General features: G+C 45.2%; 1 protein-coding gene across 1 annotated transcript; it reads left to right on the plus strand.

Annotated features, from left to right (window-relative positions):
* Positions 1-26,446: 26,446 nt before the first annotated feature.
* Positions 26,447-55,191, plus strand: SP2 (Sp2 transcription factor). Its single transcript, XM_070944415.1, has 7 exons — positions 26,447-26,463; positions 27,254-27,329; positions 28,854-29,786; positions 30,162-30,474; positions 31,417-31,591; positions 51,883-52,076; positions 55,091-55,191. The coding sequence occupies exons 2-7, from the start codon at positions 27,267-27,269 to the stop codon at positions 55,189-55,191; spliced, it is 1,779 nt and encodes a 592-aa protein (XP_070800516.1). The 5' UTR covers positions 26,447-26,463; positions 27,254-27,266.
* Positions 55,192-72,089: the final 16,898 nt, after the last annotated feature.

The raw sequence follows: 72,089 nt of genomic DNA on the forward strand, positions 1-72,089 counted from the left end.
AGAGCGTTGCAGTAGTCGAGGCGGGAAGTAACGAGGGCATGAGTGACCGTGCATAGGGAGTCCCGATCCAGAAAGGGGCGCAACTGGCGTATCAGGCGAACCTGATAGAAAGCCCCCCTGGCCACGGCCGTCATATGCTCTTCTAAAGACAGCCGTGCGTCCAGGAGGACACCCAAGTTACGGGCCCTCTCCGTGGGGGCCAATGTCTCGCCCCCAATAGTCAGCGATGGCACCAGCTGACTATATCGGGACGCCGGCATCCACAGCCACTCAGTCTTGGAGGGATTGAGTCGGAGCCTGTTCCTCCCCATCCAGACCCGCACGGCCTCCAGGCACCAGAACATCACTTCAAGGGCATCGTTGGGGTGGTCTGGGGTGGAGATGTACAGCTGGGTGTCATCAGCGTACAGATGGCACTGCACCCCAAAACCACGGATGATCTCGCCCAGCGGCTTCACATAAATGTTGAACAGGAGAGGCGAGAGGACCGACCCTTGTGGCACCCCACAAACCAAGTGCCTTGAGGTCGACCTCTGCCCTCCAGCCAACACAGACTGCGACCGGTCGGAGAGATAGGAGGAGAACCACCGTAAAACAGTGCCTCCCACTCCCAACCCCCCCCAACCGGCGCAGCATGATACCATGGTCGATGGTATCAAAAGTCGCTGAGAGATCTAATAGGACCAGAACAGAGGAGCAACCTCTGTCCCGAGCCCTCCAGAGATCATCAACCAACGCGACCAATGCCGTTTCCGTGCTGTACCCGGGCCTGAAGCCAGACTGGAACGGATCTAGATAGACGGTTTCATCCAGGTACTGCGGGAGCTGTCGCGCAACCACACTCTCAACAACCTTCGCCAAGAAGCGAAGGTTGGAAACTGGACGATAATTTGCTAAAACAGCTGGGTCCAGAGAGGGCTTCTTGAGGAGGGGCCTCACCACCGCCTCTTTCAGGGCGGGAGGCAAGAACCCCTCACTCAAGGAAGCATTTATAATCCTCTGGAGCCAGCCTCGTGTAACCTCCCGGGTAGCCAGCACCAACCAGGAGGGACACGGGTCCAATAAACATGTGGTTGCGTTCAACCTCCCCAGCATCCTGTCCACGTCCTCGGGACTCACAGGGTCAAGCTCATCCCAGATAACCGTCTCAAGACAGACCTCGGACAACCCGCCTGTACCTACCCAGTCAGAGTCCAAGCCTTCCCGAATTTGAGCGACTTTATCGTGCAGATAATGCGCAAAATCCTCAGCACGACCTTGCAAGGGGTCTTCCCGCGCTCCCAGATGGAGAAGGGAGCGAGTCACCCTAAACAAGGCAGCTGGGCGATTTTCTGCCGACGCGATAAGTGCGGAAAAGTAATTACACTTCGCCGCCTTTATCGCCACTAAGTAGGTCTTGATATAAGACCTCACTAGTGTACGGTCAGATTCGGAGCGACTGGCCCTCCAACCACTCTCTAGGCGTCTTTTCCGGCGTTTCATCCCCCTCAGCTCCTCGGAGAACCAAGGAGCTGGGCAGATTCGGCGCTGGGTCAGAGGCCGCAAAGGCACGACCCGATCTAAAGCACCAGCGGCCGCCCTATCCCAGGCGGCCACCAGGTCTTCCGTCGAGTCGTGCGCCAGAGTCTCAGGAAATGGCCCAAGCTCCATTCGGAACCTATCAGGATCCATCAGGCGCCTGGGGCGGAACCACCTGATCGGTTCCGCCTCCCTGCGGTGGGGCATAGCGGTCAGGAAGTCAAGTCTAAGGAGAGAATGGTCTGACCATGACAAGGGTTCAATAACTATATCCCCTGTATCTAAGCCATTCAACCACTGACCAGAGACGAAAACCAAGTCCAGCGTGTTTCCTCCTATGTGAGTGGGGCCCTGAATTAATTGGGTCAGGTCCATGGCCGTCATGGAAGCCATGAACTCCCGAGCCACCTCAGATGCTTCGCCGGTGGACGGCAGGTTGAAATCCCCCATGACTAAAAGCCTGGGGGTATCAACCACCACCCCGGCTATAACATTGAGGAGCTCGGGCAGGGTCGCTGCCATGTAGCAAGGAGCCAGGTACGTAACCAGCAGGCCCATCTGCCTCCCATGGCCCCACTTCACAAGGAGAGACTCACAACTGGCTATCTGAGGTACAGTGGCCTCCCTAGGATCAAGACCTTCCTTTACAATAACCGCCACCCCCTCACCCCTACCCTGGGCCCTCGGCTGATGAAATGTGCGGAAACCCGGTGGGCACATTTCTACGAGGGGGACCCCCCCCTCCAGGCCCAGCCAGGTCTCAGTAATACCCGCCAGGTCCGCTCCCCCCTCCTGAATCAGCTCACAAATGAGGGGGGCTTTATTAACCACGGACCTGGCGTTGCACAACATCAGCCTAAGACCCAGGCTCTGAGACTCCGGACAACCCAGGGAATGAGAAGAGCATTGGGAGCCGGAGCATGTCACCGCTTGGAGACAGCGGATACGTGCCCCCACAACATGATATGGCCCCCTGCTCCCACCATACCTGCCCCTCCCACCCACGGTCCTGATGACATCGCCCTCTTCCCTACCAACACCAACCCCCTCCGATCCCCGCTCCGCACCTCCCCTAGCGCGACCCTGTGCCGGGCCTGGTCCCCTCCCCAACAAATCACCCTCCCTGTCCTTTGCCAAACAACCCTCCCCCCTCCCAGAACCCCTTAAAAGATTGGCAAATGACAATTTTAAAAAACCCCTCAACCCCCTCTTCGCCGCATGCCACCTCTCGGGATTCCAAAATCCGTCATCGAGGTAGGCCCTCGATAGAGTGGAGGGCCAATCCTGCAAGAGGGGGGAGTCTCGCAGAACAAGAAGCTCAGCTGCCGAATACATTCTTGCCACAGAGGATAAGTGACCATGTCCCGAGGGTCAGATGGAAAATAAATAAGAGGTCCAAAAGGGAGCAAATAAAATGGGGGCATCCAAGATCCGAGGTCCAAAGTCCACTGTCCCCTCACCACAGTGGGAAGGATCTCTTGCCAAGTCAACACAGTTCAAGGGGGATACAATCCAACCACCCTCTCACAGTGATTGGTCTGATGGTCAGTCCCCTCTACTGGTGAGATGGAAGTAGTGAACCTTTGCAATATCAGTTCAGCATAAGGGGTTAAAGTCCATAGCCACCCTCTCACAGTGGCTTGTCTCATGGTCCTCAACCACCCTCTCATGGTGGTTGGTCTGATGTTCAGTCCCCTTTGCTGGTGACGTGCAGATAATACCATACCGACTCCGCTCGAGGGGCACAAAAAACCAAGACCACCCTCTCACGGTGGCTGGTATGATGGACAGTCCCCTCTGCCCGTGGGATGGAAGAAGTGTACCGGCTCCCCATAAGCTCCCAACACAATTTACAGTCCCCCTCCACGGCAGGGAGAAGGGCTCTGATGAATATGAACCAGGATTTCAGTGCCAGCGAGTCCATAAATGGCAACCAGTCCGAGATAGGTATAATGCCAAGGGGAACGGTGGAAAATAGGGGGAGAAATCTCCCAGCCCCCAAAATTCAGCGGAGGCCTCCCAACGACGTGAGGGACTAACCCATCAACTGGGCAGCCCCCCCCCGCTGGTCATAGCCCATCCCGGATGGACGATGTTATAGTTTGCCGTTAAGTCCATCAAGCACCACAGCAGGGTTGATGGCCGACGCTCTCCTTCCCGCCGTCGCCAGACGGCCGCCATTGCAGCCGCAGCCACCGCTAACGCTGCTTTCACTGCCGCTGCCAAAGAAAAAAACTCTGGCAGCGTCCCCGAGCTCACCAGGGAGTCCGACGGCCCCAAGGCAACTGGGAAACATCCCTGGGCCTGGGGCCACCCGACGACCTCAACGGACCCGTCACCGCCGCTGCTCCGACTTCTGAGCTGGCTCCGGCCCAGAAAAACGCCGCCGCCGCCCCGCTGATGCGCCCGAGCACCGGATCTCGCCGACGCTGCCATCCCCCCCAGCCTTGATCTTCCGGGGAGACAGACCCCTCAGCCGACTGGTGGGGAGCTCCCACGACAGTTGCTCAAAGGACCCCCAAAACGGACCCGTGGGGCAAAAAGCCCCCATCCTCACGCCGCGGCTCAGGCAGACGCTGCCATCTTGGACATGCGCATGATTTTGCATGTTATGTCAAGCGGAGAGCCCCCTTTCGACGGACGGAGGCCCTATTTGTGTCATTTCAGCCCACGTCAATGGGGAAGAAAGTTTCACTATCTACCCTTGGTCGTTGGCTCAAGGCATGCATTGCCTTGGCGTATGAACATCAAGCTTGTCCAGTGCCGTGTCGCATCACCGTGCACTCTACTCGTAGTGCGGCCACTTCGGCTGCTTGGACTACGCAAGCATCCATTTTGGACATCTGCAGAGCCATGACTTGGACTACTCCTTCACCGTTCGTGAGGCACTACAAGTTGGACCAATTCGCATCAGCAGAGGCAGCGTTTGGGAGGCGTGTCTTACAGAGAGTCCTGCCGGCCAAGGGGACCCTGGACCGATCTGCTTCCCTCCCATCATCAATTTAGCTTGGGTATATCCCATGCTTGGACACTCCAAGCAGTGCACAGGAGATTGAACGTTGGGCTTACCTTGAACGTTCCATCTAGGTGCACTGCTGGAGTGTCCAAATCCCACCCTGGCTTGTGCTGGTCCGGGGTCCAGGAGTGGTCGGTTCTTCCTATTGATGGCGTCTTCCCTGGTTCCGGTTTCGTGGAAAAAAACTGAGGCTCGGCTGGAAGGAGGAAGGCGTGGCCAAAGAAAATCCAACTCAATGATGTCATAACTGGCTGATAAACACCCATGCTTGGACACTCCAGCAGTGCACCTAGATGGAACGTTCAAGGTAAGCCCAACGTTCATTCTCTGGATGTGATTCATAATATTCTAATGTGTTTATTATTATTCTCATATTATTCTTGATTTGACGTCCAGGCAGAAATCCATTTTGGTCGCAGTGTATATAATTTTTTAATACTTTTTTGATTCTTTCCACTATGATTACTGCAAATATTTTGTAATCTGTGTTCAGCAAGGAGGTTGGTCTGTAGTTTTGAATTAATTGGTGGTCCGTATCTTCTTTGGGTATGATAGTAATTATTGACTCTGTCCAAGTTGTCGGAATTTTTGTCTTCTCCAAAGCCTCATTATATAACTCTAACATGGTTTCTCCCACTGTTTCCTGTACGGTTCTATATAGTTCCACCGGTAGCCCATCTGGCCCCGGTGTTTTATTGTTTTTTTTGCTTTTTCAGTGCCAATTCCAATTCCAGTTTAGTTATTGGTCTATTTAATATTTCTTTGTTCTTCTGTAATTGTTGGCATTTCTGATCTTTCTATATATTGTTTTGTCTTTTCCTCTTCTACTTCTTCTTGTTTGTATAAATTTGAATAGAATGTCTGGATAATTTCTTTTTTTGCCTCTCTTCTGTATTGGATTTCCCCTTTTTCATCTCTGAGTTGGTATATCGTTCTTATATCTTTTTCTTTTTTCAATTTATATGCCAACCATCTACCTGTTTTATTCGCAAACTCAAAATAGTTTTGCTTTGCCATTTTTATTTTCTGGGCTAGTTCTTTTTGAGTTATCAAATTTAGTTTATGTTTAATTGTTTTCCATTCCTCTTTTATTTTTTTGTTTTGGGGATATTTATGTAGTTTATATTCTGTATTTTTTAATTCTTAATATAATTTATCTAGCTGTTGTTCTCCAGCGCGCTGCTTGGAGAATCCAAAGCATGGGTAATGTTCACGGTGAGTTTGTCAGAGACTGAGTGTGTATCACTTTAAATTTCTTGCCTCGGTTCCGCCTCCTCTGCTCGACTGATGTCAGTTTAGTTCACTCAGTCGAGTGGAAGAGACTGAACTTCGGCTTGCTCTGGCAATTCTCATCGTTATTATCCACGCTTTGGATTTCTCCTATTTTTTTCTTTCGTTTCTCTGGTTTTTTTTTTTTTTATCTTCTGGACTGCATAATTGGCTTGACTTTGGACTGACTGACGTTTGACGAGAGGTGGTGAGTCCTCTCGGGCTCGGGCCCGCCTTGACAGCCCGTTAACGGCCGGATTCCTTCAGGAAACCTATCTCCCTCAAGGAGATTGCTGTGTATTCCACACCGGCTCTCACCCCTCTCTCTATCTATTTCCCTCCGGATCGTACTTGTATTGCTGCTTTCGGAGTTCCTGTCACGGGCCGGGATGGACTCAGCAGTTTAACTTACGCCCGCTTAGCTTGAAGCCCTGGTGCCTTGCTAGCGGATCCCGCGGCTAATTCACACACGGATTTTGGGCTTCCAGAGCGGAATCGCCTGCGCGACCGCCGGATTGTGCCCTCACCATCTAGTCTCGGCGGCTGATCGACCCGTAGCGGCATCGCCCCGATCGACGTTACCTGGCCGCTCGCCCTGTCATTCTCGCCGCGCAATCGAGCCGAATTTTCCCGCCCGCTGCCATTTTGAAATTTTGGCGTGGCGGAGCAGCGGTTTATCCTTCAAGGACTCATCAAGCCTGCGCGGCAGGGACGAGCCTTCCATCGCTGCGTTCCTGCTAGCATTGGTTTTCCAGCGTCCTTCACCCGGGGATCAGGTGGGCCGGCGTGAAGGATCGACGCCCCACACATCGCAGTTTCGGCTCCAACGATCGGCGCAGGAGCCTCTGCTTCGCTGCTGCCTGGCGCCAATTTCAAATATTGTCACAACTGCAGCTTTGGACTGGCGACTTCTCTTCGGTCGATCCGTATCTCCTGTCCATTGCACGGACTTATTTAGTGGCTGTTTTTGAACCTGTGTTACCTCCCTGTTGAGGATTTAAAAAAAAACAAAAACCTTCATACATACGGCTGCGTGGCGGCTACCTTACCCCGCCCACCTATGGCAGATTACGACCTGTCTTCCGACCTTGACCTCTCTGATGAACAGTTGGTAGCTGAACCAATCCCTGCCAAGAAACCTACCAGGTCACGGTCTCGTGCCTCGCGAGCGGCTTCAGCTCCCCCATCTTCCTCAGCTCAACCCTCTACCAGCGGCCTTGCCAAAAGTAAAGATGAGCTACGGCGGCATCACGCCCTAGAGCATCAGTTCCACCTCGCCCAGCAAAGGGCTCTGTTGGTGAATCCCGGGGCACCGCCCGCCGACCTTGGACAGGCTCCAGCCACTCAACCACTGCTGGACCCTGATCCTCATCCTAATTCAGAGGCCACTGTTTTGCCTTCTGATCCAGTTGGTACCGCTCCGGTAACCCTCCAACCGGTCGTGGGGTCCGTCCCCCATAGACCTCCTGGCCGTGCTGCAGCCACGGCGACCTACACCCCCACAGCGGCGGGTCTCCGTCGAGATGAGGTTTCTCGTCCTGATTTGGACGTCCAATCCATTGTGGCAGCCACAATATCCAACCTTTTGGCGTCTGGCACATGGACTCCTGCGGCTGCACCGACTTCTCAGCCTCCCCCCCAGGCTCCAGCACCTAACGTTTCCAGCCATTATTTCGACTACGACAGTTATCAGGACTCTATTCATAGCGAAGACTCTAACTGGGAGGACAAGGACCATAGGGAGTCGGAATTTTCGGAGGATGAGGGTCTCCTACCTGATAGGCCTCCGCTCACCAGGCTTTTCCTCCCGGCCTTGTTTAAATCGCTGCTCCACAAGGCCAAAGTATCCACTAATTTGGCGGATCCTTCTGCTCAACAAGCACAGTCTGCAGCTTGTCTACCTTCCGACGGTCTTTTCAACGTCCAGGCCGCGGCTCAAGACTTTATTCCTTGTCCCCAGCTCTTCTCGGAGGTCATTCAACGGCCATGGGGCTTACCAGCTTCCTTGCCTGCTCCTAACGGCCTGGACAGGAAATTGTACTGTTCTGCACCCAACCTCCAGGAGATGTTGCAGTTGCCATCCATGGACGCTCCCGTGGCTCAGCTGACGGCATCCTCGGTTCTGACGAGTGACGTCGCAGATGGCCTGAGGACGGAGGATCGGAGAACTGAGGTCCTTTTGCGCAAAAACCATCAGGCAGCTGCATGGGCGATCAGGGCAGCCACATCGGCATCCTTTTTCAACCGCGCCTCCCTCATCTGGCTCCGCCAGTTACAGGATCGCCTTCCTCAGGACAACAAACGGCTACACCAAGACATCAACAAACTGGTGGCAGCCGCTGAATACTCCGCCGATGCGTCCCTAGATGCGGCTAAGTTCGCTTCTCACTCCCTTGCTGCCACCGTCGCCTCACACCGTCTTTTGTGGCTTCGCCAGTGGAGAGCTGACAACAAGTCAAAATGGCAGCTGGCCTCCGTTCCATTCCAGGGGGCAACTCTGTTTGGGACTGCACTTGATCCCATCCTGGTCGAGGATAAGGACAAGCGAAAGGTGATGCTGACTTCTTACAGACGGGGAGATCGTCGTTACTCACCTTATCCACAGTGGCCGCCCTTTCGGACAGATTCCGGGACCAGCGGGTCCTATCACTACCGTCCGTCCTCTCAGGGATTTTACAGGCCTTCCGATAGAGCCAGTCTTCAGGACAGAGGCCGTCGCCAACAGCCCTTCAAACGACCTTTCCGGGGATCGGGGAGCCGTTCCTTTCGGAGAGGAAAGTGACTACCGCCTATCGGCTCCCATTGGCGGCCGCCTTCATCTCTTCAAGGCCCAATGGGAGCTAACAACCACGGATGCGTGGGTCTGGCAGACCGTGCATCTCGGCCTTACACTGGAATTCAGTTCCCTCCCCCCCCTCCAGATTTATCTGGTGCCCCGTTCCATCAATTCCCGAGAAACAACACTTGATGGAAGCAGAGATCCAACACCTCTTAGATATCCGGGCCATAGAACCGGTTCCTCTCCAACACCGAGGGACCGGCTTCTATTCCGTCTTTTTCCTGGTGGCCAAAAGTTCCGGGGGATGGAGAGGGATTTTGGATTTGAAGGCACTCAACAAATTTATAAAGTACCACCAATTCAAAATGCAAACATTGCGGTCGATCTTGGATTGTATCCGTCCAGGGAAATTGATGACTTCCATCGACCTAAAGGAAGCGTATCTACACATCCCCGTACGTACGGCGCATCGTCACTTTCTCAGATTCACATTCCAAAATCGTCATTACCAGTACCGCACCATGCCATTTAGCCTTTCTTCGGCCCCCCGGATCTTTACAAAGATGTTGGCAGCGGTGGCAGCTTCCTTCCAGATGTTGCCCGTGAGACTGTACTGCTACCTCGACGACATCCTTATTCTATCGTCGTCGCCCACCCAGGCAGCACTGGATCTCGAGGCAGTGATGTCCTCCCTTCGATCGTACGGCTTCGCTCTAAACCTCGAAAAGAGTCATCTCCTCCCAACCACTCGGATCCTTCACCTGGGGGCGATTCTGGACTCTCAGCTGGGCATGGTCTTTCTCTCGGAGGACCGTCGCCTCAGTATTCACTCCTTGGTGTTGCAGATATTGGCTCTCCCGAGGGTACCACTTCTACTCCTGTCATCTCTATTAGGGAAAATGATATCTTGCATATCCATAGTCCCATGGGCCAGATTCCACTCTCGGCCCCTGCAATGGTACCTCTTGCAGTTTCAGAAGACTCGTCGAAGCAACTCCAGGTCCCGGGTTCAATTACCGCCGGAAGTACGCGATTCCCTACACTGGTGGACCTCGCCATCTGTGCTCTCCGGGTGTCTCTTTCACAGTCCGTCCCGTGTCACCGTCACTACGGATGCGAGCCTGAGGGGCTGGGGCGCCCACCTGCAGACTCAAGTCACGCAGGGCCGCTGGTCCCAGTCGGAAGCAGCCAACGACATCAACTGGCTCGAGCTTCGCGCGATCTGGCTCGCCCTCCTACACTTCCAGCCTTTCGTGGAGAACCAACATGTATGGATACTGACAGACAATGTGACGGCGAAGGCACATGTAAATCACGAGGGGGGAACACGCTCGGCGGCATTGATGTCAGAGGCGAACAGACTTCTAGCTTGGGCAGAGTTGCACACTCGGTCGTTGACAGCGGACCACATTTCCGGGACCGACAACCGCCAGACAGATTGGCTCAGTCGACAGCAGATCGACCACGCGGAATGGCGCCTCCACCCGTCCCTCTTCCGCGAGCTGTCGGCAAGATTTGGCCGTCCCGTACTCGATCTGTTCACGCATCCGACCAATGCTCAACTACCAAGGTTTTTTTCCCGTTTCCAGTGCCCCACGGCAGAAGGGATCGACGCGCTCCTGTGTCCCTGGCCCCAGGGCCTGCTCTACGCCTTCCCTCCCCTCCCACTCCTGCCAAGGGTGATCCGGAAGATTCTCCTGGAACGAGTGAACGTCCTCCTCGTCGCCCCCCACTGGCCACGGAGATCGTGGTTCGCCGACCTGATGAGCCTATCGGTAGCTCCCCCGTGGCGGATTCCGGATCACAAAATCTCCCTCAGCCAGGGGGTCATACTGCATCCAGAGCCCCAATGGTTGCAGTTGACCGTCTGGCACTTGAACGGATCCGTCTAACCAGGGACAACCTGTCAGGGGGAGTTATCTCCGTCATCCAGGCCTCCAGGCGGCCCTCTACTACAAGAATCTACAATTCCACCTGGCGCTCCTTCTGTTCCTGGTCCACTTCTCGACACTCTGACCCCACCTCAGCATCAGTGGCCGACGTCTTGGAGTTCCTGCACGCGGGCTTCAACAGGGGCCTCGCGGCAAGCATGCTCCACAGATACGTGGCGGCCTTGGACACCGTCCTTTCCAAGGACTTGGACATCCCTCTTTCCCGCAACTTGCGGATTAGGTCCTTCCTTAGGGGGGCCTCTAACCTGAGACCTCCCAGAATTCGTCGCTATCCTACCTGGGACCTTCCGCTTGTTCTCCAGGCCCTTACTTCTTCTCCCTTCGAACCCTTGGCCGCGATTGGGTTACGTCTCCTTACTCTCAAAGTCGTATTCCTAGTCGCAATAACTTCGGCGAGGCGAATTTTGGAATTGGCGGCCCTGTCCGTGCGGGACGACTTGTGCATCTTCCACCATAACAGGGTCGTCCTCCGCATGGATCCTTCCTTTCTGCCGAAAGTCAATTCGGTCTTCCACCGCGAACAGGAGCTAATCCTCCCGGATTTTTGCCCGGATCCAAGACACCCGCTAGAGACCCAATGGCACACCCTAGACGTACGGAGGGCCTTACGCCGTTACATCAAGCAAACCTTGACCTTCTGTCGTTCGGAGGCCTTATTTGTTTCATTCCTTCCGGGGTCTCTTGGCCAGAAGGTTTCCTCCACTACTATCGGACGATGGCTGAAGGCCTGCATATGCAAGGCCTATTCTGTTTCGGGGAAACCCCTCCCGGGCAAAGTCCTACCTCATTCCACTAGGAGTGTTTCTACGTCAGCCGCGTGGGCAACACAAGCCTCGGTTTCTGAAATATGCAGAGCAGCCACTTGGACGACCTTGTCGCCGTTTATTAGGCATTATAAGATAGACTCTTGCAGCGGCCGACGCTGCCTTTGGTCGCCGAGTTCTACAATCTGTTGCTGCCTCCTTGCCTACCCCGGACCTGTCTGATAGCCCCCCTAAGGAACTTGCTTGGGTACATCCCATGCTTTGGATTCTCCAAGCAGTGCGCTGGAGAACGGACATTGCTTACCTGAATGTCCTTTCTCGGCGCGCTGATGGAGAATCCAACCCACCCTATCCTACCGTATTCAGGTCCGGTGGCGCTGATTCTGGACTACAGTTTGCCTTTCCTTTACCTTCTTCGTGAACTAAACTGACATCAGTCGAGCAGAGGAGGCGGAACCGAGGCAAGAAATTTAAAGTGATACACACTCAGTCTCTGACAAACTCACCGTGAACATTACCCATGCTTTGGATTCTCCATCAGCGCGCCGAGAAAGGACATTCAGGTAAGCAATGTCCGTTTCCTGTCTTTGTTTTTCTTCCCTATATATGCAATCGTCAGACCCCTTATATATGCTTTTGCTGTATCCCAGGTATTCTGTAAGGAGGTATCCTCTTTTTTATTTATCTTAAAAAATGATTGTAATTCCTTTTCTAACATATGTTTAAATTCTTTTTCTTTACATATTTTTTGGTTCATTGTCCACCTCCTAAACCTTTTTTTTCCTTTCCATTTTTTTAAAATAAATTTTTATTAGAGTATAAATATTAAAAAAAAACATAACATACACACAACAAACATTTATACAACATATAAACAAAAAGAAAAGGATTATGTCTTAAGCATTATTTCAAAGTGACATTCTGCTTATAATACGTTTCTTCACCTCTCCTTAATCTAATAACATTTTTTATACCGGTAATATTTCCCCCTATATTTTTTGTTTGTTTCTAGTTTTTAACCAATTATACCAATTGTTCCATATTTTGTAATAGTCTGATTCTTCTCTTTCTTGTATTTCTTTGGTTAACCTATCCATTTCAGCGCATTCTAGAATTTTTTCTATTAATTCTGTTTCATTTGGCGTTCTTTCTTGCTTCCAATTTTTTGCATAGGTTATTCTTGCAGCTGTTAGTATGTGAATTATAAGGTATTTGATATCTTTAGGGTATGATTTATTAAAGATTCCTAGTAAAAATATTTCTGGTTATCTATCTGTGTTTCTGTTATTTGTTCCAAGCATTTTTTAATATTAGACCAAAATTTCTTTGCTGCCGGGCATGTCCACCATAAATTATAGAAGGTTCCTTGTGTCTTCTTACACTTCCAGCAGATCGGGCTATTTTTGGGCTGTATTTTTGCCAGTCTAGTTGGAGACATGTGCCACCTATAAAACATTTTAAGTTGATTTTCCTTATATGCCACTGCTCTTGTTAGTTTTATATTTATTTGCCAAAATTTTTCCCATTTTTCCAAAGGTATTGTATGTTTAATGTTTTGAGCCCATTTTATCATCGTTTCCTTGACTGTCTCTTCTTCCATTTTATAGCGTAAAAGAAATTTATAGATTCTACTAATTAATTTGTTTCCTGAATCTAATATAATTTTGTCTATTTCTTGTTTTTGCTTATTAATTTCATATGTTTTTATATGTTCTCTGTATTTAGATTGTATTTGGGTATAAGTCCACCAATCTATTTCTCTATCTAATTCTGTGTCCAATTGTTGTTTTGTTTTTAGTTTACCTTGGTGGTCAATTAAATCTTTATATCTAATTATTTTTGTCTTATCTGTTAAATTTGGATGTCTAATTGATTCTACCGGCGATAACCAACTTGGTATTTTCATGTAATGTTGTTTTTTGATTTTAAGCCAAGTTTGTAGTAATGAGTGTCTTATTGTGTGTCTTTTAAAGTATGAATGTGTTTTGTATTTTTCATCCCACATGAAAGAGTGCCAGCCAATTTGGAGTTCGTGTCCCTCAATTGTTAAAATTCTAGAATTCTTTAATTCTATCCAGTCTTTAACCCACGATAGTACTGCTGCTTGATAGTATATCTCCCAATCTGGGAGTGCAGCTCCTCCTCTATCTTTTGTATCCTGGAGCAGCTTAAATTTTATTCGTGGCCTTTTCCCTTGCCATATAAATTTAGATGTCATTTTATTCAATTTTTCAAAGAACTATTTATCTATTTTTATTGGGGTAACCTGAAACAGATATAAAAATTTAGGTAGTATAGTCATTTTAATGGCCGAAATTCTTCCTAGGAATGAGATGTGTAAATTTTCCCATTTTTCTAAGTCTTTCCTTGTTTGTTCTATTAGTTTATCATAATTATTTTCTTTTATTGCTGACGTTCTCGTGGACAACCAGATTCCTAGATATTTTATTTTTTTCGTTGTTTGAATTTGTATACTATCTGACAATTCTTTTTCTTGATTTTTCGTTAGATTTTTTACAATTAGTTTCGATTTGCTTTTATTGATTTTTAGTCTGGCCACTTCTCCGAATTCTTTTATTTTTTGAAACAAATTGGGTATAGATTCCATAGGATTTTCTATTATAAACACTAAATCATCAGCAAAAGCCTGGGCTTTGTATTCTTCTTTATTGATCTGTAAACCTTCAATTCCTTGATCTTCTCTGATTTTTTTCAGCAGGATTTCCAATGATAGAATATACAGTAAGGGAAAGAGTGGGCAACCTTGTCTAACTCCTTTTGTTATATTAAATTTATCTGTTATGTCATCATTCATAATTATCTTTGCTGATTGGTTAGTATAAATATTTTCCTTTCCATTTTATAAGTATTGGGTTGTGATCTGCCCATTGATTTACTCCTATCTCTATTTGTTCTACCCCAGTCCTAATATTCGGAGTCATCCAAGCCATATTGATTCTAGACCAGGATTGGTGTGGATGAGAGTAGTAAGTATATTGATTCTCATCTTTGTGTGTTTCCCTCCAAACATCTCTCAAATTTATTTCCGCAGCCATATTAAAGAATTCTTTTGGAAGTATTTCTTTTTCTTATTTTTTTTACCACTTTTATAATCTTTTTTCGCATCTACTATCGCATTATAATCTCCAATTAGGCAGATATCTTCATATTCTAGATCTACTATTTTTTTATGTATTCCTTTAAAAAATTCCTGTTGATTTTGGTTAGGGGCATATATTACTACTAATAATGTTTTTTTTCTTTTCTACTTCTAACTCAACCATCACCATTCTACCTTCCTCGTCTGCGTATATTAATTTTGATTCTATCCTTTCTTTTACATAAACTGCTACTCTTTTCTTTTTTTGCATCAGAGATGTATATAATTTTCCTAATTTTGGGTTTTCTAATATTTTTTGGTACCCTTTTTTGATGTGTACTTCCTGAAGGCATATCACATCTTCTAATTTTCGTAGTTTTGTAAATGTTTGAGTTCTTTTCTTTGGTGCGTTTAATCCATTTATATTTACAGAGAGAAGTTTGATTGCCTCTTCCATTGCCTAATGTAGTTGTTTTTTGGTGTATCTTGTTTCCATCCGTGTCTTTGCTTTCGCGCCTTCTCTTTCCTCTCTTTTTCTTGACTTTTTCTTACTTCTTTCTCTTGCTCCACTTCTATTTACTCTTCTTCCTGGATTCTACTTTCTGTTTCTTCTTTACTTTCCTGTTCCTCCTCCTGGGTAAAGTGCAAGTTATAGAATTCTCTTGCTTTCTCTAATGTGTCTACTTTGTATTTTTTGTCTTGCCAAGTGACCAAGATCCCATCCGGTGTTAGCCATCAAAACATTATTTTATATCTGATCAATTGGGATGTTAAAAACTGGTATTGTTGACGTTGGTTTCTGATTCTTCGGGGTATTTGTTTTAAAATTCTGATTTCTTTACCCTTATATGTCAATGTTTCTTCTCTAGACTTTCTGTATACTTCATCTCTAATTGTTAGCCAGAAGGCGCTGGCTATGACCCCTGCCAGGGAACCAGGACCAGCAAACGCTGCTCCCCCCACACCAGGGGAGGCAGACTCAGCTATCGCAAGCCCGGCCGAACTGGCTCAGACCCCAGTAACCCCGGGCCTGGCCCAATCGGATCCTCATCCGGACGTGGCTGCGCCCCACTCACCACCACCGGGGGCATCATCCATCCCAACAGCAGCAGGCCTAAGAGCACAGGGGGGCCAATGCCGGCTACGCAACTGGACTTCCAAGCCATGTTTTCGTCGGCATCATCTTTTTTAGCTGCAAGTTGGCAGCAGGCGGCACAACCGCCTCCACATCCTTTCCCGATCCAGGGGACGCATCAACAGCCTCAGTCCCAAAATCATCCTCTTCAAGCACAAGAACCCTCTTCTGAAGAGTCAGATCAAGCAGAAGAGGGCCCTGAGGACGTGGAGTTCTCAGAAGATGAGGGACTGATGCGAGACACGCAAGCTTTCACTGGCCTGTTTCGGCCGGCACTCTTCAAGTCACTTCTACACAAAGCTCGCCTCACGACTAATTTGGGAGTGCCGGGGGAGGTCAGGACAGCCTTGCCCTCTATGGCGGGGCCCCACGATGCCCTTTTCAAATCCTCCAAACCAGAGAAGGACTGTATACCCTGCCCACAATTGTTCGCAGACGTGATCCAGAACTCCTGGGGGCAACCAGCCTCCCTAACAACACCCAGTAGTTTGGACAAGAGGCTGTATTGCTCAGCCCCTGAACTGGAGGATCTGCTAACTCTGCCAGCAGTAGATCAACCGGTCACGTCTCTATCATCCGCCTCGGTCATCTCCACGGACGTGTTGGACGGACTCAAGGCGGAGGACAAAAGGATGGAGTGGGCCTTCCACAAAGCACACCAGGCCGTGGCCTGGGCGATCAGAACATCTACCGCCACGTCCTTTTTCAACAGAGCCGCCCTCATCTGGCTCCGCCAGATGCAGGAAAGGCTCCCACCGGAGGACACCAGGCTGCAGCAAGACATAAATAAAATAATTGCTGCCACCAAATATGCCTCAGATGCCTCCCTAAACTCGGCAAAATTCGCATCAAGAGCCCTAGCCTCCACCGACATGGCTAGGAGACTGTTTTGGCTACGTCCCTGGAAAGCCGACCTCAAGGCTAAGTGGAAGCTGGCCGCAGCCCCGTACAAGGCGCCTGATCTCTTTGGAGTGGCTCTAGATCCCGTCCTAGTGGAAGACAAGGACAAAAGGAAAGTGCTTCCTTCGTCTTATCGTCGCCAGGAGCGGGGATACTCACCTTACCCCCACCAACAGCCCTTTCGTCCCAGCACAGGACCCAGGGGGTCCTTCTCGCACCGCTCCAATTACCAAGGTGGCGACCGATCGCAGGACAGACAACAGTTCCGCGACAGAGGCAGGAACCAGCAGGCCAAACGTCCATTCCGCGGAGCTGGTTTCAAGGCTGCCAGGAAGGGGAAGTGACTCCAAGGCCGAGGGCCCCATAGGGGGAAGACTTCTCTTCTTCCACCAACAATGGGCCCAGTCGACGTCGGACTCATGGGTAAGGCACACAATTTCATCTGGACTATCAATCGAATTTGCAGGACCGCCGCCACATCGCTTTGTGCAGTGCCCGGTCCCACAGTCCATTGAACTACAAGGCCTAATGACACAAGAGCTGACCCATCTTCTGGAGGTCAGAGCCATAGAACCAGTGCCACCGACCCACCAAGGCTCGGGTTTCTATTCAAGTCTATTCCTCGTCCCCAAGAACTCGGGGGGATGGAGGGCTATCCTGAACCTGAAGAAACTGAACCTGTCTGTTCAGTACCACAGGTTCAAGATGCACTCGCTCCAATCAATCCTAACGGGTGAGGCGGGGGGACCTGCTTCAGTCAGTCGACCTCCGAGAGGCCTACCTACATGTCCCCATTCACCCAGATCACCGACAGTTCCTGAGGTTTGAATACGGGGGCCAACACTTTCAGTACCGGGCAATGCCATTCGGACTCTCGTCAGCACCACACACCTTCACCAAGTTGGTGGCGGTGGTGGCAGCCAGACTATGGGCCATTCCGGTTCAAGTCCTTTGCTACTTGGACGACATTCTGATACTCTCATCATCACACGACCAGGCGGTCAGGGACTTGAAACTAGTCCTCGAAACGTTCTGAAGCCACGGCTTTACAATCAACCTCGAGAAAAGCCACCTACAACCCTCCACCCGGATTCTCCATCTGGGGGCAGTGATAGACTCAATCAAGGGACAGGTTTTTCTGTCACCAAATAGGATCCAGAACCTCCAAAAATTGGTTCAACAGACCCTGACAAGAAGGAGGGTCCCTCTCCTTCAACTATCATGTCTTATGGGGAAAATGGTCTCCTGCTTCGGCATCGTACCGTGGGCACGCAGACACTCGAGAGCGCTCCAATGGTTTCTTCTTCCCTTCCAGTGAACGGGGAAGGCCAACTCGAAGCGCAAAGTCAACCTCACTCCCAAGGTGCGACTCTCCCTCAAGTGGTGGACCTCCCTCTCACTCCTCAAGGGCTCAGAATTTCTGGACCCGGACAGGCTGATCCTCACCATGGACGCAAGTCTATGAGGGTGGGGAGCACACCTTCAAAACATGGTGGCACAAGGCCAGTGGTCCAGACGCGAACAACGCAACAGCATCAACCTGCTGGAACTCTGGGCAATCAGGCTAGCCCTGCGCCACTTCCAAGCCGCAGTTCAAGGCCAGCACGTACTGATCCTGATGGACAACATCTCGGCCAAGGCACACGTGAACAGGGAGGGGGGCACAAGGTCTCGTCTCCTTATGCTAGAGTCCGAGACCCTGTTCAGTTGGGTGGAAAGGCACCTTCTCTCAATCAAGGCAGACCACATTTCGGGGTCATCCAATGTAAGAGCGGACTGGCTCAGCCGAACAACGATAGATCAGGTGGAATGGCAACTTCACCCCCGCCTTTTCAGGAAGCTCGCTTCTCGGTTCGGGAGACCAGTGGTGGACCTGTTTGCGACTCCAAACAACGCCCAGCTGCCTCGCTTCGTGTCCCGTTACCCGACACCACAGGCAGAAAATCACGATGCCCTTCGCGTACACTATCCATTCATGGATAGTGTACGCAGCACCCAGAAAAGGGACGTTCAGGTAAGACAACGTCCATTCTTCTTTCTTCTTCCTGGAGCTGTCCCAGCCTTGGCAGCCGCAATGGCTGCTACCCCCGCTGCAGGAAAAAGGGCTTTCCTGGATCAACCAGGGACTTTGCGATGTCCCTGGGATCAACAGGATGTACCCTCCACTACCACAGTCAAAACTAGACTGTGGGGTCCAAAATGGACCGTCCAGCAGCGGGGCTATCGGCAGAGATCCTGGAGCCCCAGAATTGCCCATCCGTTTCTCCGCGACATCAGCTTCCGGTCCTAATTTTGGAGTGTTTCTTATAAGCATGCTTCCCTTGTGGATTTAGAGAGTATTGCTGATGTATATCATTTTTATAGTCTAGTTGGGATCCATATTGAGCCTTTTACTTGTGGCTCTGCTAATTGATCAGCATATCACTCATTGGGAATTGGGCCAGTTTTTGAATTATTAAATGTGTAAGCTAAAAGCTGTGATATGGACAAGTATGGTCTTATTTTGTTGTTATTCAGTCACTAAATCATTTCCGACTCTTCACAACCCCATGGACTATAGCATGCCAGACCCCCCCGTCCTCCACTGTTTCCTGGAGTTTGCCCAAATTCATGTTCATTGTGTCAATGACACTATCTCAGCATCTCATCTTCTGCCATCTCCTCCTCCTTCTGCCTTCAATCTTTCCCAACATCAGGGTCATATCCAGTGAGTCCTCTCTTCTCATTAGGTGGCCAAAATATTTAAGCTTAAACTTCAGTATCTGTCCTTCCAAAGAACAGTCAGGGTTGATTTCCCTTAAGATTGACTGATTTGATCTCCTTGCAGCACCACAATTTGAAAGCATCAATTCTTCGGCACTCAGTCTTCCTTATGGTCCAACTCTCATAGCCATACATTACTACTGGGAAAACCATAGCTTTGACTATACAGATCTTTGTTGGCAAGGTGATGTCTCTGCTTTTTAATATGCTGTCTAGGTTTGCCATAGCTTTCCTCCCAAGGAGCAAGCCTCTTTTAATTTCATGGCTGTACTCACCATCTGCAGTGATCCTGGAGCCCAAGAAAATAAAAGTTGTCACTGATTCCATTTCTTCCCCTTCTATTTGCCAGGAAGTGATGGGACTGGATGCCATGACCTTAGTTTTTTTAATGTTGAGTTTCAAGCCAACCTTTGCACTCTCCTCCTTCACCCTCATCAAGAGGCTCTTTAGTTCCTCTTCGCTTTCTACCATTAGAGTAGTATCATCTGCATATTGGAGTTGGTGATATTTCTCCTGGCAATCTTAATTTCAGCTTGTGATTCATCCAGCCGGGCATTTTGCATGATGTACTCTGCATATGGTCTTATTAGGGTGGTGCAAAGGAAGCTGTAATTCTGAATGGACACGGACACTTGTGTTTCACCTAGTGGCAAATCCTTAAACTGTATTTTTTCTTAGGCTTGAAAAGATTGGTTTGAGAAGGCACTGACAGGTATAACATGCTTCTATACATGCTCTGAATGACCTTTTCCCTTTGGGATTTTAGTCACAGGACTATGCAGGATGCACAAAACAGTGCTTAGAAAAGGCTAAAAGACTTTTGTTTCTTCCTGACCCTGGTCATTCTGTTAACATCTTTCCATGGATCCTGCATTTTGTCAGTCATCTCCCTACCTTTGCAAGTTTATCTCCACAGCTGTAAAAACTAGAGGTTTGCTTTTGGAACACTCCTCATATACAGAACTTGATGAATAAGAGTTGCCTTGTGGCAATATGGGCAGCAAATAAATAAGTTTTCATAATTAGAAAATAGTTGCTACTTAGCAATTTAGAATGGATATTTGTAGGATGTGTCAAGCCAGTAGCAAGTATTGCCATCTTTTTAGTTTATTACATACTACAAATGTGTGAGCACCAGAAACAATGCATATAGTTTTATTTTGGTGCTCACAGTTTGTAAAAACGTTTGCCTAAATTCCATCTGGCTTTTAACCTTGTTGCAGAAAAATAATGAATGAATTGAATTTCGAGATCAGAAAAAAGCTTTATTTTGGCCAAAAGGTTCAGACATGCATTCTGTTTTACATTTTCCAGAGTACTGCTCCTGCAGTCCATAGCCGGGGTTTCTTCATTATCAGTTCCTTTTGACTGGGTGAAATTTCAATTATATCTCTCTTCGTCCTGTGGCCACGCCCCTTCCTCCCATAATGCACCAGTCTTTTCACTCAGTCACTAAAGGCTGGTGTGTTTTTCTCTCTTCGTGTTTAACTTTGTCTAAATTAGGTTTTTGGCGTTAGGCTTTTATTTATTTTTGTGTAGCTTTTTCCTATCGGTGAGAGCCTATATCAGCAGGAGCTGCAGGGAGTAAGAATCGGAGCTGGGGCGCCAGTCCACTCTCCCGCGGGGCCTCCGACGGCCGTCGGACCGCAGCTGGGGCTTTCCGACCCTTCGGGGCGGTTCCCTCCTTATTATAGCCGCTGGTGTGAGTGCGGGTGTCACGGAGCTCCGTTATCACCCCCCCACTCCACCTTTTGAATTTGTGTTTTTTCGCCTTGATTTCGGCTCTCGTAGAAGCGGCTCCGGAGCCTTGCACGGTTTGCCCTGCAGGCTCTGATGTGTATTCAGCACCCGTTTGTTGCTGCGGAGGGGAATTAGCGCAGCCGGGTCTCCCCTTTCGTGCCGAGCTTCCAGCGCTGAGGAGAACCTTTGGTCGTCGGACTCCAGAGCTTCGCGCTGTGTCCCGCTGCAGGTGGTGAGGGAGTGAGGCGCCCGTCCTTCGGGCGGCGCCTTTTTTGATCTATATAGCCGGGACTGAGGTGTGTTTTCTTGTGGCGCCATTACTGTGTGTCCGAGCACGCCCTGAGCTAACCGCAATTGGCCACGCTGTCCCGAACCTTGCGGGCGCCATTTTAGGGCTGTCATTGTTCCAGCGGCCATTTTCTGCCGAATTCCCGGCCCGTCGCCTCCTTCCCTTGTTTGTTCTCTCGAGCACGTTTATTTACTTTGGACGCTGATTTGCCCATTTTTAGCCTCATTGCCGCCCCTGTGGACTGGGACCAGAGGCTAGCCTTTGCTTTTACTGAGCCACGTTATTTCTCTGTCTCTGGGGACTTTTAGGTCTTTTTTCCCTGCGCCTTTTGGCTGACTAACTTCGTAACCCTGTCATTCAAGACCACGGGCGCCTCCTGTATATAGTTATTACCTTCTAAAAAAAAAAAAAAAAAAAGATCTGTATATATATATATATATAGTTCTTACCTTCTTAAAATGGCGGATGCCTACTTGTCCTCTGACTCAGAGCGGGAGCCAAGTCCACCTAGGGCCCCGTCCAAGCACAAGTCAAAGTCTCGAGGCAGGTCTACTGCTGTTTCCTCTGAGTCTCGCCAGCATAGACCTTCATCAGCGGCGGAAAAGGACACCCAGCGCCGACATAGAGCGCTTGAAAGACAATATGATAGAGCCAGACTGGCCACTTCAGCTTCTGTCTTCGCTCCTGGCCAGCAGCTATCCCCACAGAGTCACCTTGCTTTGACATCGGATGCTGTTCCAGGGCTCGGAGAGGATCGGGACGCCTCCACATCTCAGGCTCCGTCGGGCCCTTCTTGTGGCCTCACTAAGAGGACCTCATTGTCCTTGCCTGATGTTTCGTCCGTGGGCCTTGCAGAGCCCCATGCTACATCTTCCCGTCGAGCTGAGGCAACCTTTACCCCGACCACGGCGGGACTGAGGGGTTCAGAGGGGCAGTTACTGACTCCACAGGTGGATCTCCAGGCGGCGTTGTCCAATGCTCTTTCCTCCATATTGGCTGCGGGACTTCACCAATCTGTCCTACAACAATCAACCCCAGTTCAGCACTGTACTTCTCATTCCTCTGCTCCTGGTCGTTCCAAGTCTCCATCTAGATTGGGTCACATCTCGTCTGAAGACTCTGAGCAGGAGGAGGAGCCACCGGAGGAATTAGAATTCTCTGAAGATGAGGGTCTGGCACCGGACACTCCAGCTTTCTCCGGCCTTTTCCGACCCTCTTTGTTTAAGTCTTTGCTGCATAAAGCTCGACAGATCACCAATATGGGAGCCCCGCCTGCCGAACCTTCTGCAGCCTCAGCTCCTCATGAGGCCTTGTTTTCGTCATCCAAGCCCGGGAGGGATTTTATTCCCTGTCCTCAACTTTTTTCCGATGTTCTTCAATCGCCCTGGTCCCAACCTGGTTCTCTGATGGGTCCCACCAGTCTGGACAAGAAATTATACTGTGGGGCCCTGGAATTGGACTCTTTGTTATCCTTACCTGTGGTTGACCCTCCGATTGCAAGTCTCTCTTCTTCCTCACTCTTGCCTTCTGACGCTTTAGACGTCCTTAAGTCAGAGGACAGAAAGACTGAACTTTCCTTTCGCAAGGAACATCAATCCCTTGCCTGGACAATTAAGACGGCGACTGCTACGTCGTTCTTTAATAGAGCCACGTTGCTTTGGCTAAGGCAACTTCAAGAGAGGTTACCGCCAGAAGACACACGTCTTCACCAAGATATAAATAAAATTGTAGCTGCCACCGAATATTCGGCGGATGCCTCTTTAAATTCGGTGAAGTTCGCCTCGAGGGCTTTGGCCTCGTCTGAGACGTCTCGCAGACTGTTTTGGCTCAGAAATTGGAGAGCGGATGCCAAGGCAAAGTGGAAGTTGGCGGCAGCCCCCTTTCAAGCCCTGAACCTTTTTGGCCCTGCCCTAGATCCCGTCCTTGTCGAAGACAAGGACAAAAGGAAGGTGATGCCCGCATCTTCGTACCGCAGACCGGAGCGACGTTACGCACCCTATTCTCAACGTCAGCCCTTTCGTGCATCGTCGGGGTCGGGGGGCCCCTATTCTCAGCGCACTTTCTTTCCTGGGACCGACCGATCATCGGACAGACAGCGCTTCCGGGACAGGTCCAGGGCCAGCAGCTCTAGACGCCCCTTCCGTGGAGCGGGCTTCCGCCAGCCCTGTCGAGGCAAATATTACAGGATCCCATTGGTGGGCGCCTTCAACTCTTCGGTCACCAATGGGAACGCTCGACCAAGGACGCCTGGATTCTTCGGACAGTATCCCAAGGCCTAGCCATCGAGTTTCTGGGACGTCCTCCAGTTCGCTATGTCCGCTGTCCGTCCCACCTGTCCCCCGACAAGGAGGCCCTTTTGCGGAAGGAAGTTCTACACCTGCTCTTTATCCGTGCAATAGAACCTGTTCCACTGGATCAGCATGGCAAGGGCTTCTATTCGACTCTCTTTTTGGTCCCAAAACATTCGGGGGGTTGGAGAGCCATCTTAAATTTGAAGCAGCTGAATCTGTCGGTTCGCTACCGCAGATTCAAGATGCACTCCCTGGGATCCATCCTTGCTGGAGTGCGACGGGGCGACCTCCTCCAGTCTGTCGATCTCGGAGGCATATCTGCACTTTCCGGTTCTCCCGGCCCACCGCCAGTACTTGCGCTTCCAACTTGGGGAGGACCATTATCAATACTGTGCAATGCCCTTCGGCTTGTCATCTGCACCAAGGACCTTCACAAAACTGGTGGCGGTGGTGGCGGCCGCTCTTCGACTGTTACCCGTGAGAGTGATGTGCTATCTGGACGACATTCTAGTCCTGTCATCTTCCAGAGGCCAAGCATCTCGGGACCTGGCTCTTGTCATCGCGTCCTTTCAGGACCACGGGTTTTCGATAAATTTCCAGAAGAGTCATCTACACCCATCCACCGTTCTCCAACACTTGGGGGCGGTGCTCGACTCTGTTCAGGGCCAGGTCTCCCTATCCCAGGACAGGGTAGAGAGCATTCGCAACTTGATTCGGCTCATTCTCTCCAAACGGACTGTTCCTCTACTACATCTGTCCCAGTTGTTGGGGAAAATGGTCTCGTGCTTCTCGATAGTACCATGGGCGCGCAGGCACACGAGGCCGTTGCAGTGGTTCCTGCTGCCCTTTCAACGCACGGGTCGCAGCGACTCTCTCCACAAAGTCTCTCTTCCCCCTCAGATTTCCATGTCCCTCAACTGGTGGATGGGTCCCAACCTCCGTCTCGGCACGCAGTTCCTCCTTCCGGACCGGCTGACTCTGACCTCGGATGCCAGTCTCCTGGGCTGGGGAGCTCATCTCGACGATCAGATGGTACAGGGCCGCTGGTCACCTTCGGAACAAACGTTAAGCATCAACATCTTGGAGCTGAGGGCAATTCGCCTGGCCCTCTGTCATTTTCAGTCCCTGCTGCAGGGCCAACACGTCCTCGTCCTCACGGACAATATCTCCGCAAAGGCCCATATAAACAAAGAAGGGGGCACGAGGTCGAGGGACCTGATGCTGGAAGCAGAGAAACTCTTCGCTTGGGCCGAAGTTCATGTTCTGTCTCTGAAGGCCGATCACATCTCGGGCGTGGACAACGTCAGGGCAGATTGGCTCAGCAGGCAGATGATAGACCAGTCAGAATGGCAGCTGGATCCAGAGATTTTCCAGGAGGCTGCTTCCATCTTCGGCCTCCCGGTTGTGGACCTGTTCGCCAGTCCGGTGAACGCACAACTTCCCAGATTTGTGACGCGTTACCCATCTCAGTTGGCAGAAGATCACAACGCTCTACGGTGCCGCTGGCCTCCCAGCCTGTTGTATGCTTTTCCTCCTTTTCCGTTGATCCCCCAGGTAATTCGGAAGTTGTTGGAAGAACGTGCGGAACTTCTGCTGGTTGCTCCAAATTGGCCTCGTCGGCCGTGGTATGCCGACCTGGTGGCTCTGGTCGTGCTTCCCCCGTGGGAGATTCCACCGACCCGTCGCTCTCTGCGCCAAGGAGCAGTGTACCACCCAGATCCAGGATGGCTCCAATTGGCTGTTTGGCGTTTGAGCGGGTCATCCTGCGCAAGGACCGTCTCCCCGATTCCGTCATAACCACTATTCAGGCATCTCGGAGGCCCTCTACATCGCGTATATACGAGGCCTCGTGGCGGGCCTTTTGCGCCTGGTGTGCTGACAACTTGGTAGACCCTACGTCGGCTCAGGTCGTTGACATCCTCTGCTTCTTACAATCCGGCCTGGACAAGGGCTTGTCGCCGTCCACTCTTCGTAGACAAACTGCTGCTTTGTCCACTGTAGTTCGCTGTCCGCCTTATTCGTCTCTGTCTCACCATCCCCAACTCAGAGAATTCTTGCATGGAGCTATGAACTTACGTCCACCTCCGGTTCGTCGATATCCGACCTGGGACCTTTCTCTTGTGCTCCAAGCGCTTATGTGTCCCCCTTTCGAACCGCTGGGCTCCATCTCTCTTAAGCATTTGTCATACAAGGTCGCCTTCCTCTTAGCGATCACATCAGCCAGGAGGGTATCCGAACTTTCAGCTCTGTCAATCAGGAAGGATTTGTGTATTTTCCACGCTAATACTGTTGTTCTTCGCCTGGACCCGGTTTTTTTGCCGAAAGTGAACTCATATTTTCACCGTGCTCAGGAATTAATCCTTCCTGATTTCTGCCCGTCGCCCACACACCAACGTGAGAAGGATTGGCACACCCTTGACGTGCGCAGGGCTCTCCGTCGTTATATTCGCAGGACTGAGTCGTTCCGGAGAACGGAGGCCCTTTTGATATCCTTTCATCCACGATCCTTGGGCCAAAAGATATCTCCATCGACCGTAGGCAGGTGGATTAAGGCGTGCATCTCTACAGTTTATGAACGCCAAGCCAGGCAGGTTCCGTCTGGGAGCAGTACTCTGGAAAACGAACATTGTCTTACCTGAATGTTCCTTTTCGGAGTACTGCGACTGCAGTCCATCCCCTCCCTTGTTTTTTCTCTATTTCTATTATTGGATCACTGGTGTCTGAGCAGGTCTGGACTTGTTCTTGTTTTACTTTCCTGCTGGTTTTTTTCTTGGACTATTGTAGGTGGTCGCGCCTTCGTTCAAACACTGGTGCATTATGGGAGGAAGGGGCGTGGCCACAGGACGAAGAGAGATATAATTGAAATTTCACCCAGTCAAAAGGAACTGATAATGAAGAAACCCCGGCTATGGACTGCAGTCGCAGTACTCCGAAAAGGAACATTCAGGTAAGACAATGTTCGTTCTGAACAAAAGTCCTTCTTTAAGACACGTATCTTTATAGAACAAAAAACAGGAAATGTGAAATAAACCTCCTACATGTTAGGCTCTCTCCCTCCTCCCATTATTGCCTGAACAGGAAGATTAGTTAATTTCTTGTGGTTTTACTTCTTGAACTCTCCAACTGTAGAATAGTGCGTAACCTTGCGGTTTAACTTTTTGAATCCAGCATTTGTCTCTTATATTTACTAGTTAAAGGGGTCCTTCAGAGATCCTCTAGGCTGACCCCGTATTATTTCACTCTTATATCCAATTTCATTTTACTTTCTGCCTTAACCTTGCAGTTATTTGGCTGATTGTTTCTATTATGGTGAGGTAGCAGAAGGTCAGAGCTTATTTTTTCTTCCCAAATGTGATAAACAGCATGGGAAAATAGTCCTGCTAAGTTTTGATGACATCACTGTCAAATTCTCTCAAGTATGTTACAATTTTTTCCCAATGTAATAGTTTTTACACTACTTTTCTAATTCTAATGAATGCTGTCCAACTTTCTGTTTATTAGTGGTTTTGATATCTGTCAGCTTCACTGGCAAAAAATTGCATAAAATGGATTACAGTTCATTTAAATACTTCAGTTGTGGGTATAATTTTCCAGCTTTATGCTGTGGCTAATTTTAACTGAGACTGATGTATTATGACAAATTCAGTACCAATATCTCTTGTGCACATTGAAAATATTGCTATCAATATTGAAAAATTCAAATTAATCACAATTCTTTTCTTTTTTTCTTTTTGCAGATTTGGAGACAGTATGTCTGCCACTGCTGCAGTTAGCCCCAGGGAATACTTGCAGCCTGCTGCTTCAGCAGCTCAGGTGGGTTGTTTCTGTTGATGGTATTACTGCAAAAAAAATTGTATGTTTGGCCTGGAATCTTGCACTGTTGAAAGCTTTTTGGTGAAGGTGTTTACTGTACTACTAGCCTACAAATATATTTGCTGGTTTTATTTATTGGTCTAGAGCAAGTACAGCCTGCCCTATGTTTCTGAGTGCACATGGATGCAAAGAAAAGCAGAAAAGCACACAAATAGAACACATTACTTCATTACATAAAAGAAAACACATATGCCTTCTACTGGTAAAGGATTTGTAAAAAAAAAAAAAAAAGTTAAAGCCATGATCAATTTGCTTTCCCTAGCGTGTTTTGTCATCTACAGACTATTCCCTTCATACTTCCACTAAGCATCTTTTTACATATTTCCAGTGTGAAACTTGACAGATTTCTGCAATATTTTGTGACATAATTCTACTTCCTTATATCCATTTGGCTGTAACTTTTTCTTTATGGCAGAATGGAATGAAAGTTGCAGAGTAATATGAGAGGTCAGAGTGAAAGATAAAATAGAGCAGTATGCAGAAGGCCAGGTCTCAATAAAAAAAGGTTGTTCTACTCAAGTTATGAAAGGGCTGCCTCATCTATTCATAAGGAAAAAAGAGACCCTCTACCCTTGCAACAAAGGAGGTAGACAGTGTTAGAAGTCTGAATATTCCTTATTTAATTCCTCTTGGTATTTCATGTAAATGAATGGTGTTCTTTTTTTTTCCCCTTTTTGATAAAAAAGAGGTTCAGATCATTTGTTCCTGGGGTGGGGGTGGGGGTCTCTTCTAAATAATTCCAAGCTCCCTTGGCACCTGAACTCCATTCAAAGTCAATGAATCACCCTCCTTGTTTATGATATCAACAGTAAGTTCTTACTGCATATGATTCCAACACAGTACTAATTTCTGTTTGCAAAATGTTTATTGTGATAATTCAGTTTGGGGTGTTGCTTGATGAAAGTGGTAAAAGGTTTTCAATGCGGAATGAATAAGATAAATAAGAATAAATAATGTTAGTTTTTAAGGTATTAGGAGATGCTTTGTTCTACTGTGTATGGCTATTATATACAGAACACTCTCTCAAACTATTATGTACATTCATAATAATTCATATTTTGAATACATGTTAGCTGGAATACATGTTTGAATACATGTTTGTTGAACTCAAATTCATTGGAATAGATCAGAGGTCTTCAAACTTGGCTGGAGAATTCTGGGAGTTGAAGTCCACAAGTCTTAAAGCTGCCAAGTTTGAAGACCTCTGGAATAGATCCTAAATTAGTCAGGTTTTTGTTCTTTGCACTTCATGAGCCTGAAGCATTCCTCATTAAGTCTGGATCCAACTCTATTGATACTTGCTGATTTGAGAATCTGATGTTGTACTAACTTAATACAAGGCCCAAACTCTGTGTTATAAAAATCTGGGATTTTCTAATATTTCAGCTGTGTTATATTATCTCTGGAACACACTATTTGTCTCCACTGCTTTTGACACAAGCTTTTTCTCTTCCATTTCTGTAGGATTCTCAGCCATCTCCACTAGCCCTGCTTGCAGCCACATGTAGCAAGATTGGCCCTCCAGCTGTAGAAGCAGCTATTCTTTCTTCTGCTCCTCCTCAACCTGCTCCTCGGAAATTGGTTCCTATTAAGCCTGCTCCACTCCCACTAGGTTCTAACAAGAACAACATTGGAATCTTATCAAAAGGAAACCTCTTCCAAATTCAAGGTTCTCAAATGGGCACCTCATATCCTGGTGGACAGCTGGTATTTACAATCCAGAACCCAGCTGTAAGCAGCAAAGGAGCCCGCTCTCCTGCCAATATCCAGTATCAGGTGGTACCACAGAACCAAACAGCATCAGGACAGATGATTCAGGTGCAGCAAAATTTGGGCAATCCCAGCAATATCACCCCTTCTTCCTCTTCATCAGCTCATAGGCCTGTGCCAATAAAGCCAGCTCCAGCTCATAAGTCATCAGTAGCTGCTCTCCACAACACAAGCAGTGTTGTCAAGTTAACTGACACCAGTGGCAATGTTACACTTACTCTTCCAGTGAGCAATCTTGTAACTGCTGGGGAGACTAGTACTCAGACTCAAATTGTACCTGGCAGCTCCTCTAAGCCAAGCAGAAAAGCTCGAAAGAAAATGGTACCACAAGCTCAAACAACTGCAATGGCTGTGACAGAGCAAGTTGAAGCAGTCTTAATAGAGACTACAGCTGACAACATCATCCAGGCAGGGAACAATCTGTTGATTGTACAGAGTCCTGGCTCTGGGCAGCCAGCTGTGGTCCAACAGGTGCAAGTAGTTCAGCCCAAACAAGAGCAACAGGCAGTTCGGATACCCCAGCAAGCCCTACGGGTGGTCCAGGCAGCCTCAGCCACACTCCCTACAGTTCCCCAAAAGTCCCAACAAAACTTCCAGATACAGACAACGGAGCCAATTCCCACTCAGGTATTTCATTGAATGTCCCCCCACTTTTTTTTTTTTGCATATTTACAAATATTTTTATCAATTCAAACTATCATTGACAAAAGAGCCTCAGTTTGGAATGACCAAGAAATACATAATGACTAGAATTCTTGGGTGCAAAGAGGCTAGGAAAAAACTCCAGTTCTTCTAATAGAAAAAATAAATACATTATTTTAAGTACCAGTTTCCTATAAAAGCATTCATGAGGTATAAACAATTTGGCATGCATCTATTCTGATTATGTGATTTATAATCTACTATGAAAACTTGGTGGAGGGGGACTACTTGGAGGTTAAGTTCTACATTGCTTCCACACTAAGGTGCATCCTGTGATTCATTTTTGTGTCATTTTTTTAGGTCTATTTCAAGACACCTTCTGGTGAGCTACAGACAGTACTACTCCAAGAAGCCCCAAGCATAACTGTGGCCCCTTCTCTTGCTGTTGCCTCAGCCACAACCTGCAGCAGCTCTGTACCCCGCAGTTCCCAGTCAGGAGGAAGTACCAAAAAGACAGGGGCTTGTAAAGAGCGTGCTCTGCCAAAGATTGCCCCTGCTGGAGGCATCAGCCTCAATGCAGCGCAACTTGCTGCCGCTGCTCAGGCAATGCAAACAATCAGCATCAATGGTGTGCAAGTTCAAGGTGTTCCTGTTACCATCACCAATACTGGAGGTGGGATATATGATGCAATGTTCCTGTGATGTGCAATATTTCAATTTGTGATACAGTATCTTGGTTTTTTAAATTGCTTGGAATGTTATCAGCACAGAAAAATATAACTAGGGTTATGTATGTATTTACAGGAATTATATGGTCATGTATCTCATAATTCTAACAATAAAAAAACAGATAAAAACAGAAGTACCGTGCCCTACAGGTGCTAGACCAAACAACCTCCCAGTTCAACTTCCATCTTAGCCCAGTGCTAAGGTGCTTGAAGAAAGAGCCATGTCTTGGGGAATGGACACACCTAAGGAAAAAAGCATTTTATGTTCATTGTAATTTTGCACTCCTCAAAGGCCATTTTATTCTTGCTTTATTCTAGTAATAGGTGGGCATGCCTAAATATAATGGCATATTTATATTCTTATGCTATCATGGCTTGGTACATGGCTTCCTGGCTTTCAGAGGCTGACTCAAATTAGAATTTGTAGCTATAAGTATTGCATTCTTTCTGTTCTGTATTGTTGGTCGTGGGGGAGATGGCAGTAAAGGATTCCATGCTTCCTATCTTCATGAGGCTGGAAAAGGTATGAAAGCCTTAGTTTTCATAATGTAACAAAATGTGAAAACGTGCATTGGAGTTGGGTAGTAATATTGTAAACAGGAGCAATGAGGGCTTGAAACTATAGGAGCAATATAAATGTAAGTAAGATGAGAGGAGAAATTGGGTGTCTGGACCCAAGCAGGAATGAAATTTTGGAATGTTGAACTTGGGTGTTATTTCAAGCCTTGTGCAATTCTGACATCCAAAAAGGCAAGGGGAGAAAATGGAACTCATATTACATGATATTTCAGCCTGAGCTTGCATGGAGTTTTACTGAAATAATTGAGTGTCCATATTTTAACAGTGGAAATTCCCAAGCCATATCTTCTGCATTCATCTTTCTGCAGGCCAACAGCAGTTAACAGTGCAGAATGTTTCAGGCAATAATCTAACCATCAGTGGCCTGAGCCCTACCCAAATCCAATTACAAATGGAACAAGCACTCTTGGGAGACCTGCAGCCTGGGGAAAAGAGACGGCGGATGGCTTGCACCTGTCCTAATTGCAAGGATGGGGAGAAAAGGTAAAGTATGGGGATTGGGAGCAAAAAAGAAGGTTTAAGCCTTAAGGCTACCAACAGCTTCAGTTGCTGCTTTGTCTAATTAATTAATTCATACCCTTTCCCCTCTTTCTATCAAATAGTATTCTGGAAGTTATAATAATAAAAGCAGCATTTTAAACAGTTAAACATGGATAAGGTATGAAAATAACCCCCATTGAACAAACCAATTTATTTAGCAGAAGCCCTGCTTGTCTTTTATTTAAGATAAATGCAATTTTCTTGAAGAGGCTACTTTAAAGATATTACAAATATTTGGGAGGGGGTGAATATATTTAAATATTAAAACTAACACAGTATTATGACTACTGTGTTCAGGCATTCAAAAGTGTACTTCTTATCAGTAAGCTACGTGTTTCCGCATCCACCCACATTCCTTCACTTGCTTCACACACTCTTTTTCCTTTGTTCTCCTGCCAGCAAGGTCCGTCTTTGGACCGGCAGGAAAATTATTTTCAAAAATGTAACAATTAACTTTTCTTAGTTAGTGAGGTGTTTTATTTTCTTTATAACAAATAAATGAGTTTTATTAGAAACCTTTTCTCGCGTTTCTTTTCGGAATATTGCAACAATATTGTCGGAATATTGCAACAATATTGTCAGGGCATTTATTAATCCCATGTTTGGCTCTGGGACTAATTACCCTGGTTTAGAGGAGCTGGGTCGTGGCTTAATCCAAGTTGTCAATAATCTGAAAAGAAACGCGAGAAAGGTTTCTAATAAAACTCATTTATTTGTTATAAAGAAAATAAAACACCTCACTAACTAAGAAAAGTTAATTGTTACATTTTTGAAAATAATTTTCCTGCCGGTCCAAAGACGGACCTTGCTGGCAGGAGAACAAAGGAAAGAGAGGTGAAGAGCAAGTGAAGGAATGTGGGTGGATGCGGAAACACGTAGCTTACTGATAACAATTCTTGGCAAGCTACGGAGGGTCAGATAGTCCAGAAATAATGAGCTCAGCTGGTAAATAAAATAACGCAGTGACATTCCCCTTCTTTGCCAGTTGAGCGAATATCAGTTCATCATCAAATAAGGCACATCTTCTCACGCAGATACTCGTGTTGAGCTGCTGGAAGTGGTTTGTTGAGCATATCAGCAATTTGATCATGTGTAGATACATATTGCATTTTAACAAAACCTTTTTTCACTAAATGCTTTATGTTTTGGTAACGAATGTCAATGTGTCTGGACCTGGAACCTGTAAAATGAGATTCAGAAATATAAACCACCGATTCATTGTCTTCCATCACGGTGATCGGTCGGATCGGGTGTGTCCAGATATCTGTGACTAAAGCATCAAACCAAGTTAGGGAATTACATGCATCTGAAACACAAGCATATTCAGCTTCAGTAGATGAACAAGAAACAAAATTCTGCTTACGTACTTGCCAATAAACAGGACATCCATTTAAGAACATCATATAACCTGAAGTACTTTTGCGTGATTTCTTATCACTTGCCCAATCAGAATCTGCATAACAACATAATTCTGCATAATCAGTATGTGTTGGTTCTAACAATAACTTCAGATGTTTGGTGTATTTTAGGTATCTCAATAATTTCTTAATACATGTCCAGTGAAACTGTTTTGCCTTACCTACGTGTCGAGATAAGAGATTAACACTAAGTGCAATGTCGGGTCTGGTCCAACTACTAATGTATAACAGTGACTCAATGACTGAACGATAAAGTGTTTGATCCTCGAACTCAGGACTTTCTTCTTGTGTCAAGTTGTGAAAATCTGTTTGCATGGGTGTCTTTGTTGTGTTAGCATCTTTCATGTTGCAATGATGCAAAACTTGTTCAATTTTATCTTCTTGTGAAAGACTAAACCCCTTCTGTGTTTTTTCAATCTGAACACCTAAATAAGTGCTAATGTGACCTAATGATTTCAATGTGAAGTATCTCTGCAAAGCTTTGGCAAAAATTTCACTCATTTGCTTATTTGGACCAATATAAACAATATCATCAACATAAACAAGAACTATCTCATATGCATTGTTAGATCTTTTTGTGAACACGCACTCATCAGTTTCGGACTTAATAAAGCCCATTGAATTTAGTTTGTCAGTAAGACATAAGTACCACATTAAACCAGATTGTTTCAGACCATAGAGACTTTTGTTTAGGAACCAGGTATCCCCTTCTTGCTGTCGGAATCCTGGAGGACTTCTCACGTAGATCTCTTCGTCTAGGTCTGCATGTAGATAAGCCGTGTCAACATCAAACTGGAAAACTTCTAAACCAAGGATAGTTGCAGTTGCTAAAGCAATTTTTACACTCTCAGTTCTAACTGTCGGTGAGTAAGTATTTGTGTAGTCCTCAGGATAACGTTGAGCGAAACCCTGAGCTACGAGTCTGGCTTTGTACAGTGACTCACCATTTGGTTTCTTTTTGATTCTGTAGACCCATCGAGTGCCAATGATCTTTTTGTTTGCTGGAGGTTTTGCAGGTGTAAACACTTTAAGTTTCTTTAGACTGTCCATTTCAGCCTGCATTGCCTCGTACCATTTGTCTTGCTCTGAATCAGGGAGCTGTTTGATTTGTGTGAAATTATCAGGTGGAAGTGTAACATTGCAAATCAAAGGCAAGGGTGCTTTTGTCAGTTGCCAAGAATATCGTTGTGGAGGGATTCCTTTTGTGGCCCTCTTGGAACGTCTCGGAACAACTGTCCAATCTTCTTCTACTTCGTCCTCGTCCTCACTTTCGTCGCTAGCGTCAGCATCCGCGGCTTGCGAAGACGGAACATCGGGTTGAGAAGAATCAGTGGAATCTTGATCATCAATCTGCGTAGCATCAGCAGTATCATCTCTGGGAAAATAAACTCCAGGATCATTGGAATGAATCCTGGACCAGTCAATATCTTCTTCAAAATTAGCAGATTGGGAAATCACAATTACATGTTTAGAGTCAATAAATTTGCTCCATTTTGAATTATCATCAATACCCATAAATCTCAGTCTCTTTGCTGCTGGACCTCCTTTTCTTCTTTGAGCTAAGGGAATGTTCACCATAGCATATGAACCAAAAATATGGATGTTTTTAAGATCGGGCTTGTAGCCATACAACATGAAGAAAGGAGTCTGATTTGTTACACTGCTCCAAGTACGGTTGACAATGTAATTTGCATACTTGATAGCTTCACCCCAGTATATCTTATCAAGGTTGGCGTCTTCTAGGAGACAACGCATCATGGTTTGCAGTACCTCTCCGTTGTGAGCCGGTGTGTCAGGGGCCGAAGTCTGATGAATAATTCCATTCTTACGCATCCAATCCTGGAAACGCTGAGACATGAACTCGGCACCACGATCACTCTGGATTCTGGCGATGCGAACTTGATGTTGGGTAGAAACAAGGGTTGCAAAGTCTTTAAAGATCTGAAAAGTCTCTGATTTTTCTTTCATAGGATATACATATCCATATCTAGAGTAATTATCAACAATTGTTAGAAAATATTTTCTACCACCAAATGATGGCGGGAATGAACCAACTATGTCAATGTGAACCAAATCAAAAATGCGTGTTGACAGGCGTGTAGCGCGTTTGGGAATGGCTGCTGCTTTGGATTTGGCCTTCTTGCATACAGCACAATCCAAAAACACCTTACACCCCTTTAGATCCAAACCTTTTGCGAACTCCGGCATCTTCCTAAGAACACGGAAACTGGCATGCCCCAATCTTCTATGCCATTTGTGGATACACCTGGAATGCAAAGGTTTACCTGTTAGTGAATTCTCAACATTAACATTTTTATGCGGAACCTCAGGCTTGCTCTGAGCAACCTGTTTACCAACTCTATTTTTGTTGGCTTTAGGAGCCTTAGGAATAGCAACAGGATCTCTCACTGGAGCATCTGTGCTCTCCCCTTTTGGAGTTTGCATACTTGCCTGTGTTTGTTTTTTAGGCTTTGGCTTTAAATAATAAACACCACCAATTAATATGGTTTCAGCAACAATATCTCCATCTTTAACTATGTAACTTGCTTTTTTGAGGTGGTGAACTTGGAACTTTAACATTCTAGACAAGTGATACTGACTAAGCAAATTACTGGTTGCTGTTGGTATGTAATAAACATCAGGAATGAATGCATCGAGCTCTTCAACATAAACAGTTCCTTTTCCTTTGACCTGACAAGGATGATTTGAAAAAGAATAAAGTTCACGTAGTTCTGGTTCAGGCTCGTGCATTTCTGTGAAAAGTTCCTTTCTATAGGTAACATGCAATGCTGCACCACTGTCCAAAGTCCACAGGAGTCTTCTGTCGTACTCTGGTTGAGGTTGTGGATCATTGGTTAAAGCCAGTGTGGCGAGTGGGGTTTGTGGATCACGCTGGGGACCACGACGACCTTGTCTTCCGCCTCTGCCTCTGCCTCTGGAGTCTGTTCCTCTGGGCTGGTACATGACGGGAGCTGGAACTCGTTGGGGACAATCCCGGGTGGCATGTCCCACACGATTGCAGGTGTAGCATCTTGGCATCCTTGGAGCATAGGTCCTTCCTCGGAAGGGGCGCCTAGCTGGAGCTCTTGATGGGGGTGGTCCTCTCAAGTGTGGAGTAGCTAGCATGAATGCCTCTTCTTCAATTAAAAGTCTACAGACATTGTCCACTGTGCGTTGAGCAATTGGGACTTGGTTAATCTTTGTAACAGCATCTTTCCATTCATAGTTCAAAGAGTTAATAATGATGCTGATCATTTGAATATCTTCAATGTTATGGCCTCTTTCTCTCAATTCTGTTCTCAGACCTTTCAGTTTGGTCAAATGTCCTCCAATTTGTTCACCAGGTTTCAATCTCGAACCGTGGAGTTCAGACATGAGTAAACATGAAGATTCAATTGAGATAGGCCTGTAGCAATTTTCCAATTCAGCCCAAATTTGTTGGGCTGTTGTGTTTGGTGGAAAAGTGACCTGCAGTTCAGTATCCATGGACATCAATAATGTTGTGCGAGCCCTTATCTCTAAATCTCTTATTGCATAGTCCCATGGTTGTGCAGGAGGGTTAAAAACCATAAAATGAGTACCTTCTCTAAGAAGCAATAGTGTAATCTCACTGACCCAGGCTTTGTAATTGTGTCCTGACATTTTTAGTTTTGACTCACCAGTTAGTGGAGAGACAGAAAATGCCTGGTAAGGAGCCTGCACTTGGTATGCTGGCTGTGCTGGCAGAAATGCCTGTGGTATTTGCTGTGCCTGTTGTGGACCTAAAAATGGTCTTGGTTGTGCCATTGGAGGCGGGCCAGGAGGTGGCCCTATTTGCACTTGTGGCTGGGGCACATATGCAGGCATTTGTAGCTGCTGTGGCTGATGCACTGGAATCTGCTGTGTTCCAGTTGCCATTTGTGCTTGATCTGCAATATTGGCATGACCTGCTGGAGATGCAGTCATTTGCCTTTGCTTCATAAAGCATGCCTGTGTTCCATCTAAAAGGACACCAACACCGCCAGGGGGTGTTTGAGTTTGGGCCTGTGGAAACACTTGTGGCATTTCAGCTTCCTGTAGTAAATTACTTTTGCCAGCAGATGGTGCTGCACCTTTGGGCAGCTTTGCAGACGTGGCATGTTTATATGTAACTTGATCAGGGAGACTTTCATGTGACGTGTGCAGTGCTCTTTGCCTTAATTGGCCTGACACAGGATCCACCAGGGGGAGTGTCTTTGGCTCCGGAGAAGAAGGCAATATGGCGCTTTTTGAAAAATTTAAGTTATTTCCCTTATCTTGCTCAAGCATAGATATAGCCATTTTTGCCTGGGATAGCTGCTGTTCATAGAGTTTTATACGGTCACGATAGTGTTTTAGCCTTGCATTGAGCATTACAAATTCAGAAGGTTCTGGGAAGACTTTTTCAGAGCTTGGAAGATCAGAAGAAAATGTTACTGACCTCAGTCGTAAATCATCATCTTCAAAAACAGCTTCTGTCTTATCTCCGTCCATTTCTGTTCCCACGGCTTCTTCTTGTTCCAGGTGTGTGGCTGTAGTAAGGGGGTGGAAATCTGAAAATCTCCTGTCTGCCACCTCTTCGTTGGAAAGATCAATCAAATCATTTACGAAGAGTGGTCTTGGTTTCACTTTGCCTTTTTTCTTCTGTTTCGGCATCTTAGCAATATAATTAGCGTACCTCAGTAGCTAAAAACTAATTGCCTATGCGCTCTTATCAGAAGTAACAAAACAAGGAAAAAAGCCATAAATCAGACCATCCTCGTGCTAGCAGTATGTCAGGGCATTTATTAATCCCATGTTTGGCTCTGGGACTAATTACCCTGGTTTAGAGGAGATGGGTCGTGGCTTAATCCAAGTTGTCAATAATCTGAAAAGAAACGCGAGAAAGGTTTCTAATAAAACTCATTTATTTGTTATAAAGAAAATAAAACACCTCACTAACTAAGAAAAGTTAATTGTTACATTTTTGAAAATAATTTTCCTGCCGGTCCAAAGACGGACCTTGCTGGCAGGAGAACAAAGGAAAGAGAGGTGAAGAGCAAGTGAAGGAATGTGGGTGGATGCGGAAACACGTAGCTTACTGATAACAATTCTTGGCAAGCTACGGAGGGTCAGATAGTCCAGAAATAATGAGCTCAGCTGGTAAATAAAATAACGCAGTGACATAGCCTCTATATCAGGCATCCTCACTACGGCCTGCGGGACAGAGCCGGCCCGCCAAAGCCATTAATCCGGCCCGTGTGGGACCATGAGGCTGCCCCGCCCACATCACCACAGCCACCTGCCGGCCCCCACCCTTCGGCCACGTGAAGGGCTTACGTTTGCGAGGGCTGGCAGAGTGCTTCTGGGGGGCGGGGGAGGCCAAAAAACGGGCGGGCGGAGGCCCCGGAAAGCGTCCACTTGCCCTGTTTTTGGCTGTCAGAGTGCTCCTGGGCGGCACGTGGGAAGCCAAAAACGGGCCGCACCTTTTGCCAGCCGAGGAAATAACTCTTTCCTCGGCTGGCAAAAAAGATTTACCAGGGACTTCGGTCCACCGTCGCTCCACTGGGGGTAGGGGGGGACCTAAAGGTCCCAACAGGAGAGCCTGCGCCTGCTGTGTAATTACACCACGTGATGCTTTGGGGGGGGGGGTGTTCAGCTGTCACAACTGTCTCCTGACTGTTTCTTCAAGGATCAAGGGGGGGAATCTTTGCTTGCTCGGAAGGTCAATTTTCTCTGGCAACGGTAAGGCAATTTGAGTTTGGGAGTGATTTCGGGCTTGGAATGAGAATCAATCAGGAATCAGGTGAACCTCCCTCCTTTCTGTGGTTCTGCGCAACGTGGGATTCTTTGAACACCCCCACCCCCATTTCCGCTTCTCTCCTCGCACTGCTTCACAGCTCCTGTGGACGGGCTCGCAGTTCCCCAGATAGGGCTGCCCAGAGGGTGACGAACCTGGAGCAAAAGTAGAAGAAAAAAGGCTATGCCGCGCAGAGAAAATGTCAGTGCGCAGATGCCGTTCTGTTCTGGGGCTTCCGGGTTTTTTGTACTTCCTGATCTCCCATGTGGGACAAGTAGAAACGGGGTCTCCCTGCACCTTTACAACCTATGGACTCCAACTCTCATAAAGTATAAAGTGTGCCTGTTTGGAGAATAAGTCTATTACAGTCCAGATCACTGTGTTGCCACCACTTCTTGGCAGTTCTACTATGAAATCGATCGCAATCTCCTCCCATGGTCTCGTTGGTTCAGCTACTGGTTGCAGCAGCCCGGGAGGGCATCCTGGTCGTCTCTTCATCGTGGCGCAGACGGTACAACCTTTTACGTAACTGTCTACGTCCTTTCTCATGTGGGGCCACCAGAACTGTCTCCGTGCTAAGTGCAGAGTCTTTAGGAAGCCAAAATGTCCCGCTGGTTTAACATCGTGGCTCCTCTTGAGGATCAGGGTGCGTAGAGTCTGTGGGACATAGAGTTTTGTCCCCTTTCATGCTAGGTCATCCCTTTTTGTCAAGAGGTGTTGATTGTCTCAAAACCAGGGGTCCGCTGCTGTTTCAGTTTTGAGTCTTGTAGTTAAGTCACTTGCAGGTTGGCCCTGCTGGTCGCGTCGTTGCCGTCTGGTGACCACCTGACCCACTGCTTGGGTGAAGGGGATGATGGCATTCACTACCTGCTCCCGCTCACTGTTGTATTGGGGCATCCAGGAGAGGGCATCAGCCAGAAAGTTCTTCCCCCCTGGGATGTGCTTGAGCTTGAAGTTGAAGCGATTGAAGTATTGAGCCCACCGGACCTGCCTGGACGACAATTTCCATGGGGTTCTGAGGGCCTCCAGATTCTTATGATCAGTCCAAACTTTGAACGGTTTCTGGCCTCCCTCTAGTAGGTGCCGCCAGGTCAACAACGCCCATCTCACCACGAACTCTTCCTTCTCCCACGCCGCCCATCGCCTCTCCGTGTCGGTGAGCTTGCGGGAGGTGTAGGCACAAGGTTGTAGATTACCTTGGCTGTTCTTTTGCAGCAGCACGGCCCCCACTGCCACATCGCTTGCATCTGCTTGGATGACGAAGGGCTGTTCAGGGTCAGGATGCTTTAAGACAGGTTCTTTTGCAAACATCTCTTTTAGTGTCTCGAATGCCCGTTGGCAGGTCAGGTCCCACTGTAGGGGTTGTCCCGGGCGGGGTTTCGTCGTCGGACTCCCTGTCTTTAGGAGGTCCATCAGAGGTTTGGCAATTCTTGCGAACGAGGGGATGAATTGTCTGTAGAAGTTCGCTAACCCTAGGAAGCTTTGCAGTTGTCTGCGGGTGCGAGGGGGCTGCTACTGTAGAACTGATTGGACTTTGGCTGGGTCCATCTATATTCCTTCGTTTGATACTCGGTAGCCTAGGTAGTCTAGTCGTGATTGGTGGAACTCGCATTTTGACAGTTTGACATACAGGTTCGCCCTCAGCAGTTTTTCCAGGACTTGGCGGACGAGTCGTATGTGTTGGTCTATGGTCTCCGTGTAAATGAGAATATCGTCCAGGTAAACGAGGACCCCTTTGTAAAGGTGCTCATGTAGGACTTCATTTATCAGCTGCATAAACACCGCCGGGGCTCCTTGCAGTCCAAAAGGCATTACCTTGAACTGGAAACTCCCCAGGGGGCAGTTGAATGCCGTTTTCCACTCATCTCCTTCCATGATGCGTATTCGGTAGTAAGCTTCTCGAAGGTCTAGTTTGGTGAAAACTTTTCCTTTGGCCAGGTGGGCTAGCATGTCCTTCATGAGTGGAAGGGGATATAAGTTGTGTACGCAAACACGTTGATAACTCTAAAATCAACCACCAGGCGCATAGAGCCATCTTTTTTCTCTTTGAAAAAGGACTGGTGCCGCAACCTGTGGTTTAGCTGGCTCAATGAAACCCCTTTGTAAGTTCTTGTCTATGTAGTTCCGCATTTCCTGCATTTCACGGGGCATCATGGCATACAGTTTAGGTTTAGGCAGTTTCGCTCCAGGGATGATCTCGATAGCACAATCGGCCTCGCGGTGGGGGGGTAGAACGTCACACTCGGCCTCGCTGAATACCTCTGCAAGGTCTTGGTACTTCCCTGGGATCTGATCTGTTTCATAAGAGCTGTCAGATGCGGCCGACAGTTGCTCCGCTGTACCCTCAGGGAGGGGCCCTTGTGTTGGCGGTGTCTTCTTTTGCTGAGGTCAGAGCGATTGGGGTCCCTGCGTGGGCGGCATCTCCCCTGGTTGGGGTGGCAGGGGTTGTGGGCCCTTTGCTATCCTCAACCTGTGGGTCCCCTCTTGCCACCAGATGATTGGACCCCATTTGTCCAGCCACGAGAGTCCCAGTATGACTGGGTCTGTCATCTTGGGGGCTATTATGAACCGAATCATTTCCCAGTGATCTGCTAGCTCCAGCCTCACTGGCTCGGTCAAGTGTGTGGCGTAAGTTCCCCACAGTAAGGATCCATCAACTTGCTCAAATCGAATTGGGTGTTTGAGCTTTTTAGCTCAGATCCCCAATTTTAGGACTGTGGGTAGGTTGATCAGGCACCTCGTGCTGCCAGAGTCTATTAGGCCTTGGAAAGTCCCTTGGGTCCCTGTTTTTGGGGCTGTTAGGCGTATGGGGAAAAGAAAAGGATGGACGGGTCCACTCACCATCGGGTCGTCTTCACCCTCGTCCTCGCTGTCATAAGATTCGGGGGATTGATCTCCCTCATCTGGGATTCCTCTTGTTTCGGTCAGGTGAGCAAAGACCTCCGGGCCCTGGGGAGCTTTCCGTGGCACGTGGGTGGCGCGTTTGGGCCCTTGTTCCAGTCGTACCTTGGGCGGTGGATCTGGTCTCGGTCTACGGGTTCCACACATTGCTGCCAGGTGACCAATCCCCCTGCATCTGTAGCACCTCAGCGGGCTCCGTGGGACGACTGGCCAATGGGTGGGCTGTGGTGCTGCAGTTCCTCGTCTACTGGGTGGTCCCTGGTCCGGTTGGCCTCTCTCCTTGCTATGTGGTTGCTTCGACATGTCGTTGGCCCGCAGCCCTCTGTCGACTTTTATCACTACCCGGAACCATTCGGAGAGTCGGTTCGGGATGTCTCGATAAGCAGTCACTTGGGCAATTCTCTTATCTAGGCTTGTCCTAAAGAAGTACACCAGCAGTCGCTCTGGTAGGGGAGGCAGGGTCCCAATGACTCTCCTGAATTCACGGATATGCTCTCTGATGGGCTTCCCCTTCTGCATTAGGTTTCTGAGCTCGTCCTCCACATAGGGGTCCTCCTCTGCCTCCTCGAACCGGGCTCGTAGTAGTTGTAAGAACCCGTCTGCGTCTTGCAGTTGGGGGGCCCTGTTCTTGTAGAGGGCTGCTGACCACCTCCTTGTTTCTCCCTCCAACCTTTCTGAAATAGCACTCACTAGGGCTCTGGGGAATGGGAAGAGATGTCCATAACACTCTGTGTAGATCTCAGCGGTGTCGAGGAATTGGGCTAGGTGGTCTGGGTCGCCATCGAATTTCCCTCTGAACCGGGGTGGCTCCTCCCTCGCTGCCCTCTCCTCCCAGTGCGGGGCTCTGTAAATCTGGCCTCGGTGCTGATGGTCCTCTTCCTCATCTCTCATTCTAGGGTAGGGAGATGCTGTCCCATCTAGGCTGCTCTGCTTGCTGGGCCAGGGGGGAACCCATGGATGCATTTTTGGGCTCCTTCTCCTTCTGCTAGGGAGGGGGGAAGGGCTGCGCTTCAGCCTACGGCCTCTCGGTTCAGCAGCCCAAACTGGTTCTCTCTTTTCCTTTGATCTGCATGATGGCCCCTCCTCCCGAAGGATGGCACGGTCAAATTTCTCCTTCAATTCATCTATGGGGCTATCAAGTGGCTTCCTTGAAATTTCTTGGTGCCTGGCCTGCTGCCAGTCCCATAGCCAGTCTGCCCTCCCCAATTCACTTAGGGGTTTTCCCTTCTCCTGCATGTTCGGGAAGGGAAACTCAACCTCTGCGGCTTTTGGCAAAATCCCCGAGTACTTATCTGCCTTCTTCTTGGCTTGCAGCACAATCGTCTGACCTTGGCTATCTTGCAACTTTGCCGGGGGAGATGAGCAGGGTTGAGATTTCGTGGCTTCCAAGCTGGCTGGAATCAAGGCTGGCTCTTTTCCAGTTGCCTGAATTAAACTTTCTTCAGACAACTTACTTTCAGCCATGGCGTCAGTTGAATATCTCCATTCACTCCATACATCTGGGAGGGAACTGGAGGATTGGAGGTCAGCCAGCTTGGCTTGGAAAGGAGTATCGGCTATCTGTCAGGTTTCGATGTCATCTCAAATAAATTGCACTCCCAAACAATTAATCTTTGCTGAAATATTCCATTTATTGAGTACGACAGATCTGGCCCCGACTTCATCGTAGCCGATACTAACCCTCTGACCCCCAAACCCTTCCCTTTCCGTTCCCCAATTCTCATCTTCTCATTGGCCATCTTCCAAGTCAGTCTCCCCAGCTTCTGACCTCAACCCACAGGAATGTCCCCCCTCCCATCCCATCTCCTAGGGGATATTTTCTACAGAGAAAATAAGTAGGTGAAAAGTCAAGCCTCGTCTCCTTTTTATGGCAGCATCAGAATGCTGACACAAAGATTCCCCCCTTGATCTGTGAAGAAACAGTCAGGAGTTGTTTGTGACAGCTGAACCCCTCTCCCCCCCAGTTTGAACAAAGCTGCCACCACGAAGCATCGTGCGCTGTCGGCGAAGGGGCATTACTTGCGCTGGGACAACCAGAGGTGAGCCCAGCCCCACTGCCCATGGCGGCTCCTTCCACAGGTGGATTTTTTTGTTTTTGACGGACCGGATCTCCCCCCGCTTAAATCTACTGTATTTCCTTTGTGGAATTTAGCTACCACACATAGATATCAGTCCTGGCGGTGGCCGGTGAAGCAGCCTGCCCCTGAAGTTTGGGAGAGAGGAAGGAGAAGAGGAAATAATTATGCCTTCAAAAGCAAAGGGAAAAGACAAACAGAGACGGATAAAATGGTTGCCAGCTGAAAAGGGAAAGTCTAAATTCCAGGCTGCTTGTTACTTGAAAAGAGAAACTTTGTTGCTTGTTATTTAAACTTGACTATTTTGAGGAAAAGACTTGGAGAACTTGACTTAGGATACATAATCTGTTCACTGGAGGATTTTTTGAAGATTAGAAAGAAGAAATTAAATGGAACAATGAAAACTGAACTAAATAAACGTGGCAATAAAAGAAGGGTGTGGCAATAGAAGAAGGACATGATGATACCATATATGGAATAGCTTCAGAATCAACTTTGTAGAACTTATAACTTTGATGACATTGAAATGGAAAAGATACATACTTGGACAGACTGGAGAAAAGAATAATGGAATATATTAAGTAACAAGACAACAAAATAGTATATTTTGATTTAAATGAATGTAATGGTTTCTGGGTGGTTGAATAATGCTAGGAAATACTTTTTTTTTTCTCTTTTTCTTCTCTATGCTCTCTCTCAATTTCTTTCTTGTAGTATCCTTCTCTTCGTTTCTTTTCCCCTCTCTATTTTCTTTTTAATCCATTTTACTTCTTTTGTTATATTTCTATTCTCTTCCTTTTTCCCTTTTTCTCTTTTTTAGTGTTGCCTTATTTTTTTTTGTATTTCTTTTATTGTAATTATTATTGCTATTACTCTCTCCTTTTTTTCTATTATTATTTTCATATAAATATATAAACATTTTGATTAAGAAATAAGAGCATAAATGATTGAAGAAAAGCATGATTTTTGGATGTTCTAATGCCTTTTTAAATTTTGAATTTTTAACTAGCACTACTGACAGATTTATTTATTTTATTATTTTATTTTATTTTATTTTATTTTATTTTATTTTATTTTATTTTATTTTATTATTTTATTTTATTTTATTTTATTTTATTTTATTTTATTTTATTTTATTTTTTTATTATTCAAACTTCTATACCGCCCTTCTCCTTTCGGACTCAGGGTGGTGAACAGCCAAAATAAAAACATTTATACATAACATTGCAATTAAAAATAGATTTAAAATAATTAATAAATTTGGCCTATAAATTAAAACTTGTCAATTTAAAATCAGTATCAAAATTTTAAAACCAACCCTAAAATCAAGACAGACCGGCTAACTGAAAAAAGTAAGTTTTTAGGGCCCGACGAAAAGTCCCGAGGTCGGAGATCACTCGTATCTCTGGGGGTAGATTATTCCAAAGAGTAGGTGCCACCACAGAGAAGGCTCTCCTCCTGGGGGTCGCCAGCCGGCATTGTCTGGCCGACGGCACCCTGAGGAGGCCCTCTCTGTGGGAGCGAACCGGCCGGTGGGAGGCTATTGGTGGCAGAAGGTGGTCCCGTAAGTACCCCGGCCCTAAGCCATGGAGCGCTTTAAAGGTGATCACCAACACCTTGAAGCGCACCCGGAAGTCCACTGGAAGCCAATGCAGCTCACGCAGGAGAGGAGTCACATGGGAGCGCCCCGTCGCTCCCATAATCCCCCGCACGGCTGCATTCTGCACCAGTTGGAGCCTCCGGGTGTACCCCAAGGGGAGCCCCATGTAGAGAGCGTTACAATAGTCCAGACGAGAGGTGACGAGTGTTTGAGTGACCATGCGTAGGGAGTCCCGGTCCAGAAAGGGGCGCAACTGGCGTATCAGGCGAACCTGATAAAAAGCCCCCCTGGCCACGGCCGTCATGTGCCCTTCTAAAGACAGCCATGTGTCCAGGAGGACACCCAAGTTGCGGGCCCTCTCCGTGGGGGCCAATGATTCGCCCCCAATAACCAGCGATGGCGTCAGCTGGCTATACCGGGACACCGGCAGCCACAGCCACTCGGTCTTGGAAGGGTTGAGTCGAAGCCTGTTTCTCCCCATCCAGACCCGCACGGCCTCCAGGCACTGGGACATCACTTCCAAGGCATCGTTGGGATGGTCTGGGGTGGAAACGTACAGCTGAGTATCATCAGCATACTGATGGAACTCCACCCCAAAACCATGGATGATCTCACCCAGCGGCTTCACATAAATGTTGAACAGGAGGGGCGAGAGGACCGACCCTTGTGGCACCCCACAAACAAGGCGCCTTGGGGTCGACCGCTGCCCCCCTGTCAACACGGATTGCGACCGGTCGGAGAGATAGGAGGAAAACCACCACAAAACGGTGCCCCCCACTCCCAGTCCCTCCAGCCGGCGCAACATGATACCATGGTCGATGGTATCAAAAGCCGCTGAGAGGTCTAATAGGACCAGGATAGAGGAATAACCCCTATCCCGGGCCCTCCAGAGATCATCCACCAACGCAACCAATGCCGTTTCCGTGCTGTACCCAGGTCTGAAGCCGGACTGGAGCGGATCTAAATAAACAGCTTCATCCAGGTACTGGGGAAGCTGTCGCGCCACCACACTCTCAACAGCCTTCGCAATAAAACGAAGGTTGGAGACTGGACGATAGTTAGCCAAAACAGCCGGATCCAGGGATGGCTTCTTGAGGAGAGGCCTCACCACCGCCTCTTTCAAGGCGGCCGGCAGGACACCCTCACTCGAAGCGTTGATAATCCCCTGGAGCCAGCCTCGTGTAACCTCCCGGGAAGCCAGCACCAACCAGGAGGGACACGGGTCCAATAAACTTGGTCGCGTTCAGCCATCCCAAGATCCTGTCCACGTCCTCGGGAGCCACAGGATCGAACTCCTCCCAGATAACACTCTCAAGGCCTGCCTCAGTCATCTCGTCTGAACTAACCCAGTCGGCGGCCAAGTCTTCCCGAATCTGAGTTATTTTATTATCCAGATACTGTACAAAGTCCTCAGCTTGGCCCTGCAAGGGGTCCTCCCGCGCTCCCAGATGGAGAAGGGAGCGGGTCACCCTAAACAGGGCGGCTGGGCGGTTATCTGATGACGCGATAAGAGCGGCAAAATAACTAGATTTCGCCACTTTTATCGCCACTAGGTAGGTCTTAATATGAGACCTTACCAGTGTCAAGTCAGATTCGGAACGACTGGCCCTCCAACCGCTCTCTAGGCATCTTTTCCGGCGCTTCATCTCTCTCAGCTCCTCGGAGAACCAAGGAGCTAGGTGAGTTCGGTGCCGGGTCAGAGGCCGCAAAGGCACGACCTGGTCCAAAGCCCCGGCAGCCGCCCCATCCCAGGCGGCCACCAGGTCATCAGCCGAGTCATGAGCTAGAGTCTCAGGAAATGGCCCAAGCTCCATCTGGAACCTGGGTGCGGCGGTCAGAAAGTCAAGTCGAAGGAGCGAGTGGTCAGACCATGACAAGGGTTCAATATCTACATCCCCTATATCAAGGCCACTCAACCACTGACCAGAGATAAAAACTAAGTCCAGAGTGTGTCCCCCCCATATGAGTAGGGCCGTGAATTACTTGGGTCAGGTCCATGGCCGTCATGGAAGCCATGAACTCCCGAGCTACCTAAGCCATGGAGAGCTTTAAAGGTGGTCACCAACACCTTGAAGCACACCCTGAAGACCACAGGAAGCCAGTGCAGCTCGTGCAGGAGAGGTGTCACATGGGAGCGCCCCGTCGCTCCCATAATCCCCCGTGTGGCCGCATTCTGGACCAACTGGAGCCTCCGGGTGCACCCCAAGGGGAGCCCCAAGTAGAGAGCATTGCAGTAGTCCAGACGGGAAGTGACGAGTGCTTGACTGACCGTGCGTAGGGAGTCCTGATCTAGAAAGGGACGCAACTGGCGTATCAGGCGAACCTGATAATAATCAGGTTTAATAATCTGGAAGAAAATATTTACTTTTAAAGGCGTTGGATGTTAAAAAGAATTATTTATAGAATTAAGAACCATAAAAAATTGATTTTAAAGTGTTTCAAAATGTTCTCTATTGAAAATAAGAAATAAGCATGGAATGGGAGAAAACAAGAGAGAATAGGAGATAAGATATTTATTGAAATATACTTTTATCTTAAATTGGTAAGAGATATGGAGGAGAATAGATTGGAAAACAATATTGGTAACATATTCCGAAACAATTTGGAGCTAAACAACTGAATAAGAGATAAATGTTATGAATTAGTTAAATAAATGAATTTAGGAGTGGAGGAAAGCATGACTCTGGAGATCAGTGAAAGCAAAGCTGTGACCCAGTTTTACAAATAAGGTAGGAGTGGAGGAAAGCATCATACTGGAGAACAGTTAAAGTAAACTGGGAACCAGTTAAAAATAAAAATAAGAGTTAGGAGTGGAGGAAAGCATGGGCTGGGTAACAGTTAAAGCAAAACTGTGAGCTAGCCAAAAATAAAAAGGTAGGAGTGGAGGAGACTATACCTGGGGATCAATTGAAATAAAGTTGTGAACCAGTTAAAAATAGGGGTAGGAGTGGAGGAAAGCATTGCTGGAAGGCAACTACTTGAGTTGTGAACCAGTTTTATAATAGATTCAGGAGGAGTTAAGGAGAAGGTTGGTGTGCAGTTAAAATTATACTGTGAACCAGCTAAAATAATTAAGATAAGGAGTGGAGGAAAGCATTGCTGGAAAGCAGCTGATTAAGATGCGAACCAGCTAAAAAATAAATTCAGGAGGAAGTGGAAGAGATTTTACCAGAGAATAGTAGTTAAACTGTGAACCAGTTTAAATAAATACAGATAGGAGTATTGGAAAATATAGCTGGGAAATAGATATTTAAGCTATGAACCAGTTAAAAATTAGATTTAATAAAATATGAGAATAAACTTGAAATAAATAAAATAAAGTATTGTGGAAGTAACAAACTATAGAAGGAAATGTTGATTGTTTATGAAACGACTTTAAGAGAGGAGGAAAATACTTTTTGTCAAGATTATGGATATTAGATGTCATTTAAGAGAAGTAAAATATAGATTTGAGGTAATGGGTTTTAGGATTGAGGAATATATATGAAATATTGATTGTTAAAGTGATAAAGATTTAGAACAGTGTTTATTGTTTAGAATTTTGGGTGTAATAGTAGAATGATAAATGTTTAGAATAAGATTTTTTTCTTTTTTCTTTCTTTTTTTTTAAAGATGTAAATGGATAAAATTTGGAACAAAATTGATTGAGGGAATGTGAATAATTGTACTCATTTTATGCCGGACCAAACCCTTGCTCTAAAATGATGTATTTTACGTTTTATGTTTAAAAAATAAAATAGTTTGAAAAAAAAAAGTTTGAGGACCCCTGCTCTATATGGAAGAGTTCAAATGAATATGAGCACACTACATCTTCTTCCATCATTGTCACTGCTTTCTAGTGCATCTGAGGACCTCCTTTATAGAAGTTCTTATTAAAATTTTGAACCTTGTGAAATCAGGATTTTAAAATGCCAAGAGAAAGCTCAATAAGGATGATTTCTGATGCATTTACCCTTTACATGTAAAAGATAAAAATGGATATTGTTAGTGCATATCTTACTGTTTCATTTGTTGCTTATAGAACTGCATACTTTTGGACAGTAGTTTGTGGTACAGTGATTGATGTGTGGCTGATGAAAAGATGGATACTCCATTAAGCAAGACACAAATATTTAAAAATGAGAGAGATTATATAACAATGGTATTTGGTTACCCAGTTTTTAAACTATGATCTGTGGAAAGCTGTTCACAGGAAAAGGTATTCTTGTTCTCTTGTCCAGAAATTGTTTTGATTTATGTTTTTTTTTCTGGTCACCAGTTTATTAAAAGTGACCACATGCAACAAAAAGTGCATGTTTAGTTGAAGCTGTTGAGCTTATAAAACCATTTTTAAGAACAAGAGTTCATACGGTGTCTTCATTCTTTTAGAAATAGAGCACTGATGTTTGAATATGTGTATGTTGTCTCGTATAATACTTTTTGCACTGTGTTGTTAGCATGAACAAATAAAACTGCATGAAGAGACAGGATTATTCCCAAGTTACTGATCTCTGAGAAAATAGAAACAGTATTGAATTGTTGCTCAGAACAGTCCAGAGATACTCACCTTCATGGTTGGGCAATTCATAAAGGCTTTGGACATCTGTTTTTTATTGAACAGAAAGGCTTGGAGCTTTGCTTTTTCTTACAACCAAGCTGATCAGCTTATTAAAAAGGATCATCTCAGTGGCAGAATATAAATTGCTCCTTTCTCACTGCTCTTGGTAGCAATCTTGAGCAGGTTGAATTGAGAGGAATGAAACTGCCTTCAGAAATTCTGTGATTCTTTCTGTGGGTGATGTTTGAATAGGTGTAAATTTGCATCCATATGCACATGTGCAATACTAACAATTGCTGTGACCCTCATGGCTGAAAAGGCTGCATCTTACTTGCTAAACTAGGCAGCAGGTCTGGAACTGTTGAAAGGTTAATGGACTGGGGATGTGGGAGGGGGTTGAATTACTCAAGCAGGCTTGGGTCTCTGCTTGGGATAGTGAAGAGGATTCTTGGTAAATGCCAGTATAGCCAATGTCTGCTGTATTTTTTATAAAAAGTACTTGTGAATCCTTGTTGGATCCTTTTCCAGAAACCATATGGGGTAGTCAATATGAAATTAGTTTGCTGTTTTGAACAATTTGGAATGGAGCTACTTCTTAAATTATCATATTTTCCAGTGTATAAGACGACTTTTAACACATGAAAATCTTCTCAAAAGTCGGGGGTCGTCTTATACGCCGGGTGTCGTTCTCCTGTAACCAGGCAGACCAGCCCGAAAGGCTCTGACGAGCCTTAAATGGCTCTGGCGATTCAAGCCCTGATGATCTGCTAATCAGGCAACTCAGTTGGGATCGCCAGAGCCATGGAGAAGGAAAAAACTTTTCTCCTTTCACATGGCTCTGACGATCCAAGCCCTGACGACCTGCTAATCAGGCAACTCAGCTGGGATTGCCAGAGCCATGGAGAAGCAAAAAAGTTTTCCCCCTCCAGCTTGCTTACCTTAGCTGCTTGCCTTGCTTCGCTTGCCTTGCTTCGCTTGCCTGAATCCATTCCATCAGCAAGCAACTCCCTGCCTGCAATCAAGCAGGCAGGGAGTTGTGGACTTCAACTCCCAGAATTCCTCAGCCAGCAAAACAAAGCTGGCTGAGGAATTCTGGGAGTTGAAGTCTACAAGTCTTAAAGTTGCCAAGGTTGGAGACCCCTGTTCTATTGGGTAAGTTTTTTTCCCCTTTGGGATCTTTAAAAAAAAATAGTTAATTGGGGGTTTTTTTTAGTTGTTCTTTTTTAGACCTAGCCATTTAAAGTTTAGGAAGTTTTAAATTTAGCTTTCATATGAAAATAAAAATAAAATAAAATAAAATATTTGTGCAGCTTTCTGAGATTTAGTATGTTTTTGTAATGTTTCACTCTAACTACACAAACACACAAAATCTCACAAAGCTGTATGTGGAATTTTGTGTGTGCAAAGTGTGAAAGTTGGGTTTTTGGGCTTTTTGTGGCTGTGTGAGGTTCCTGCTTGTTGCAGGGGCCATTTTGGGTCTAGCACAGCTGCTTTTACATTGTGGGTGAGCCAGTTGTGTTGTGTGTGTGTGAAGTGTGAAAGTTGTTTTTTTGGGCTTTTTGTGGCTGTGTGAGGTTCCTGCTTGTTGCAGGGGCCATTTTGGGTCTAGCACAGCTGCTTTTACATTGTGGGTGAGCCAGTTGATGTTTTTTAATTTTTATTTGGTGTGCGTTGGAAGAGGGGTAGTCTTATACGGCGAGTATAGCCCAAACCCTATATTTTAACAGGAAAATTCGGGGGTCGTCTTATACGCCCAGTCGTCTTATACGCCGGAAAATACGGTGTGTGTGTGTGTGTGTGTGTGTGTGTGTGTATACAGTAATTGATCTGATCCCTGAGATGTCACCACAGTAAAATCCACAAAGGCATCCATACCTTTATTAACCTAGACTAAGAACCTCCCTTTTCCCTTTTTCATTCTTTGTAGGTTGGGGGATCAAGGGAAGAAGAGACATATCTGCCATGTACCTGAATGTGGGAAGACCTTCCGTAAGACTTCCCTTCTGCGGGCCCATGTACGTCTACACACAGGCGAGAGACCTTTTGTCTGCAACTGGGTCTTTTGTGGAAAGAGATTCACACGCAGTGATGAACTGCAACGGCATGCCCGAACACATACAGGTCTGTCAAGTCATTTCTCTGCTTCTCCCTTCTGCTGCATCCCAGCTGTAGTTCTCCCCATATAATGGATAGAAAAAATGGTAAATACTAAATACTCAAAGGGAATTTTATCTTATCTCAGTCATCTTTACAATAAAGTTATGTTCGGGTTGATTTAATGTTGAAAGACTTGATTTCAAAACAGGAAGAAATTTAATTCATGTAAGTCAATTTATATGGCCACTTCTCCCTCAAACAGTGATTCTGGGTGGCTAACAGAATTGAAAGTACAATAAAAACAACCAGTCATAATAATATACATAAAATCAAGAGCAACAATTGCATCCATCCCATGGGCCCCTTAACCTTTTGACCTCCCCGCTTGGGAAAATAGCCATATTTTTAAGGGATACTAGCAGAGTTGGATCCTGGAAAGTGTGATGTTTCATGGGGCAGGTGTTGCACCAAAAATGCCTGCTTCCTGGTCTCATTCAATGACATTCTGTAATAAACAGGACATGGAGCGTGCCCCTTCTATTGTTCTAATGGGGGTGGGTAGAAATAACCAGAGGCAGTCTTGCAAATATCATCCTATGCCATGAAGGGCTTTATAATCAGCACCTTGAATTGTACTTGGAAGCACACTAGAAGCTATTGCACTTCACAGAGTGCAGGTCTAACAATGGCATACCATACTTTTTAATAATGTAATTAGTATTTTCCCAATAATTTTTAAATGTTCCTTCCATGTAGGAAGTGAAATATCAGATTAGTCTTCCATGTTTACTTTTGTTGTGTTGGTATTTGCATTTTTTGTGTGGAGGGGCACATCAGTATGAGATATCCCTTGTGGACTGGTATGATGCAAGGGGGTTTCCATGTTGTTAGTTCAGCCAGTTGTTTGTTAGAACCAGGTTCTTCCTGGTTAAAGAGGCCAGGCAGGTGACTTGTAGTTGAGTCCATTCTATAACGACTTCTTTGAGGCTGGGGGTGGTACCTTCAGCCTTGAAGTGGGCAATGGTGTGTCTCCCTCCTCAAGAGGCCAGCCTTGGACCCAACAATTAAGACAGCTATTGTCTTGTCTCCAATCTTCCCTTTTTAAGGAAGGTTGTTGAAATGGTAGTCAGACTGCAGTTGCAGAGGACCGTGGAGGAACCAGACTATCTAGACCCATTTCAGTTGGGTTTTAGGACAGGATTTACAGAGATAGCCTTGGTCACACTTGTAGATGACATGGGGTACAATACATGTTATTGTACTTTTTTGTTAATTTCCCCCCTAAAGGTTTCAGTTTTCCAATTGAATTGGATAGTTTATATGTTATGTTATAGGTGGAAAAAATTCTGAAGTGATTTATAAGTGATGTAAATGCTCCAACACTGGAAGTTTTTAAGAAGAGATTGGATAACCATTTGTCTGAAATGGTATAGGGTTTCCTGCCTAAGCAGGGGGTTGGACTAGAACAGGGGTCACCAACCTTTCGGATCTCGGGGACCACTAAATTCATAATTTTAAATCCCACAGAGCACTAATATGATCTGCCTAATGACCGGCTGTGTTGGCGTGGGTAGGTGGTCATGTGACTGGGTGGGGGTGAGCGTGGCCAACTCAATGTCACTCATGTCGAGGGGTGCCTCGCCAGCCTCTACTTGCCCCTCCCCTCCCAGCCACTCCTTGCCTGCCCACCTGGGCTCCTTAGGGCCCCAACAGGAAGCAGTTGTTGGAGCTAAACAGCCACCATGAGAAAGACTTGGCAAAACAGCTCAGTTCAAATTGGAGCTGACCGAGATGGAGGCTCAGTAGAAGCACCTCACTGAGGACTATGAGCATAGGCTTTCCAAGCAGAGGCAAGACTTGCGGGACTGCAAGGTCAGGTATAGGCGCCGTTCCAGGCAATGATGCAGTCCCAATGGAACAAGGCCCTCCGGCTCTTCGCCACCAGCGGCACTTCCCTCCAGCCTTCGCCCAAAGCCCTGTACCAGGAGGCTGAAGCAGACCCCAAGTCAGAATTTCTGCCCCCCTCCGACCCACACAAAAAGACCCTGAAGGGGAAGACTCTCTGCAGCAACACAAACATTCATTGCACATATCTGTTCCAATGGCTGTAGTTTGAGGATGTTCTGTCCCCGTCTCACACACGCACACAAACAGTCAGCCAGGAGTTAATAAAACCAGCAGTCAGGAATTCCTTTGAGATAACAGAATTGGCAGCAACCCAGTAGCTGCCTGCCAAAGACTTTAGTCACAAAGGGAGGTTTTTCTCCTCCGTCTGATACACCAAAATAAGTCCACAAAGCCAAAGAATTGTCAAGTCCAGTCCATAATAAATCCAAGGAGGGCATATAACAAAGTTCCAGAAACGCAGTATGACTTGCTAGGTTTTCAGTTTTGTCCGTCACAAGGCCTGAATGGCCACCACACCTCCTTTTATCCCCTGTGGGGTGTGGTCCAGTGACTCAGCTTAATCTCTGGCACGCCTCCTTCTCTGCTGTGCGCGCTTGTCTTTCCGACGCTGTCGGGGATCCAGCCAAGACTCATCTCCGTCACTGTCTAACTGCGGCTGCTCGGAAGTGCCTGGCTCCTGGCCTATCTCTTGGCCTTCGGAGGACACCTGAGGCATTGCCAGAGAGGAGGGTCCTGGAGAGGGAGGCCTTGCCAACTCCTCTCCTTCACTTTCAGAGTCTTCTCCCTCTGATAAGATGGGCTCGGGGGTCGGAGTCACAACAGAGGACCCCTGATTTAGTGCAATATAAAAAATGCAAATAATTTTTCTGCGGACCACCAAAATTTTCTCGCGGACCACCAGTGGTCCATGGACCACCAGTTGGTGACCGCTGGACTAGAAGACCTCCAAGGTCCCTTCAAACTCTGTTATTCTATTCTATTCCAACTTGGTCTGATTTTTTTTACATCTCAAGAATCTGGTATTTTAACGGGTATGTAGACTTTCTATATCCACTGTATTTTGTCAGTGACTTTCATGTGTATGGCCCTTTTCATGTGTGCTCACTGTTGTTCTTCCTTTCTCTGGCCAGGTGACAAACGTTTTGAGTGTGCCCAGTGCCAAAAGCGCTTCATTAGGAGTGATCATCTGACAAAGCACTATAAAACCCACTTGGTCACTAAGAACATGTAGGGCTGGATGCAAGCAGGAAAAGTGAGGAAACTGTAGGGTGATGAGAGGTTTTTCACCCCTCATCATGAGAGATGCTCTCTGTGAAGGACAGAAAAAATGCCCAAATAATTGTCCTGGGCATATGAAAGATTTCCCAGCCATATCTGCCCAAGGAAAAATGTAGTGGCTGCTGCTCCTTCAATCAAACTGCCTTCACACTGGCACATTCCTTTGGAACTTCTTGGAGAATGCATCAGACTTCAAGGCTTGAACCTCAGATGGAGGAGCAACTCCATCTCCAAATAAGCTATCATCAGCACAAGCCCATTAGCAGACCTGGAAAAGCAAGGCAAAACTAATTTATGCAACTTCCTCAGGAGCTTGCAGAGCCAGTGTCGTCCTCTGCTGCACCAAAGGAACTCCTTATGGGTTTGAGAATAGTACCAGTGAAACTATACCCCACTTGTAATTTTGGTTCCTCTTCCCACTGTACTTGTGAAGCTTTTGAATGAGAGGCAGGGAAACCATCCAAAACAGGACTCTGTCCCCCTGGCACATTCCTACTTTTTATTTAAAAATGTAGATTTAGACACACAGAGACACATACACACATATATATATATATCTCCTTAAGAAACTCCATGTTTTTTCTACAAAGAATGTTGTCTTATATTTTCCCCAGTTGCAAATTATGTATTGTAAACATTTTTTAAATTTGATAATTTCTTTATAAACAAAACAATCCTTTGCCCTACCTAACAGTACAGGCACAGCCTAAAATCCCTATGAAAAAGTAGTTATATGATCTGATGGTGGTCTACAAACTAGGTGTGCTCTTTATACATAACAGGGATTTCTAGGGTATGTGTAGCAGCAGCAGCAGCAGCAGCACTTTGTTCAAGGAAGTGGAAGATGTTCATATATGAAGAGGCACTCATGTATATATGTAGCAGAGCTGTGGGATTGTAGCCATATATTCTGATGTAGACAATAAAAAGTGCAAGCAAAATGCAATGTATGAGCCATATGGAAAATCTAGGGCAGGGCTGTCAAACTCGCAGCCCACGGGCTGGCCACGCCCACACCCGGTTTAGCAAAGGGGGGAAAAGTTGCGATACATCACGTGACGCTGCCGTGACGCTGCGAGTTTGACAACTTTGATGTAGGGCAATCTGCCATTCTGCATTGTTTGATTACATAGATGAATTAGAATTACAGTCCAATGCAGATTTGTACTGTCAAGCTCTATTAGACATCATGCTAAAGAGCCGAGGTGGCGCAGTGGTTAGGGTGCAGCACTGCAGGCTACTTCAGCTGACTGCTAGCTGCAGTTCAGCAGTTCAAATCTCAACGGCTCAAGGTTGACTCAGCCTTCCATCCTTCCGAGGTCGGTAAAATGAGGACCCAGATTGTTGGGGGCAATATGCTGACTCTGTAAACCCCTTAGAGAGGGCTGTAAAAGCACTATGAAGCAGTATATAAGTCTTAAGTGCTATTGCTATTAATGACATGGTGGCTGAAATGCAAGAACCCTTTTCAAAAAATTGAATATTCTCAGTCTTTCCCCATTTTTTATATTATATTTACTTCACTGGATTTTCCCCCTCCCCTTTTTTATATCTGATACAGCTCCTTTTGTGTATTATAATGTATGTTGTGTCATAGACTATATAATACATTTAAGTGTTTAGTTGTTTCAAAAATATGCCATTTGTTTTGAGCTTTTAAACAAAAATCCATTTTGTTTTTTAGTTGTAACTGCTTGAAGTATGTTTCTTTAAATGGCAAATCATTCTTGTTTTTAATTAATGCTGTAACTTGTCTGAGCTGCATATAGCTTGCCTAAAAGGGTGTGGTAGGTTGGGGGAGAACCATCCACCTCTTGATGAATTGGAATATCAGAATCACACCCAACCATAATTTGGGAACAAAGGATTATTTTTCTTAAGAGGAGAGAATGGAAAAATGGGTTGTTTAGGTGGCTTGCTAACAATAAAGATGTAATCAGGAAGTATTTTTACTCATTAAAGACTGCCCAAAGGCATTTTCATGCTCAGATTGTTTTGTCATGCAAATAAAAAAAGTTGGTCAGAATGTTTTGATTTTAATATGTCTTTCATTACCCCCTCACTCCCTTCATCAAAAAGTAACAACTTTCAAAAAATGCACTTGCAAACTTTGTATATGATAATTAACTTTGACCTGTTATATTCACTACATAGTGTGCAGTGCTGTTACGTTTATAATGTTGATCATAATGCTGCTGTCATGCTTAATCCATAGTGACAGTGAATCATAATGGAATGCCATTTCAAGCTGCCTTGATTTATAAAAGTAAAACATTTGGCTGCAAGCTAGCTTGGCTTTATCAAGGATTTGTAGCACAATTCAGCAAAAGGTTTTCTCCTATTGAAATGTATGAAAGTCTACAGTATTTCAATTGGTGTGCAGGAAAATATCCAAGTAGAGCATGCCTTATATACCATTTACACAAGCTGTTGACAGAAAGTAAAATCTTCCATCTACTTCTATATGGGGACTTAGAATATATACAGTATAATGCATTCCCACTTTTGGCTGTCCTTGTAAAGCTTGAAACCCTCAATATCCCAGGCATTCTCACACATTTTCTCCCATTTTGGGTGTGAAAAAAAGCAATGATCTAAGTAGCAGGCAGGCAAGAAAGAAAAATCTGTATTGTTATGCTCCAGTTTTGAAACTTGTCTTATGTATAAGCAATACAATATTAAAAGCTCAAGTACTGAGACCATAAAAAGTGTAGTGTTTGGTGGCTGTATTAATTTATAGGAAAGGAGGCTGAAGAACTTATTAACATATCTCATTCAGCTCCAATACTCAAGGTGGCTAACATCCAAATAAAATCACCTAAATATCACAATAACACAAAGATAAGGAAAAGGTAGATAACATACGAGGGTTAGAGACAATCCATACTGCTATTACTCTCAAAATACATAATAAAGGAGCAATGCTACATAAAATTAACAGTATTGAGTCCATACAGATTTTAGAGGCCAGCATATTGCACAGGGATAGGGCAGTTGTTGGAAAGGTCTGTTTCTGGATCCATTCTCCCTTGATCTGTTGAGAAAGGGGTATCCAGATCATCCTTTCATGGATTGATCAAACAGCACAAGGCCTCTGAGTGACGGATTTTGCCATATTTAAATAATTTGGTCAATTGGCACCTATAAGCCTTTTGACCACAAAGGAGCCAAGTTTTCTCATGCTGCTCCTATGCCTGTCTCTCACCTGGCCTATTGTTACTAAGAGGACCCTGTGTTCAAGAGACTAGGGACCTTCCTATATCTGTCTTCAAGGAAGGCTTTCCTGTCCTATATATATATTCTTAAACTATTTTTTTACCTCAAATGTAAGCAACTAGTCACCTGGGTCAGCCAAACCAACCCAGGTGATCCATTGGGGGACAGATATCACAGATTATCCTCACACCCAAACACAGTCTTAACCACAGCATTACACTGCCTCTCTTCAGAAAGTACTGCTCACAAAACTGTCTATCCTGTAGCTATCACAGAACATATGACTGGTGTTACTAGCACTAATTAATATAACTAGATAGTGTAAATTTCATTTGACCATCTTAAAAGGTCTTTGAGATTTTATCTACTACTAACAGCCCTAATTATCAAAAACACATTTGCATTATTCCAGGGCAAGCTTGCAAAGTACTACTGGACACCAAATTGTTAATACCATGATCTAACTTTATTATTTTACTGTAATCAAAGTTAGTTTTACTTGCTTCAGCCTGGCTTTAGTTCCAGCACAGATAATTCAGCACAGCAGGGCAAACCACATTTCTCAACTCCATTTCCCTGTGATTTTTCTCATTTATTTCAATTTCATATTAATGTCTATGGAGATTCTCAGCATGACACAACATAGGAGAACAAACCCATCAGGACAAGATTCAGCAGTCCATCTGCATTTAAAAGACAAAGGCCACATTTTGGACAGAGGACCGCTGGCTTGAAAGAGGCCATTTTATGTCAAAACTGAACAGCCCTCACTCAACAGAGGGGGAGGGATACGACATCACCTATCTCCAATCTACAACACATTCCTTTCAACAGTTCCAAGAAGGCTCCACACCCATTTGCACTACTCAGGTGACTGATGACACAGATAAACCTCCAGGTGGCCTCAACGAGACTGTAAAAGAATGCAACTGACCAGCTGTCTGCAAAGAGTATAAATCCTTCCATTCCCCACCATCCAGTCAGAGCTGAAGAAGCTTCTTGGATGAGAAGTGAAATGTCTTCAAATAAAAACCAGAAAGTCCAGTTGCCTTTTTTTTTTTTTTTGCCAAATACATTTTTATTAGGTTATAAAGTATTATAAAATACAAAAGCAAATAAGAGGACAATGAAGAGGAAGGGAAAAGGGGAAAGAAAAGTGAGGAAGGGTAGGGAAAGAAAAAGAAACATTGACTTCCGACTATCTGTTGCAGTAGAATAAGGCATTAACAACAAATCACAACTTTTTGTTATACCATAATAGTATGAACCAGTCATTTCTACAAAAGTCTATCAGTCAATCTGTGAAACCCAAAATCAAAGTTTCATTCTTTTCTACGTCAAGCATGAAGTTCAGAAGAATAGAATAGAATTTTTTATTGGCCAAGTGTGATTGGACACACAAGGAATTTGTCTTGGTGCATATGCTCTCAGTGTACATAAAAAGACAAGATACATTCATCAAGAATCACAGGGCACAATACCCAGTGACAGTCATACGGTACAATAAGCAATCAAATCATACTAGGAAACATTCAATATCAATATAAATCACAAGGATACAAGCAACAAAGTTACATTCATGCAGTCACAAGTGGGAGGAGATGGGCGACAGGAACGATGAGAAGACCAATAGCAATAGTAGTGCAGACCTAGTGAATAGGTTGACAGTGTTGAGGGAATTATTTGTTTAGCAGAGTGATGGCGTTTGAGAAAAAACTGTTCTTGTGTCTAGTTGTTCTAGTGTGCAGTGCTCTATAGCGTCGTTTTGAGGGTAGGAGTTGAAACAATTTATGTCCAGGATATGAGGAGTCTGTAAATATTTTCACAGCCCTCTTTTTGACTTGTGCAGTATACAGGTCCTCAATGGAAGGCAGGTTGGTAGTAATTGTTTTTTCTGCAGTTCTAATTATCCTCTAAAGTCTGTGTCTGTCTTGTTGGGTTGCAGAACCAAACCAGACAGTTATAGAGGTGCAGATGACAGACTCAATAATTTATTTTATTTATTTATTTTATTTTATTTCGAATTTATATACCGCACCTCCCGAGGGACTCAGGGCAGTGTACAGCCAGATAAAAACATACAATACAAACATTAAAAACGATTAAAAGAATATATATTAATTTGGCCCCAGTTTAAAATGACAAACCAATTAAAAATTAAAAATATTTAAAAATATGTTAAGCCAGCCCGGCTTGCTGAAAAAATAAAGTTTTAAGGGCACGGCGGAAGGCACCGAGGTCTTGGATTCTCCTTATCTCTGGGGGCAGCTGGTTCCATAGGGTAGGTGCCCCCACAGAGATGGCCCTCCCCCTGGGGGTCACCAGCCTACATTGTTTGGCTGATGGCACCCCGAGGAGGCCCTCTCTGTGGGAGCGCACGGGTCGATGGGAGGTTGTCGGTAGCAGCAGGCAGTCTCGAAGATAACTAGATCCTATGCCATGGAGCGCTTTAAAGGTGGTAACCAACACCTTGAAGCGCACCCGGAAGACCACTGGGAGCCAGTGCAGCTCGCGCAGGAGTGGTGTTATGTGGGAGCGCCATGCAGCTCCCATAATTACCCGCACGGCCGCATTCTGGACCAGTTGGAGCCTCCGGGTGCTCTTCAAGGGGAGCCCCATGTAGAGAGCGTTGCAGTAGTCCAGGCGAGAGGTGACGAGGGCATGAGTGACTGTGCACATGGAATCCCGATCAAGAAAGGGTCGCAACTGGCAAATCAGGCGGACCTGACAAAAGGTTCCTCTGTAGAACTGTATCAGCAGCTCCTTGGGCAGTTTGAGCTTTCTGAGTTGGCTCAGAAAGAACATTCTTTGTTGTGCTTTTTTGATGACGTTTTTGATGTTGGGTGTCCATTTTAGATCTTGCGATATGGTAGAACCTAGAAATTTGAAGGTCTCTACTGTTGATACTGTGTCTAGTATTGTAAGAGGTGGTAGTATGGGAGGGTTTCTCCTAAAGTCTACCACCATTTCTATGGTTTTGAGTGTGTTCAGTTCCAGATTGTTCCGGCCGCACCACGAGGCTAGTTATTCAACCTCCCATCTGTATGCAGATTCATCATTGTCTCGAATGAGACCGATCACTGTTGTGTCATCTGCGAACTTCAGTAGTTTTACAGATGGATCGTTAGAGATGCAGTCATTGGTATACAGAGAGAAGAGAAGTGGGGAGAGCACACAGCCTTGTGGGGCCCCTGTGCTAATTGTACAGGTATCTGATGTGATTCTGCTTAGCTTCACCTGCTGCTTCCTGTTTGTTAGGAAGCTTATGATCCCCTTACAAGTGTGTTCAGGTACCTGTAGCTGGTTTAGCTTTGTTAGAAGAGTGTCTGGAATGATGGTATTGAATGCTGAACTAAAGTCTACAAGGAGGACCCTTGCGTAGGTCTTTGGAGATTCAAGATGTTGTAGGATGTAGTGCAGAGCTATATTAACAGCATCATCTGTCGATCTATTTGCTCGGTATGCAAATTGCAGGGGGACTAACAGCGGATCCGTGATGGTTTTCAAGTGGGACAGCACTAGCCTTTCAAAGGTTTTCATAACTACAGATGTTAGAGCAAATGGTCTGTAGTCATTCAGTTCCTTGATTGTGGGCTTCTTCGGCACTGGGATGACAGTAGAGCATTTGAAGCAAGAAGGAACATGGCACATCTCTAGCGATTTATTGAAGATTTGGGTGAAGATGGGGGCTAATTGGTCAGCACAGACTTTTAAGCAAGAAGGAGTTATCTTGTCTGGGCCTGGAGCTTTTCCTGGCTTTTGTCTGTGAAATAGGTCTTGCACTTCCTTATCTGTGATCACTAGGGGTTGTGAACCCAATGGGATGGGGTCAGTTGTAGGAGGCCTGGCTGTTGTTGGTTTGTCTGAGATGGGAGTTGTGGAGATAAGTGGCTGTAGTTTCCTTTCAAACCTGCAGTAAAACACATTCAGGTCATCTGCCAGTTGTTGATTTCCTTCAGCCTGGGAAGGAGGTTTGCCATAACCGGTGATATTTTTAAGAGTTTTCCACATGTTTGCTGGTTCATTTGTTGAGAACTGATTCTTTAGCTTTTCAGAGTAGCTTCTTTTTGCTGCTCTGATCTCCCTTGATAATACATTTCTGGCCTGATTGTACAGCATTCTATCACCTTTTCTGTAAGCTTCCTCTTTGGTACGATGTAGCTGCTTAAGTTTAGCTGTGAACCAAGGTTTGTTGTTACTGTATATTCGCAAGTTCCTGGTCGGTACACATAGGTCTTCACAGAAGCTGACATATGATGTTACAGTATCTGTGAGTTCATTCAGGTCTGCAGAGGTATCTTCAAAAATATTTCAATCAGGAGAACACGGAAGCATCGCGGCGAGACTGGTTGGGAAAATACCAGGCTCTAACGAGCCTGGCGAAAACCCAGCCAGACGAACTGCTGTCGGGGGGTCTTCGGACCAGAACTGTCCTGTAGGGACAGTGAAGAAGGAGAGGCATCTCACAGGCTAAAGAGGAACAGGCAAGTTCCTCAGAAAGCCAGAGAAAACTCTTCGATCAGACGGCAGGGGGCGGCAGCCATTGCGAACCGCCATGAAGCTGGGGCATCCGGAACAAGAATCGTGCAGGAGCGAAGATTTGGATGGAGTACTGGTACCGGGTGAGTGATTGGCCAACTCACAGGTATAAAAGGAAAACATTGGAATTTTTAAAATTACCCCGGCCTGGAAACAGTGGCTAAATAGCATCGAGGGGAGATAATTGATGGAGAGGAGAGAAAGTGGAAACATTAAAGCCCAAAAAGGAACTTTATACTTAAATTTTAACTGTGGATATTGAACTTGGAGAGACTAAATCGATTATAAGAAAAAGAAACCCCAAAAAATATCTTTGGAATAGAATAGGATATAAATGGTTTTGAAATTCTTGAACTTTAAAAGAAGATTAAAGGAGGAAGAAAAGCCCGTAATAGAAAAACCCGGCTAAAGATTTTAAATTGGATTGAATAGAATTGGAATTTGGACTTTGTAAATTTGGATTGGACTATAAACTGATTTGGTGTATATAAAAAAAAAAAGAAGAAGAAGAAAAGGAAAAAAAAATAAATTAGTAAAGTTTGTTAAAGCGGATTGCAAACAAAATGGATACTTTTTCAAGTTGCTGACTGGAATTGTGGATTGTAGAGAGACTTCTTCAGGAGAAACAAGATCATTACAACATTGAATTTTTGTTTTTGTTGAAAGAGATAATAACTGAGAAAAAACCTTGAACTTGGAAAGGAATAACAGCTGTGAGGACTAAGGAAGGCTTGCCTGTCTGTAAGCGATTTGACTTTGATGACTAAAAAAGGAGGATTACAACGTAATTTTAAATTGGAATAAACATTAACTTAGAAAGAACTAAATGGTGCAGTAACTTAAGGAAATGATGAAAATGATGTACTTTTCACTGAAAATGGAAATAAGGGAAATGACTACAATGTTGCAGGGAAAATTGAAATCTGATGATTCAAAAACTGAGTTAGAGCACATCCAAGCTGACAAGGAAACAACAAATGGGAAGCAAGAAAAAGAGATAGTTAACAAAGAAGAAGACAAAGACAAAGAGAATGACACTGGAAAATTAAATGATTATGTGGGTAGCAACAATAAAAAGGAGAAGTTTAAAGATTACATTGGGATTAACAATGGAAAAAAGAGAAAAGGGGGAAAGAGACAGAAGGAAAAGAGGGTGGAATGGAAAGAATATAAAAAACTTAAATGATTACACTGGGATTAACAGTGAAAAAACAAGAAAGAGGGAAAAGGAATGGAAAATAACGGGAAATGTAAGGCAAAATAGAAGAGCTTATGTTTTTAAAATACAAAATGATTACATTGGGTCTAACAATGGTAAGATGAAAAAAGAGAAAAGAGATGGGAAATAATGGGAAATATAGAAAAGAAAAGAAGGGGAAAGAAAAGGAAAAAATAGAAATAGAAAGGGAGAAAGAAGAAAGAGGAATATGATGAAAGGAATGTTAGAGACAAGATGTAATTATGATACTTTAAATAGTTTAAAATAATGGAAAACTATATGGATGTATCAATTAAATGAAATAAGCTTTAGAAATATGTTTTATCTAAAATTAGAGAAATTGTAACAATTGGAATATTTTTAATTGTATGGTTGGAGTCTATAAAAGGACAAGTTCTAAAAATATAAAAAAGATTAATCAGGGAAATTACAATAATTGGAATATTTTTAATTATTTGAAATTTAATTAAGAAAATAAGGTGAAATGATATTGTATTATGAATTAATTAGATTGTGGTAAAAGTAGAAATGATTAAGGTGTGGTTTGAAATATATATCTTTGACAAAGTATTTGAAAATGAGAGATAAAATCTAAGGAAGCAATTTAGTTTATTATTATATAAAGAGGAAAAAAACTGTTATATAAGTAATTGGTTTTTATTAAGATGGAGTGTATTATTTGGAATAAGATTTAAGAAAACGTATGGTATAAAATGTTTTGGTTTATTATTTTGATATTAAATAAATGATTGTAATATCAGGAATTATGTTAAATGAGATCTCAAATTTAAGGAGTTTCATATAGAGATGAAGGGAAAAATGAAATTTGGTTAAGATTAGAGTTAGGATGAATGGGCAATCCGGATTCAAAAAAAAAAGGGGGGGAGGAAAAATACTATGGCAAAAGGGAATATATAAATTGTATTGAAAAATTGTTTAAATTTGTGAACCGGCCAATACTCTGTTCAGAAAAAATACATTGCATGTGTGTTTGTCTGTGTGTTAAAAAATAAAAACTTTTTATAAAAAAAAATATTCCAATCAGTGCAGTCAAAGCAAGCCTGTAGCTTTAACTTTGCCTCCTCCATCCAAGTCTTCACTGATTTAATTGTTGGTTTTGTGGTTTTAAGTCTTTGCCTGTAAGCAGGTACAAGGTGAATCGTGTAATGATCAGAGCGTCCTACAGCTGCTCGTGGTAAAGACCGATAAGCATCTCCATGTGGAAACAAAAGTATTTATGTTCTTTTCTTTGAGCATAGTAGTCAATTTTGCCATTAAAGCCAACTCCATTAACTTCTGCAACCATTCTTCTATAGTAGGAATTGAAGTGTCCTTCCATTTTTGCACATACAATAATCTTGCTGCTGTCAACATATATAGTAACAAAATTCCAAACTTTTTCTCCAATTCTTTTTCCATTAGACCCAAGAGGAAAAGTTTTGGTTTCATATTTATCTCCATTTTCAGGATTATCTGTATTAAAATATGAATCATAGTCCAAAATTTTTTTGCTTTATCACATGTCCACCATAGATGGTCCCTTCTTTGTTTTTACACTTCCAACATACATTTGACATACTTTTATACATCTTAGATATCTTATCTGGTGTTAAATACCAACGATACATCATCGTGTAAAAATTCTCTTTTAAATTATAATTTAATGTAAATTTTAGACCCCTCCACATATTTTCCCATCGTTCAAGCAACACATTATATCCAAAGTTCCTTGCTCACTGAATCATACAATGTTTCACATGTTCATTTTCCAAATTCAATTTCAGTAGCATTTTATAAATCTTAGCGATAATATGTTCATCGTTAACCACATAGCGAACTTTCCAATTCTTTTTTAACAAAGTCAAATCCATAGCACTTTTTATCCAATTTGAACCTTTCTTTCAATTGCTGATAAGTAAACCAATGGCAAACATAACCTTCTGATTCAAGTTCTTCCCTCATCTTTAGTATTGGGTCACCAGAATTGAAAGATAAAATTTTACCATACATCAGCCAATCTGGCTTTGTTACCATTTCCCTTCGAAAAAAGGCTTCCTGTGGTGACACCCAAAGGTATGGCACGTCTAACAAAATGGTTACTGAAATCAACATTAACTTTAATTTTTTCATACCGTAGGTAGCCGTGCTATCCAAACCATAATTCATGGCCCTCTAATTCAAGTAACCTCTTGTTCTGGAGGTTCACCCACTCTTTTAACCAGGCCAGACAGCATGCATCGAAATACAATTTCAAGTCTGGTAAACCCAACCCCCCTCTTTCTTTGGCATCTTGCAATAGCTTATATCTAATTCTTGTTTTTTCCCCTTACCATATAAACTTAGAGATATCCTTCTGCCATTGTTTAAACGGATTGTCAGATGTGAGTATTGGTAACGTCTGAAATTAAAAAAGCATCTTTGGTAAAATACTCAGTTACGGAGATTCTTCCCAGTAGTGATAAATGCAATTCATCCCATCTTTGTAGATCCTGTTTAATATCCCTCCACAGAGGGACATAGTTATTTTCAAACAGTTTTATGTTTGTGTTTGTCAACATAACCCCTAGATATTTCACCTTTTTCTCAACCCTAAAACCCAACTTTTTCAATATATCACTGTCCTGAAAGGACATATTCTTAATCAACATTGTTCTTTTCTGTTTATTTATTTTAAAACTCATTCAATTTCCTCATCAAATGTTCTATATTATTTTTTGGGTCCTGTAGAAATATTTATTTATTCATTGGTTTGATTTATATGCCACCCTTCTCCGGAGACTCAGGGCAGCTTACAATGCATTAAGCAATAGCCTTCATACTTTTGTATATACCTGCTTAGTAGGGCTTTCAGGGCCCCCTAAGCGGTGTTCTTTTTTATACAAAGTCAGTTTATTGCCCCCACAATCCGGGTCCTCATTTTACCTACCTCAGAAGGATGGAAGGCTGAGTCAACCTTGAGCCTGGTGAGATTTGAACTCGCAGTAATTGCAGGCAGCTGGCAGCTAAGTGCTACTTAACAGCACTTTAGTCCGCTGTGCCACCAAGGCTCCTAACCAATATAACCAAATCATCTGCAAAGGCTCTAAATTTATAAACTTCTTTCTCAATATTTATACCCCTTATTTTACCATCCTGTCTAATATCTCTATTCAGAACTTCCAATACCAAAATAAACAACAAAGGGGTCAAAGGACATGCTTGTCTTGTACCCTTTTGAATTTCACATTAATTAATTAAATCACTATTTATGACAATTTTTGCATTCTGTGACGTGTGGATCGCTTTAATTCCTTGAATAAAATTCACTCCAAAGTCCATTTCTTCCAGCACCTTAAACATAAAGCCCCAATTCAGATTGTCAAAGGCCTTTTCTGCGTCCAGAAAGATTAAGGCAGCCTGTTTCTCATTATGATATTGTAAATATTCAGTGATGTTTAAGACAGTCCTCACATTATCTCTTAACTGTCTTTTCGGCAGAAAGCCTGCTTGATCTTCATGTATGTATATCTGTAAAATCTTCTTTAGTCTTTCTGCCAAAATAGCAGCAAAAAGTTTATAGTCATTGTTTAATAATGAAATCAGTCTATAATTCTTTGTCTTTGTAACATCTTGACCCTCCTTTGGGAGCAACACAATATTAGCTTCTTTCCACATCTGGGGTGTATTTCCCCCCTGTAATAAACCATTCATTGTATCTTTCAGTGGTTGAAGAAGTTCATTCATTTTTTCATTTTTTTCATTTTATTTAATTTGTATACCGCCCTACTCCCGAAGGACTCAGGGCGGTGAACAGGCACAGAATAAAACACATAGAATACAAAAATTAAGAGCAAAAGTAAAATCGAATTAAATCAATTTAGCCCAAGACAAATTTAAAACCCCAGGTTAAGAACAAATTAAAATTTACATTAAAATTTACATTAAAAAAAGAATGGGAAAGGTTAGGCCAGACCAGCCTGGTGAAATAAAAAGGTCTTAAGAGCGCGGAGGAAGGTGCGTAGATCTGGGATCCTCCGTATCTCCGGGAGGAGCTCATTCCAGATAGTAGGTGCCCCCACAGAGAAGGCTCTCCCCCTGGGGGAGTTCACCCTCAAAACACTTATATTGACTTGTAAACAGTGGTGGGATTCAAATAATTTAACAACCAGTTCTCTGCCCTAATGACTGGCTGGGTAGGCGTGGCTGGGTGGGCATGTGACTGGGTAGGTATGGCCAACTCAACGTCATTCATGTCAAGGGGTGCCTCACCTTTCCCAGCCTCTCCTCGCCACGCCTGGCTCTGCCTCACCCCTCCCAGCCACTCCTTGTCACACCTGGCCTCTCCTCTCCTTGACTTACGACCACATTTGAGCCCAAAATTTATGTTGCTAAGTGAGAAATTTGTTAAGTGAATTTTGCCCCATTTCATGACTTTTCTTGCCACATTTGTTAAGTGAATCACTGCAGTTGTTAAGTTGGTAACATGGCTGTTAAGTGAATCTGGCCTCCCCATTGATTTTGCTTGTCAGAAGATTGCAAAAGGGGATCACATGACCCTGGGAGACTACAACCATCATAAATGTGAGACAGTTGTCAACCATCTGAATTTTGATCACGTGACTGTGGGGATTCTGCAACGGTCGTGTGAAAAACAGTCATAAGTCCCTTTTTTCAGTGCCATTGTAACTTTGAATGGTCACTAAATGAACTGTAAGTCAAGGGTTACCTGTACATAAATACAAATAGCTTCTTTGCTTGCAAAAAGCTGCCCTAAATACCAATAATTAGATTAGAAAGGGGGGAATACACACTGTTGGAAGAACCCCTCAGTTCGTCCCCAGCTGGGACACGCCACAGGCACTGAGAAGAAATGGATTCAGAAGCCAGCTGTCAGAAAGCAGGATTCTTTTAATGTAGGAAGGCAAAAAGCAAAAGTGACACAGCTCAAGTGTTCCTGGCTTGCAAGCAGTTTGGAATGGTAAGTCTATGGGTTTTTACACTCTTTTCCCTTTGAAGCTTGTGTAGTTTGATAAGATTTTGTGTGTGCCTTTAGTCAATGTGATTGCTTAGAATTCTGTCTTCCTGTCTTAATGGTTTAATCCTGTCCCTGCACCTTTGTCTGTCCTATCCTGGGGGTTAATCTTGCCTGGGAAGAGGAAAGGGGGAATTCTTGGTGAGTTATTTTTAGCTAATTTTAAGTATTGTCAGGATCTGAGGCTTTGTTATTTCTAGTGAGAGCTTTTGGCAGTCTGCTGGGACTTCCAATCTACTTTGTTATTCTTAGCAAATAGGTGTTAATGTCTTTTGGCAACATACCCAGACTTTCAATTAAATCTGGTTCCCTGCTCTGGTTTGCCATGGCGGGGTTTTTTTTTTCTAAAGGGAAAAAAACTAGTGTTATTCTCTGCACTGTTCTGTCTTTTTTGAGGTATACCTCCCACAACACTGAAGATCAATGAGTCACAGCCATCATGGAAACCTAAACCATTATGTCAGAATACTTTCCTTTTCATCAGCAATACCTGCAATCTGGAGTTACAAATCAGGCAGGGTGCCAGACCACCTTGAGGAATTAAAATAGTTAAAATGCAATGATAACTATCAGCAGCCAACTCTTGCTCATAAAGTGAGACCCTTTAGCAGAGAGGTCATTTAAGCTCTCCAGAAAGTGGGTGGGCATATTTGGGCTACAAAATGCCGAGCTAAAGAGACAAATTAACAAAGTTATATAGGAGACCCAGGTTCAAGCCTCCCAAGGTTGTCAGGATCAGAACAAAATTAGTACATGCTGTTGAGGGTAAAACTTCCCTCTGCATAGTAGGCAACAGACCGGACAGCAAAGAGATACATTGCTGGTTAAACACACAGATACTCATAGACTCTGAACGGTGAAAAAAAAAAACATTCTTTACTCTTAGTGAAAAAACAAACTTGGTTTCTCAAAACAATGATAACACATCTTCGAATAATCACTCTCCAACACAAAACATAGTTTGCTTACAGTTCTCTTCAGTCACACACAGTCCCTCTTCAGGAGATCAATCATCAAATAGCAGGAGCAGGAGCTCCCCGGCTTCCTGTCTACTTTTATGGCTGCCTGATAATAGCACAGCCAATCATTCTTCTTATATCATTTAAAGTCACAAACATAGTTTTTCTATATAATAACTACCTAACCGTAGGATAAATATCCAACATATGCCACAGATATCTAAATAAACTTCAAGCCTGGTGCCATGTTACTAAGCCTTATTATCATGAGAGAAAACTAAAACAAATTGGAGGGAGGATCTATACCCCTACCTCCTACTTTTTTTTAATCTTACTATCAGTGAGCAATCATGTGCCTTGGCCACGCCGAAGCAATGCAAGAGACTCCTATCCCAAAGGTGCTTTTTCAAGAGGCAACTGGACTTTCTGAAACCAAGAAAGTCAAATTGCCTCTTGAAAAAAGCACCTTTGGGACAACCATTGACCTGGATGACTGGAGAATCTCCATAGACAAGTCCTGTGCTCAGTGAGCTGACAAAGCACCCTTTCCCACCCAGGAGAAGCAATCCTTAGATCCATTTGCACCACTTAAAGATATCAGCTGGTCTCACTCACCTCACAAGATATCCTAAGGAAATCATCCAGATTTAAGGAAATATTGTGTTGGAGGGAAGCGGGAAAGATGCAGCTTGAAAAAGATTTTTTTTCTAGGCAGCCTTGCTTAACTTGATCAGGCAGGCAGTGGAGGTCCAAAAAGATTACCTCATCGCTTTCCCATCAGTGGGGGGAAGGCCTCTTATTTTTGTAACAAACAAAGAAGCCAAAGACTAGCCAGATTTCTCCATTTACAGAAGATTACAGATCTAGAGGAGAAAGAGGACCACAATCGCCCCCTCCCACCTTTAAATGGGGACAGAAGAGTAAAGGAGTGGCTGGGAGGGGATTCAGCCATGTTGGAAGTACACCCCCAAAAGACAGTGCCAGGAACCACTAAAGCAGTGTAAAAAGCTTAAAACAACCCTTCCCCTTTAAGAAAGTCAAGCCCCTGAATAAAATTACCAGCAAAGGGGTGGGGGGAACCCCCAGAGAAGCCACTCAGGCTATAGAAGATGGAGGACAGGCAGCAATGGCTGTAAAGAGCTCTTCCAAAAGTAAATCAGGTCTCTCTTTTTTATATATATTTTATATTATATTTTATTTTTAATTCATTTTTAATCTATACCAGACTTTTTACAAAAGTACATATAGTGTGACTACCTTTTGTTTTAGATACATTTTAACAATACTACAAGCCAGGATTTTTAAGAATGGGTGTAGGAAGTTAGCACCCACCCCTTTTCTAGAAGAATGAAATATTTTAGGAAATATTAACAAGGCAGAATATTATGTTTCCCTGGATGAGAAATGGAGAAACATGTTTTAAAGACAAAGCAGCTTCCTGCCTCCCCCCCACACACCTTTGTTAATGGGCCATAATCTGCAACACAATAGCAACAGAAACTAACACAATGGGACCCATGTAGGACAGAAACTCACCACATGGCACCTGGGAAGATTACATCAGCCAGCAAGGCTAGCTAAGACCCCCACCCCTTGGGAGTCTGACAACCAATCAGGATACTCTTTCGGGCCCCCAGGAAGTTCAAAGCCAGAGAGAGCATAAAACCCGGGGGACTCGCTGTATCTCGCCCTTTTTCTGTTCAGGAACTCAAGCCATGTGATCCTGTCCACCATTAAACCATCTTTCCAAGCAGTCTCCATGTTTCCAGTGTCTTTTTCCCCACTTGGAGCTGAACCCAGAAGGATATTTCTTCCAACAATTTGGCACCCCAGATGGGACTCCAAGCTAACCTAACCAATGGACCTGGCCCAGGTAAGCCTCCCTTGCTAGCAGCAGTCCCATTGAG

This window comes from Pituophis catenifer, unplaced genomic scaffold (assembly GCF_029215685.1).
Source record: "Pituophis catenifer annectens isolate HBS135680 unplaced genomic scaffold, rPitCat1.0.hap2 SCAF_5, whole genome shotgun sequence".
Lineage (NCBI taxonomy): Eukaryota > Metazoa > Chordata > Lepidosauria > Squamata > Colubridae > Pituophis > Pituophis catenifer.

Excerpts from the sequence above, each read along its gene's own strand:
- SP2 (XM_070944415.1), top strand. The coding sequence starts at position 27,267 with ATGTCTGCCACTGCTGCAGTTAGCCCCAGGGAATACTTGCAGCCTGCT. Across the intron at positions 27,330-28,853 it reads CTGCTGCTTCAGCAGCTCAG|GATTCTCAGCCATCTCCACT; the intron begins GTGGGTTGTTTC and ends CCATTTCTGTAG. Across the intron at positions 30,475-31,416 it reads TACCATCACCAATACTGGAG|GCCAACAGCAGTTAACAGTG; the intron begins GTGGGATATATG and ends ATCTTTCTGCAG.